At 37.4% G+C, this 72,089-nt stretch overlaps 1 protein-coding gene, 1 long non-coding RNA gene and 1 other non-coding gene across 4 annotated transcripts; 2 read left to right on the forward strand and 1 right to left on the reverse strand.

Moving 5' to 3' along the window:
• Positions 1–16,248: 16,248 nt before the first annotated feature.
• Positions 16,249–20,926, forward strand: LOC107648819 (uncharacterized). The gene is made up of 6 exons (XM_016352633.3): positions 16,249–16,603; positions 17,928–18,167; positions 19,086–19,197; positions 19,297–19,471; positions 19,974–20,214; positions 20,439–20,926. The coding sequence occupies exons 1-6, from the start codon at positions 16,420–16,422 to the stop codon at positions 20,717–20,719; spliced, it is 1,233 nt and encodes a 410-aa protein (XP_016208119.1). The 5' UTR covers positions 16,249–16,419; the 3' UTR covers positions 20,720–20,926.
• A 1,163-nt stretch (positions 20,927–22,089) lies between these two features.
• Positions 22,090–23,180, forward strand: LOC148561846 (uncharacterized). Of its 2 annotated transcripts, none has more exons than XR_015886164.1 (3): positions 22,090–22,432; positions 22,562–22,808; positions 22,926–23,180. It is a non-coding gene; the product is annotated as an uncharacterized LOC148561846 (long non-coding RNA). The 2 variants fall into 2 exon arrangements; XR_015886165.1 differs by having other exon boundaries at positions 22,090–22,429.
• A 36,120-nt stretch (positions 23,181–59,300) lies between these two features.
• LOC148561847 (small nucleolar RNA R71) lies at positions 59,301–59,404 on the reverse strand. Its single transcript, XR_015886393.1, has one exon. It is a non-coding gene; the product is annotated as a small nucleolar RNA R71 (small nucleolar RNA).
• Positions 59,405–72,089: the final 12,685 nt, after the last annotated feature.

Raw genomic sequence — 72,089 nt, forward strand, 5'->3', positions numbered from 1 at the left:
CACTATGATTTGACTAGGACTTGTGGACTCAAGTTGATTATATCCACTTGACTTTCCTTCATAGTTAGAGGTTAACTAAGTGGAGCAATGGACAATTCTTGTCATAATTGATGATGATAACGAGGATAGGACTTCTAATTCTCATTTCTTGCCAAGAGCTTTCTTAGTTATTAGTTTATTTCTTTTGCTATTTACATTTCTTGTTCCTTATTACAAAAACCCCAAAACATTCCTTCATAGCCAATAATAAATCACTTCATTGTAATTCCTAGAGAGAACGACCTGAGGTTTGAATACTTCGGTTATTATTTTTATTGGGGTTTGTACTTGTGACAAACAAATTTTTGCATGTGATGATTGTTTATTGGTTTAGAACTATACTTGCAACGAGAAAGTTTTTGTGAAATTCTAAACCACACGAAAAGATTTTTCGTATGGTTTAGAATTTCACAAATAAATTCTCGTTGCAAGTATAGTTTCTAAACCAACAAACAATCCAGACATCAAACAAAATATGGTTGTCACTAGTTCAACCCCAATAAAATAACCGAGAGTATTAATCCTGGGTCATTCTCCCTAGGAATTACAATAAAGTGTTTTGTTATTGGTTATGAAGGAATATTTTGGGGTTTTTATAATAAGAGACAAGGAATGTAAATAACAAGAGAAATAAGCTAATAACTAAGAAAGCTCTTGGCAATGAATGAGAATTAGAAGTCCTATCCTCATTATTATCATCAATTGTGACAAGAATTGTCCATTACTCCACTTAGTTAACCTTTAACTATGAAGGAAAGTCAAGTGGATATAATTAACTTAAATCCATAAGTCCTAGTCAAATCATAGTGAAAAACTAGCTTTAGTGAAATTCAAGTCAACTAGCAACTTCCAATTATCAATCAACAAAAGAGTTTGATAACTCAAGAGTCTCCAATTAATCAACCAAAGCCAAGAGGAGAAAAATCTAACTCATAACTAAAGGAGACATTTCATCAAACACATAAAGGGCAATAAAAGTAAACATCATAAATTGTAAGAATTAAAGGAAGCTATAACTAATCAAAGTAAGAAATCAACAATAGAAGTTAAAGCAAACATCAAAAGACATGTAAATCATAAATTGCATTAAAAAGAAATGGACGTCAACAAGAGAGTTCATAAACTAAAATTGACAAAATAGAGGAATTAACAAGAGAAGTAGAATGAACTAAATTGCTAGAACAATAAAAATGTAAAGGAAAACTAAATAAAAGGAGAAGGAGAAAGAAATCTAGATCTAAAAAGGAGTAAACTAAGAACTCTAATCTAGAGAGAGGAGAGAGCCTCTCTCTCTAGAAAACTACCTCTAAACTATGATAAAAACTAAACTATGACTACTTGGTTCATCCCCCTTCAATCATTGGGTTCAATAGCATCAGAAATGAGTTAGATTGGGCCCAAAATGACTCAGAAATCGCTGGCCACGAGTTGCTCAAAATGGCCCACGCTGATCCTGCAACGTACACGCATGGGTGACGCGTGCGTGTCACCTAACTGCAAAACAACTATGGCAAATTTTATATCATTTTGAAGCCCCGGATGTTAGCTTTCCAACACAACTAGAACCGCCTCATTTGGACCTCTGTAGCTCAAGTTATGATCATTTCAGTACAAAGAGGTCAGGATTGACAATTTAGCAATTCCTTCATTTCTTCATGAGTTCTCTATTTTTATATGCTTTTCTCTTCACTTCTTCCATCCAATACTTGCCTTATGAACCTAAAATTACTCAACAAACATATCAAGGCATCGAATGGAATTAGAGTGAATTAAAATTGGCAAATTTAAGGCCTAAAAAGCATGTTTTCACACTTAAGCACAATTTAAGGAGAATTTATAAAACCATGCTATTTCATTGAATAAATATGGAAAAAGGTGATAAAATCCCCCAAATTAAGTACAAGATAAACCACAAAATTGGAGTTTATCACGGAATGGTCAATTTTGATGCCGCTATTGCGAAATAAGAATAAAAGTGAGTTTTTCGTGTAGTTAAGTCGCGTTTGAGGAATAGCCTTTTCTTAAAACCTATTTTATTCCAAGGAATTATTATAAATCAATATCATTGTGGAAAATATATTTTTCTATGATTGTGCGAGTCTTATGGATCAAATTAGGTTATGCTGGATAAATGCAATTGATTAAATATTTAAATAGAATGTGGTTGTATTGTGCGACTAATTGGTAAAATAGAATTGTCTATGGTTATGAACTGTGATTAATTTACTGACTGATCGAGAAGGTTGGAGAATCTAATTTTTAACTAATTATGTTGAGTTGGTTGTGTTGAAAGATAAATTGAATTATGATGAGATAATTAATTGAGAATTTTTTATTTGATATTATTAAGAACGGATTGATTGATGGCTATGAATGATGCTTGATTTGGTATCATTGTGTTTGTGGTTGTCATTATGATTGGTTTCTTGATTGAGTTGATAATTGATGAGAATCATAATTTAGTTGATTATGTTGAATGGTATGTCGAGAAAGGGTTGAGAGATGTTGGTTTGGAGGGAAGCTTGAAAGATGGAAAGGTCCGAGTTTTAGGGGAGATGCTGTCGAAAATTTTTATAAGAATTTAAGTGAAAATTGAATAATAATAATAATAATAATAATAATAATAATAATAATAATAATAATAATAATAATAATGGAACTGGTGCTATTTTCATAAAAACTAGAGACTTTGTTTTGAAGTTTTATTTCAAAATTTTGATTAAAGAATTACGTTTTGAGAAGTTTCTAGTGAATTTAAAAGCAACTGAATTTGATTGGTGAAACAAAATAATTTCTGAGTCTTTTATGAAAGTCTCAAACTCAAGAATAAAGTTGAAATTAGTTTTCGGTACTTGATTAAATGAAAATGAGTTTTGTTTGATTAATTTTGATTAAAAGATAATGTTTTATGGAGTTTTGGAGAAATCTAAAGTAATAGAAGTGAACTTAAGAATTGACTTATTTGAGTTTGAATAATATGGAAGGGATTATGTTTTTGCGACGTTTTAGCAAATTTAAAATAATTGTTTAAGAATAAAAATGATTATGTCCAATTAAGATTTTGACTCATTGAGAGATTTCATAAGTTTGGGTAAAGAAAAGGTTTTGAGTTGTGTGAAGTAAATGTTTGAATGTTGTTTTGAACTATTGAGCCTCTCTGGTGAGTTTGTAAACCTCTGTAACATCCATATGGAGCCTGAGAACCATTTTTAAATCTTTGAATATGCTAGGAGTGAATATGACAGATTGAATTCAGTAATTCCCCGATATGAATTTTGTTAAATGAAATATTTTGATGTTATGTTGGGGATATATGTGAAATTAATTTTGAAGGTGATATGAGATAATGCTCAGTGTTACGATAAACAAGTGAGGTTGAGGATTCTCTCTTTTGTTGCAGTGGACAAGTTCGAGGTTGAGAATTCTCTCTGTTGTCAAATCAGGAAATTAACTAGAAGGTTGAGAATTTTCTTCGGTTTAATTTCCAACTATGGTGAGGACAGTGGTTTTATTTTGCTAATGGTTTAAGGATAATTATTCTTGTGATAAATGTGAACATAACGAATTATGATTTTGATTTCGATTTTGATTATGATTATTATAACGACCCAATTTCCAGTATGTCATGACCATACTGAAAATCAAGCGCTACTAACTTGCTTTGCTAAACTTAACTAATATTTATTAGGGTAAAGTATACTTTTTTTCTGAAGTTTGGCAAAAGTTTTAAAAATACCCTTAAGTTTTATTTTGTTTCAATTTTGTCCCAGAAATTTTTTATTTGCATCAAATATACCCTTGACGGCTTGAGACCAATCTAACAATAATGCAAAAAATTATGCTTGATTTGCTTGTGTTGAGGGTTGTTTTTATGAAATTGTTGTTGAATCGGTCTTAAATTTTTTGAATAATTAGCCGTTAGGGGTATATCTGATGCAAATCGAAAACTTTTGGGACAAAAGTAAAATAAAATAAAACTTAAGGATATTTTTGAAACTTTTGTCAAACTTCAGGGACAAGTATACTTTACCCTATTTATTATTAAGCCTGTAGTCCAGTTAGCTCGCAATCGATATTTTTACACAAAAAAACCGAATGATTGCGGAATATTAAATAGACACACAAGAATACGGAAATAAATAGAACAACATACAGGGTAATATAATAATACATATCATGTACAATATATATAAAACGTTGTACAAAAAGAGCCATTTAGTGTACCATCTCAACACAACTTATGACTCTTCGCTGAGCCACATACCGATTGAAATTGTTAAAGTTTCTTGGTGGTAAACTTGGACGACTCATCCTTGATGCTACCATCTTCTTCTCACAGTCCTCTATCAACTGACTATTATTGACAAGCTCCACAAAATTTCGTATTTCTAGTGGAACCAACGAATGCATCAGTTCATCACGAAGCCCTCTTTCAAACTTCAAACACTTCCATTCTTTGAAAGCATCTAGATTTCCTTGGCAGACCTTGGAAAATCGGCACAGATCTTCAAATCTTCATGTATACTCTACCACCGACATATTCTCCTATTTCAACTGCATCAATTCCATCTCCTTAACATCACAAACTGATCTAGGGAAGTACTTCTCGTATAACTCTTCCTTGAAAAAATCCCAAAGAACCTCTCCAGTATTCTGCCAGAGCAAACGTTGCACTCCATGCCACCAATGTTCAGCTTCTCCTTCTAGCATATATGTGGCAAACTCCACATGTTGTCCTTTTGGTACATGTTGCACTGACAACAACTTCTTGATACCACAGAACTAATTGTCAGCTTCAGTTGCAACAAACATTCCCTTAAACTTAGGCATATTTACCTCCAAAAAAACTGCTTGTGTCACAGTTTTATCATGATCCCCAGCATCCTCATTACCGTTACAATTTCCGTTGCGCTCACAGTTATGTTTTCCCTAAACAGTCAATTACTCGCGTTCTAGAAGTTTTCGTTTCACGAACAGCATCAGCCATTGTGTCTACTGCAGCTATAAAAGCGTTCACGCCTCTCATCGGAATATCTTTCGAATCCTTACATCACACACGTCGTCCTCATCCCCGTGCAGCTATCAAGATCCTATTCACACCCAACATGTCATGTTAAGGTGATCAGCCTTAACATTACAGGTATAGCATGAATAGTCTTTAAAATGGATACACAGCAACAACCATGCAATCCATATCACAAAGATATCCTAAATGCATAAGACACAACACAGAGTATGAAATGAAGCATGATTTAATCCATTTTCCTAGGCTCTAATAGGAAGAACTGCTCTGATACCAAATTGTAATGATCCAATTTTCAGTAAGTCATGACCTTACTGAAAACCAAGCGCTACTATCTTGCTTTCCAAAAACTTAACTAATATTTATTATTAAGCCTGTAGTCGAGTTAGCACGCGATCGATTTTTTTTTATACAAAAAAAATGAATGACTACAGAAAATTAAACAGACACAAACAAGAATACGGAAATAAATAGAGCAACACACAGGGTAATATAATAATAGACATCATGTACAATATATAAAAAACGTTATACAAAAAGAACCAGTTACACACACACACACGCACACACACACACACGCACACACACACACATACCACTTCGGGTTCGGGTCCATAAAAGAAGCCCTTAATCTGGCATCCGAACTAGCCTAGCAAAGCTATACAACTCCTAATATCTCGGTGGATCTATCCAAAAGTGAGAGATTACAACACAGAATCTATGCTAAGTTGAAACGCTCTTAAAACATGCTGTCAACGTAGAAACCATCCGTCGTCGCTATCAAAAGATAAAATCTTTATCACATCTAGGTACTCCTCAGGATCCTCATCATCATCGTTAGAAATCTTTATAACCTCTGAAGCATCTCTAATGCTGCTGTCACTTCTAATATTTAGGCGTGCAAGGCTGATCGAGAACACGAGTCTGTTTGCGTCCATCGAGAATGAAGGTCCAATTGTAGGTATCTGATCTAGTTGTCTCTACAGAAAGTCCAGACTGCTCTCCAGTCTATGTGTTATACAAAGGTGATAAAATCGGCTCTAAAGAAAAATTCCACTCAAGCACAGGCTCAGGCATGTACTCCTCAACGGGGTATGATGGGGGAACAACATGGCTCTCGAGCTGTACAGGATGAGCATGTCCAGGTCCATTAGGAAATGGATGGTGTGGAGCGTCTGGATGAAACCAATATAAAGGAAACTTGTAGGGGGTGTCAGGGTTAAAGAAAAGAGTGTCGATCAGATGCTGAAAGGGATGGTCATGTAACACATACTGTCATACTTGAGGCTCAATGGCTACAATGTAGAAACTATGATATAGCAGGTCCTCATATATGTAGGGGTGATCTAATTCAAAGAATAGGATCCCTGTCTCTATCTGAAGGGAAAGGTGATAAGTGGATTTCTTATACGCTTTTTCATAGCATTTTCATATTGTTTTTAGTTAGATTTTATTAATTTTAGTAAGTTTTAGTATGTTTTAGTGCAAAATTAACCTTTTGGATGCTACTTTAAATTTTTGTGTTTTTCCTATGATTTTAGGTAATTTTTGGACAAAATTAGCAAGATTGGCAAAGTCTTTATCAGAGCTGAAGAAAGGATAGCAGATGTTATCAAGTCCTAACCTCCGTGCATTCCAACAAGTATTTCTTGAGCTACAGAGGTTGAATTGACGCATTCTTAATGGCGTTGGAAAGCTAACTTCCAGAGCTTTCCAGCAATATATAATCGTCTATACTTTTCATCCAGATCACTGCTCATAACTAGCACTGAACATCCACATCTTGAGTTCAACACCCTAAAGGGAGCAAGCCCAGCATTGAACGCCCAAAGCTGGCGTTCAATGCCACCAAGGGACCAAGGGAGCAGCACGTTCACCCCCTAGCTGGCGTTCAATGCCCATTCTCCAAGTTGAACGCCAGGCTTGGACAAAGCACTCAACCAAAATGGGCCCAAAGTGGATTTTAGCACTTCTTAGCTTATGTAGTCTTATCTTTGTACTTTTTAATTTAAATTTAACATTTCTTAGGGTTAGTATTTACTATTTAAAGAGGAGATCACTTAGGATTAAGGGGGAGTTCGTACAGCATTAGACAGATCTTCTCTATTTTCTCTGTAAATTATGAGCAGCTAAACTTCCTAGGTTAAGGTTAGGAGCACTGCTTATTCCTATGGATTAATATGATTACTTCTCTATTTTAATATATGTTTGATTCTATTCTATGATGTATTGTCATTCTTCATCTAATAAATCTGTGGTGGAATGAGAGTATGACCCTTTATTCTACATGAGCTCTTGCGAGTCCTGACCCGGATAGTATTGAGCTATAAGCTTGAGAATGCATCACCTAGACCAATAATTTATCTGGGCTAATTGGAATAAGTGACAAATAATCTCGTTAGTCATGGGTAATGAGGTTTCTGTGGCACTAAGGCTAGAACATTGAGCTTCATTCTCCAATCCGGAAGATCTGACATTGTCTGTAGCGTTTTGAGTAGGATCAAGTAAGGATGAATTGCGTGAGCTTCACCCTCGTTCATATTGAATGACCACGATCCATGGAGTTTGATATGGATTAGAGGAGATTAATTGACCACAATCTATGACGTTAATCACTTACAGCTTTGTCATAAAATGAATCATTCATTGTTAAAGTAGTTGGTAAGAAGTATTAATCTGGAAAGATAAAACATCTCCAAAGCCTTAACTGATTTCTCATTACTGTTTCTATATCAGTTCTTTATTGCTTTCTTTATTGTTTTTGTTTTATGTGCCTACAACAACAACAATTACCTTTCTATTCGCCTAACTAAGATCTGCAAGATAACCATTGCTTGCTCAATCTAATAATCCTCGTGGGATCGACCCTCACTCACCTGAGGTATTAATTGGATGACCTACTGCACTTGCCGATGAAGTTGTGCGAGTTCAATTTCGTGCACCAAAAGATGAAGGGGTAAGTACTGGAAAGTCCTTGGTAGGGTCGAGGTAGCTAGTTAGGTTTGTTTTGTTAAATATTCAGCCACAGCAATAGTCAACAATCACAATCAAGTATAATAATTAAAGAACATAGAAATCAAACACAGACACACAGAAAATACAATTTACAGAAAATATGTTCAAACAATCATGATGCATGCCTATTCCTAGTACAGGTAATGAGATCATCTGTCAGTTTCTACCCGCTCCCGACATAACCCAGCAACCTTTGTCTAAGCTTGGCTTTCCAGTTTGCATAACCTTTGAAGCAACCTCGCTTTACAGAGTAGCTTTCTCTAGCTATTAAATGCCGAATGTAACCTCTGTAAACAATATCTACCTTACAGGTGTGACTTTTTTTAGCCGATGTATGTAAACATAACCTCTATAAGCAACCTCTGCCTTACAGGTGTGGCTCTTTCTAGCCGATGTATCATGTATGTACTGATAACCTCTGTAAGGACACCACCTTACAGATACAGCTCTCTCTATAGCCGATGTATCTCTGAAAAGAAACTTTCTCAGTGGAATTACCACCATATTTCTGCTTGTTTTCAGCAGCAAACCATATCTCTGCTCGTTTTCTTTTTACTTTATTTTCTTTTTTCTTTCATCTTTTACTTTATTAGTTTCAATATGTCAAATCATGTTCGCACTATTCTCTTGCCTTTCCTAAATGTCTTATAAAAAAGAAATTATACGATTCTCAACATAACTCTGTATTACTAATACTTTTAGATAGTCTTATTATTTTACTTTTTTTCTTATTTAATAAAAATAATGGCTTTAATAAAAATATACTAATTAAATAGGCATAAATACAATAATATTAAAGAAGTATTAATATTTAGTATTTCTATTTTGATATACAAAAACTAGTTTTATTAAAGCTTTATTCTTAAACTTTTAGAAATAATACTTTAAACTTCAAGCTTTTAAGTATTTTATTTTTAGCCCCATGTTTTTTAAAAAATACTAATTATATCTCACATATATTAATATTTACAAAAATAACCCATAATTTTTATAAAATACCCGTTCACCTTTAAACTTTTACTTTTTACTCAAAATACCCCAATGTTATATAATTATAAAATCAACCTCAATATTTTATCAAATTATAATTTCATTCTCAAAAATAATTTTGTGTTGGTGATAAACACAACTCCCCAAAATCGAAACCTCTCTTGTGACTTTTTCAAAATATATACTTGATTTTTAATCCGTTTTCGAGCTTTACATTTACCGAATTTTCATCGCTTTTAATTTAATCTCGCGGCCATCAAACCTCATCAATATTTATCAATATCCCACATCACAACAGCCCCAAAAATTATCACTAATACCTTAGCTGGGCTGTTCTCATATGGTCGAACCATAAATTCAAAGAAACAACAATAATTCAACCAAAATTCAATACAAATTCAATCAATCTCAAATAATAATCAATCAAACCAATATTCACCTATCAAATTCATATCTAATTAACAAAATTATCAAATTCTACCTCTATACATAAATCACAACAACCGAAGCCCAGAGAAGGTTTCTGATCGAACAATTGAAGAAGAAAACGTCGAAAATCGGCTATCCAACCTTCTCGTCACTTTTGCCGAACCATGCAAGCTTGGGGGAAAGCTTCACCGTCAATTTCTCCCGGATAAAAGTGAAGTCAACGTGAAGAGGAAAAATACGAACACTTTAATCAGATTAAATTTTTTGTCGGAGTTACGGATCTCAAGAAATCGGACGCCAAAGGGGTTGGCCATGGAGTTCACGTCCTTTCTCTCTCTCGGTTCTCTTTCTTTTCTTTTCCTCCAAAATGAACTCATGCATGGCTGAATGATGATTTGTGGGTTAATGGTGGTTAGGTGGCAAGAGTGGGCGTTGGGTGTCAAGCTTTAGGCTTGCTGAGTCAGCGGTTCAAGTTATAAATATTTTAAACGGATAATTATCAAGGTAAATGTATTAAAACACAAGTAATAATATATATGGGTATATATAAGTTACTAATATAAATAATATTAGTAACATAATAATTAAAATAAATTAAAATATATGATGAAGCATTAGCAATTCTAAATTCATCAAGGAATACCGATATTTACTCATATCGGCAGATATCGAACTCGATAACAATAACAACAACAACAACAACAACAACAACAACAACAACAATAATAATAATATCCTAACCAAGTTGGATGTGTAGTGAAACTGTTTTCTAAATAATTAAATCAAAATATCCTGACCAAGTTGAGTTGGTCCAGTGGTTAGCTCACTAATTCTCGCCTTGTGCATGCAGCAACCTATTAGCTAGCGGCAAACCCTAAAATAAAACTCTTATTCGGGACGGATTAATCCTTGACCTGTTGGACTAGGGGATACCGTGAAAAAAAAAAAAAGAAAACCAAAATATACTAACATATCAACTAAAACTAAATAAATCAAAATATCCTAACATGTCAACTAATTAACTAACTAAAATAAGAGATAGACAAACCAATCTTAAAATCTAATGCATCGGTTACGTGCCACATCGCGTTTAGCCTGTTTGATGTTCCGTGAGCGCACGTAATCCGTGTTCAGACATATATGGTTTCGAAACTTTCCAAAACGAACAAAACCCTTCAAATAAACAAACATTTCGGCTGTGCCTTATATATATTCGAGTTGAATATATCTCTGGTATTGAGACACAAACACTAGTACTCACATATTCCAAGTGCTCAGTTCTCGTTTTTAGCATATATGTCATATCCTGGATGTACCCAGAATGTGTAATATTAAGCGTATGTCATATTCCAGTTATACAATTACTTCGAACATAGTATTCGAGATATGTCAAATAACATATAACATAAATATTTGATTGTTTATACATTTTAATAAATATTGTATTTAATTAATTTAAATAAAAAATCTTTTTAATATATTCAGTTCAATAATTAGCATTGAACCTTTAAACTTTAGAAATTTTTAGTTGGGTTAATAGTCAAAATCGTCCCTGAAAGATCACCTGATCTTCATTTTGATCTCCGAAAGATAAAATCAATCAAAGTAATCCCCAAAAGATAACTGCGTTCGTCAAGTTTGTTCTTTCATCATCTGAGTGGCTCATGTGGATAATATTTGCTGACTTGGAACGTTAACTGATAGCGTAGTAATTCTAAAAATGACGTAGTTTTGTTGTTTTTCCCAAAGTCGTGATACGACGTCGTTTGATCTCCAGAATGGATATTCAAACATTTCTCCCCATCACCAATCCTCTATTTCTTTCCACGATCCAGAACATCCTCGAGCACTTCCCTCCCTTACCATTTGCCGCTTCCACTCCTTCGCCATTCCCGCTCGTCGACTTTCTAGCCGTAATCACCGGTGACGTATGCATCCTCGGCCTCAGGCTCCACGGCTTCTGCACTGCCTCCTTCGCCCGGCCGCTTCAGCTACCTCAGTGTCATTCTGCTTCTCCTCTTCCTTGGCCTTATGCTCGTTATTGGTGTTGCTGATGTGGCATGAAGTGGAGGAGTGTGATTTTTGTTTTGGTTTTAGTTGTGGGCTTGTGGCTGTTACTGTAGTGGTTGGAAGGGAAAACAACATAGTGGTTGGTCCTTGGTGGTCACGATCCAACACGTGGTAGGCGATTATCAGAGGCAGAGTCACGCTTGTGATCGAAGACAGGGCGGTGGAAGCAGTGGTGGTGGTTGATGTTGTTCGAGGCAATGTTCTGAAAACCGGTTCGGACCGGCCGGGCGAACCAGTCGAACCATGAACTGGACACCAAAACGGCTCGGACAATCATTAAAACCATGAAATCTGAAAACCGGTGAACGGCCGGTAATCGATCGGTTGAACCGAACCGTGACCCGGCCGGTTTTTTGGCTGGGTAGCAAAACGCTGCCGTTTCTGCCTCTGAAACCCTAATTCAATGTTCTGATCCCTAATTGCCTTCACAATTCGCATCGAGCTTCAGAATCAGAGAACGCCATCACAATCTCACAGTCTCACACGGCCACATGGGTTCGTTGTCGAGCAGTCACCTCCATCGCGTCGTCACTTCCGTCGCGCAGTCACCTCCGTCGAGCAGTCACCTCCGTCGCGAAGCAGCCGTCGTTCGTGCTCCACCACTGCTTGGTTTACTCGGCGTCGCTGTCTCACACTCTCCCTATTGAATGTTCTGTTGAAGCCTTGAAGGTGCCTTTGAGCTTCCAGAGCTCCAGGTAATTTTTTTTAGTTATGACCTAATGATTGTTTGATTGAATCATTGAATAACTGTTGCATGTCTTTGTCTCCTGATGAGTTTGATTGAGTAGCTCTTTAATTTTGTGACATGATGAACTGATCCTGCTAAACTGAACTGGATTTTGTGACATGATGAACTGACATGATGAACTGCTAAGCTGTGAACTCTTTGATTGAGTAGCTCTTTGATTTTGCTTTGTTTACTGAACTGGATTTTGCTTTGTAAACTGAAACTGAACTGAACTGATTGAGTAGCTCTTTGATTGAGTAGTTCTTTGAATAATTTTGCTTTGTTTACTGAAACTGAACTTATTCCTGTTGAGTTTGATTGAGTATTTTTTTAGTTATTTTATTTTTCTTTGAACTGATTATTGAAACTAAACTGATTTTGCTTTGTTTGCTGATTACTGAAACTGAACTAATTTTGCTTTGTTTACTAAACTGGATTTTGTTATTTGTTGAATAATTATGAATAATTTTGTTTAATTTTGGATGTTGTTTGTTGTGAACTTGATAGTTGAGATTATTGGGTTGGATTGCTGGTAATGTTTAGGTATGGATAAAAGTATTAACCAAGAACTACCTAGGAATGATAATGCTAAAAATAATTCTGCTTCGAATGAACCTTCTCTATTGTAGGGTGAGGGAGTTTTGAATAGCAGTTCTAACACCAATACAAGGGAACAACGAAGGTATAAACATTTAGAATTGCAAGGTAGAATATTAGTATTACACTTACAGAAATGATATGCGGCTAATTCATGCATTATCTTTGCATTTAAGTGAGCGATTATAATCTATTATCTGGTTATATTACTCTTCTAGGACAAACTCTAGCGATGGCTCAAGGCAGGAGAAATATGGAATGACTAACAAACCCCGAGGAGAGCCTGAGGATGCGGTTTGTAAAACTGATTTTTGAATAGGTTCAATTTTTCATGTTTTATTTGTTAGTAAAGTAAAGTGATTGATTATAACTGGGTGTGGTGCTTTTATTAGCAACGATCGAACAAAAGTGAAAGAGGTGTCTTCCGAAGTATCAAAGTATATCCACTGGTAATGTATTAATCTTATGCTTGTATTTGAGATGTGAATGAATCATTCTGTGTATGTTTCTTATTTGAATTCCTACCCCCTCTTTCTTTCTTTTGTCTTTATAGGAACCAAATGACAAGAGACTTAATTATGGACCACCTACAGATTTACTTAGCAAGGTACTTACAAAATGTATTCCATTTCTCCAATGTGAATATGATCCATACTTTCTTTGATATATATATTTAGCTAATATTTGAGCCTAATTTGCAGCTGTCCCTGGTTTCTGAAGTGAAAAAACCTACAAAACTACCATCTAAGGCGCAGCCAATTTCCTAGGTTCAACTATCTCAGCACTCATATAACAACTTAAGATTCTTTTGAGTGGGTAAAGGTTTATTGAAAGAGATTCAGAAAAATATTTTCTTTGAATGCTATTTTAAAGCTTACATTAGACTATAATTATATTTTCATGTGTTTATTTATATTTTATTTATTATTTTATTATAAAATAGTTTTTTCGGTTTAATTACGGTCAAACAGATTGAACCTATGAACCAGTAACTAGAGCGGTTCGATGATCGGTTCGATTTTCAGAACCTTGGTTAGAGGTGATTGTGTAGTAGCTCTTGGCAATACTGGTACCCCCTATTTTAGAAACGGTAAAGTGAAGATGTAAAGAGGTTGAGACTTCAACGATGCTGTAGCCATTCACACACGTTTTCTCTTCTTTGTTTCGCCAGTAAAGAAGAAGAGCAACAACAAAAGTTGGTTGAAACTCGAAACGTTGTCGTATAGAAGATGAAAAAGTGAAAAACCCTAGCATAGGATAAATTGAATGAGGGACGATTGTAGAAGATGATGATGAATTTAGGATTAGGATTCTAACATCGGGATTGATTTGAGTTAATTTAATAAACTTATCTGCTCAGCATCAACGTGGCTAAAGTTTGGGATGTGCTGTAACACTTAACATTGAGATGACGAAAGAACGAACTTGACCAATGCAATTGTCTTTTAGCGATTATTTTGATTAATTTTTTTTGGAGACCAAATTGAAAATTGGATAATTCTTCAGAGATGATTTTGACTATTAACTCATTTTTAATTCTTCGAAATAAATGACTTTTGGAAAAGTGATGAAAAAGTCTTTTCGCTTTTCTAAAAAGTAAAAAATAAATAAGTATTTGTTTGGACGCTATTAAATCGATAAAAAAATTATTTTTCAATGAAAAAATATTTTTTTTTATTTTTTAGTGTATTTGGCAAATTTCTAATAATAAAAGTAAAAGCACTAGCAAAATAAAAAAATATCTTTCTTTGAGAAGTTACAATTTATATTTTTTTTAAAAGATCTTTTTTTTTAAAAAAAAGATATTTTTTACATAATAAATAAACAAAAAATTACATTCATCCTTTTTTTTGAAGTAAAAAAGTTCAACACAACAAAATAGAGCAAAAGAAAAAAAACAAAAAGGTATTTTTATTTTATTTTATCCAAATATTATTAATAAATAAAAAAATATTTTTATATGAAATATCCAAATATAAAATTACTTTTATTTTTAGAGTAAATACCCTTTTTTGCCCCTGTCCTTTTTGGAAATTGACTACACGCCCCCTAACGTTTATAAATTACCAAATCGGCCCCTATCCATATACTCCGTGATACCAATTAGCCCTTCCGTTGATTTCTCCGTTCAAAGTCATCGAAAAACGCTGAGGTATAAGGTGCAGCCCGTGACGTGACGTTGGATCATCCTGCGTGGAATGTTCTGTGGGTATTTGGACAATTAAGCCCCTGCACACTCAGCAAAGCAGCGTCGTTTTGAAAAGATTATTCACATTGTGCAGACTTATCATGGGTTCAGGCTTATACAGTCTAACAAAAAATTATTCACATTCAATTCATATAGAATTTGCAATTACAGAGCAAATAAACCCAACTCTTAACCTTGTCCATGCATTATTTACAGCAACACAATATACCCTAAAACACTACAAACACAATTGCTGTTAACAGAATTAACATTGCCAGTATAACAAATACACCATGGGTATTACTACATTTTTTTATTTTTTTTTCATATTCATTCTCAATCTTAAATTTCAGTTGCTCCAATCTATTCTCCAGCATAGCCATTCTTCCTTGAACATCATTGTTATCTTCATGCCCAAAATATTTAGCAATGAGTTCGTCCAGCCAAACAAAATAGTTGCAGTGACGTTGCTCCGTTTGCAATCGCCATTATAGTGAATACAACTTGTTAAACAACACAAGAAGTTGATTACATAAACTGAAGATGGATGCACACTTACACGATAGTAAGAACAACCCAGGAAGATTCTGTCCGGGTTCTTGGCTGTCTCAGACTCTTGCATGATTGCATACGTGCCACACTTGCATTTAAGGTGCTGAAACTTGGCCTTCATACCCTCACTTGCATTGCTACTCGAACCCACCATAGTCTTCCTCCAGACACGGCGTGTGTTAGAGGTTGAAGATTGCTCTGGATCGCTCATGCTTGAGGCACTAGTGTTAGGGTTCAGAAATGGGGAGACTGAGATTTCACCCAAAACGAGCCAAAGGGCTTCGTTTCAAAACGACGCCGCTTTGCTGAGTGTGCAGGGATTTAATTGTCCAAATGCCCACAGAGCATTCCACGCAGGATTATCCAACGCCATGTCACGGGCTGCACCTTACACCTCAGCGTTTTCCAACGACTTTGAACAGAGAAACCAATCGAAAGGCTAATTGGTATCACAGAGTATATGAATAGGGGCCGATTTGATAATTTATAAACGTTAGGGGACATGTAGTCAATTTCTAAAAAAGACAGAAATGAAAAAGAGTATTTATTCTTATTTTTAAAATATATTTTAAAAAGATATAAATCATATAATTAAAAAAATATATATTTTTAGAGAATGGCGCACAAACAAACTTAAATAAAAGATTGCCTTCCCTGCCTTCCCTTCTCGCTCTGCACTCATCGCCTGGTCTATGCCCTATCCAAGCCAAATACCCCCAAAGTCTCAATTCCATTAACTAAAATCCCCAGTTCGTAATCCCTAATTTGATCACCAAATCAAGAAGATCGATGTGGGCAGCTTCCTGCCTTGCGTCATGCTGTGCCGCGTGCGCATGCGACGCGTGCCGGACGGTCGTTTCGGGAATCAGCCGCCGTTCAGCGAGGATCGCCTACTGCGGCCTGTTCGCCTTCTCCCTCGTCGTCGCATGGATCCTCCGCGAAGTCGCTGCTCCTTTGATGGAGTCTCTTCCTTGTAACTCTTCGCTTCTTCAATTTCACTTTTTCCCCTCTTTTCTTTATTTCTTTCCAGTCGTGTTTGTGTTTTACAATTTATTTGTTTTAAGTTTTTTTTTTCTCGCTTGTCGAATGTACCAAAGATGTGGCAAACTTTGAATTAATCCTGATTTTGGCAATTTCTGTTGGACATTATGTTTTGTTTGATCACATTACTGATATGTGTATTACTTTTTGGGATTTGAATGAAATTTTATTGTCTTTCATTTTTAGTTTTATTGTTTGTTGTGGCAATTGCATGTGCAATTTTTGGGCAGTACGTATAGTTGGAAACAAGATAGACTCACTTGATTGGTAACTGATGAAGTGAGAAATTGAGGGTTTAAATCACCTTGAATTTATAACTTCCATCATATCTGACCCCAATATCTTTCAAGGTGATTAGAGTAACTTTTTCACCTTGCCAACCTCCTCACTTGGAGCTTGACCCTTTTGATCATTATAAGTGTTAAAAGGTTTATTTATGAATTCTGAGATTGATTACTGTCAAAGTCAAATAGTTTGGAAAGTATTTAGTTGGATCATTTTGAAAAAAATTATCAATTTATCTCTGAGATGGATTTTAAATCTATGTATTTCTTTTGTTAGTAATTTGTTAGGGACTTGGGTATTATGGGTGCTCAAAGTCTCACATCGAGTAGTATGGGATGCTTGATGTTGTATATAAGGAGAGAGGTTCTTCCCCGTTAACAGCTAGCTTTTAAGGTGTGGTTTCCCACTTTCCTTAGATACCTAACAATGGTATCAGAGCGTGGTTGTCGGCGCCATGGAAAGGGCTACCTATAGGCTGGATTAAGGTGAATACCGAATACTGATAGACCGTAGCAAAGTGGCTACCGTTGGGTCAGTGTCAATAGAGTGAAGCCGCCGTGGACGTCGGCTCTCAGGGCCGGTGTATTGTTAGGGACTTGGGTATTATGGGTGCTCAAAGTCCCACATCGAGTAGTATGGGATGCTTGATGTTGTATATAAGGAGAGTGGTTCTTCCCCCTTAACAGCTAGCTTTTAAGGTGTGGTTTCCCACTTTCCTTAGATACCTAACATAATTCTTTAGAAATTAGCTTTTGTCAATGATCTCTGTTATTTTATGGAACCCAAATGCTTACTTTTTCGGGCTTCCTTTTTCATCTCCTGACGTGTTATTGCTAGCAAATAAGTGGTTACTGGGTTGATGATTTTGCTTAGGTTAACTGGATGGTCTGATATGATGATGACAATGTACTAACTCCTTATTATGTGATGAGGTGTGATGAGGAAACTAATGTACTTGGTACTTGTTGTAGGGATCAATCACTTTAAACATACCCCTAGCAGAGAATGGTTTGAAACAGATGCAGTTTTGCGAGTTAGCTTGGGGAACTTTCTCTTTTTCACTATTCTAGCAGTTCTAATGATTGGCGTCAAGAACCAGAAGGATCCTCGTGATGGTTTGCATCACGGAGGTTGGATGATGAAAATAATTTGTTGGTTCCTTCTGGTAATCTTTATGTTTTTCCTTCCAAATGAGCTCATCAGCTTTTATGGTAAGTGTTTCTTCTAAAATTTTTTTATCTATTTACTTGAGCTGATTCCTTATAACTTAAGTAACTTGGCTACCAGGCGACACTAAATTTCTTGATTGATATCATATATGAGGGCTTATCACACACTTAAAAGTGTTGGTTTGAAGAGCCTGAGGTTATTGGAAAATGGACATTGCATCTTGAATGAAAAGTGGAAAATGTAGATAAAGATTTTCTAAGTTGTTTAGCAAACTGGAATACTATCAATTTATTGCTTTAAGTCCTGAATATTTTTTTCCCGTAACTAATATATGAATGCTTAAATCATCCTATGGCTTTCTTTAATTTCCCAGTTTAGTGATTCCTTCTTTGATCCATGTAAAGATAACCCAATTTTTAAATTTGCTGTTGACAATGTCACACTGGCCCCCCTTTTTAACCCCACCTTGAGACTGCTTATGTAAGCTTTTGAATAAATCTTAACTTGATTGGTAAAAGCAAACAAGACAATATGCTAAATGTTGCAAATGAGGTTGTTGAGATGGATTAGTGGGAAGACAACTAGATAGGATTATGAATGAGTACACCATACAAAGTGGGACAACGCCAATTTTAGGGATGGAAAAGTCTCCTCTCAAGTAGTTTGCATCTATTTGGAGAAGACCTTTAGAGATCATACTCCTAGTAAGGTGATTGGACTAGACAAAGGAGTTATATAGCTACAGAGACCCAAAAAAGTATAGGGAGGATTATTAAGTATTTATATGCTAATTATTAAAGCATGGATATGATTCTTAATAGAGCCTTATGGCCTCATTTGATCTAACCTTCTGGGACAAGGTGTAGTTGTTGCCTAGTTTGACAAGCCTTTTTCCTATAGGTTTTGCATGTAATTTATTTCATTGTTTATGATTATCTTGAAGTATGTTCTCTTTGCAGAAACCATATCAAAGTTTGGCTCGGGTATGTTTCTTCTAGTTCAAGTTGTGCTATTGTTAGATTTTGTTCATCGATGGAATGACACCTGGGTTGGATATGATGAACAATTCTGGTTAGTTTTAGACGTTGTTTGACATCTGTGATAGCTGTGGCTTTTCTTGACATATATTTACATGAGGATTTTCAGTATTTAAAGGTTCTTTTCATACAGGTATGTTGCTCTGTTTGTGGTTTCACTTGTTTGTTATGTGGCTTCATTTGTGTTCTCGGGAGTTCTTTTTCACTTCTTCACACCATCTGGACAAGACTGTGGAATCAATACCTTCTTTATTACAATGACCCTCCTTCTTGCATTTGTTTTTGCTATTGTTGCTTTGCACCCTGCGGTAAGTTTTTGACTTCTCATTGCAGTTAACCACTTCTAATTTGGTGTCCTTTTAATATATATTGAATGCTTGTTTGTTAGTTGTCTTTTCCTATGATATTTGATATCACATCTTGAAACTTGGGAGGTTCTAAAGGTTACTGTTTCCGTTTTCACTTTTAACTTCAAAACAGGGAAAAATATTATCCTGTGCAAGTTCATATGTAATCTGTTATTCTGTTATGGTGTTATGTTCTAAACCTGGTCTTATCTGCTGTTTTTATCATATCGATTCAATTCAATGTTTGTTATGGATTGAGAATTTCATGAAGATGACATACGGTCCTTCCTGTTGGCTTAGGATGCTATTGAAGTTTTAGATTTGGTTGAAGGATTAATTAGTGGATCATAATCTTGTATGCAAAAATAGTTTTATGCTATATAACAAATATGCATAAAAGTATTCATGATTGTAGATGTAAATGTGTCTGCAATTGAGGTCTTTGAATTATTTTTGTATACAGGTAAATGGGAGCATTCTGCCTGCTTCAGTAATTTCATTATACTGTACTTATCTCTGCTATAGTGCATTGTCTAGTGAACCCCGAGATTACGAGTGCAATGGCCTTCACAAACACTCAAAAGCCGTTTCAACTGGCACCCTTACTTTGGGCTTGCTTACGACAGTTCTATCTGTTGTGTATTCTGCTGTGCGTGCTGGATCTTCTGCCACAGTGCTTTCCCCACCAAGCTCTCCTCGTGCTGGTAAATTCTCAAAATCTAATATTTGTCATGATATGCCATGCTCATATTCATTAGTATATATCTGAACATGGAATCCAATCATATGGATATATGATAGCCGTGAAGCTGAATTTTATTTTTTGATGTTGATGCCATGAAGAACGTAACTATTTATAATATTGTACTTGATGAGCATCAATTCCCCACGATATTAAATATCTGCCGCCATTATGGTGATTATGCAGGGAAGCCTTTGCTTCCGCTGGATGGAAAGGAGGAAATTGAGAATGAGAAAGCAATGCCGGTTACATATTCATATGCCTTTTTCCACTTGATTTTCTCTCTTGCGAGCATGTATTCTGCAATGCTTCTGACAGGTTGGTCAACTTCTGTTGGAGAGACTGGGAAGTTGGTTGATGTCGGGTGGCCTTCTGTGTGGGTTCGGATTGTCACTTGCTGGGCTACTGCCTTGCTCTACTTATGGTCACTTATGGCGCCAATTATGTTCCCAGAAAGGGAGTTTTAACTCTAAATGCCATTCTCCCCAGTTTCAAGGTTTATGGGGAAAGGTTGTGTGTAACTTAACATATTTGTTGCAGATGTGTTGCCTTCATTATCTGTAATTAAATAATATGTATGGTATGCATCTACGTCACATAACGGGAGAAACGTGTGTTATGAATGACAACTTTGAATGGGGTGTGTATGGTGAAAATATTTGTACCCCGAAAAATTACTCTGCATGTCTCCCAGCATCCTTCGCCATTCCTAGTTTCTAAACAAAGCATGCGAAAGGGCCATATCTGGGTTTGTGGCCCTCTTTAAAGGAAGGTTGCCGATAGCCTTTTCAAAAATAATTATGATTTGAATCTTATTTATTATCCAAAATTATAAATATTCTCATGAATTGTGATATTTTAAATGTTGGTAATGCCATGGATGTGGTTGGAATTTCAGTTTCAGATTCCTACTTGCTTCATTAATTTTGGGGGAAAAAGTATTAACTTTAGTTTGATTCAACTTATGAACCATTGAGGAGAAAAACCAGTATGAAATGATTGCTTTGGAGGGGGATGGGAAAATTTTTAATTTTGAAAAGAGTAAAGTGATAAATAAACTCTTGAAAATTTATACTTTGAACATTAATTCTTAAAGAAAAAAAAGTACTTATGAAATCTTCTACGATAGTAGGCATGGACAAGTTATTTTAAATTAAGACTTTTTATCCTAATCATACGAGTTAATTTGAAGGTAATGGGTTTACATTTGTTATTCTAAAGGATTTTATTGATATTTTTTCTTTTTCAGAGGTTAATGTGTTTCATGTTAATTTTTTTAGGAGTTTATGTGTCACTTTACTCTTTAGAAAATCATTAACGAAATTGAAAAAAGGAAGCAATATGGTGGTCGGTTTACAAGTAACAAAAATTATTTGAGATAACTAATTAATCTGGGCAGTTTCATCAATGGAGCTACCATGAAAATTTGGATGGAATAGTTTGCTTTGTTCATCAACTTCAACATCATCACCAAATCTGTCAACAAATGCAATTGCCTCAATTCTACAAAGTTTCGTCTTTTTGAGAAAAACCTGTTACTAATAATTAGATTTGATTTTGAGGGGAAGCTATCAGTATTTTAAAAAATAATCAAAATTTTTTTTTGGTATCATAATAGGACTAAAGGGATGCCCAAAGACTACTAATTATAAACTAAACGGGATAAGGTAGTCCCTTCTTCATCATCAGTTAAAATTCTAATAACCTCTCTAAAAGGTGTATCCAACAAATAATATCCTTTCTCAAGATCTAAACTAATCTGAACTAGGTAGTCAATACATCTATTTCCTTTTTAGTATATATTTACCAAAAGAACATCTTAAGTTTTCTTTTTTGAGCAACTAATACTTCTCAAAAAGGCATTAGAATGTTTGCTAAAATTTCCTTCCCCATTAATTTTGCTAATCACCGCTTGAGAGTCACACAGCACTACCAATTTCCTAATGCCCATAGTCCATGCAAGTTCAAGCCCTTTCTCGATGCCACAAAGTTCTGTCTTATACGCCAAACAACTCCCAAAATGAAAGAAACCTGCTGCCCATCTTTCGTTTGCGTCTTGCAGCAGGCCTCCGCAGCCAGCTTTGGCTGCGTTTCCGTCCCTTGAGTCGTTTATGTTTAGCGTTGTCCACCCTGGTGGTGGTGGAGTCTAACTAATGTGGATCTCCTCTCTTTTCTTTGTAGTAATTCTTCTCCTCCTCCTATTGAATGCTTCTTTTGATTCTTCCACACTTTTAGGATTAACTTGTGGGTTGGGAGGATCTTTGATAATTTTGTTGATTTACTTCTCTTTCTCATGTCCACATTTTCAGCAAATAAAGATGAAGGTTTCTAGCTTATTGTGTCTTTGGCTTTGACCCAATTGGTTATCTAAATTGAGAGTCATCCATTGTTGCACGTTGTTATTGTTGAAGAAATCCATTGCACTTTCGGGTTTGATAAGTTGCATCCACGTTCTTGAAACCTTTCGGCAGTCTCTGATGGTGTGGATAATGCTCGCTCATTTACATTGCAAATTGGGCAGATTTCATTACCCCCAAATAGACGAGCTCTTCTTTGGTAAGTTAAAATTCTCCCATGCATAATTCTACAGATGACCGTTTTGGACTTTTGAGGTTCCTCCCACTTCCAAATTTTTGTCGAATGATTTTGATTGGGTCTTGTCCAATGTTGCAGAGCTTTATATGTAGGGATGGCAACACTTCCAAATTGGTTGCAGAGTTCGGGCCGGGTTTTTAGCGGGGCGAGGACTTGGGGCGGGATCGGGTTTAGGTAATACCCAATCTGGTATATATATAATTTTAGCGTCCTGCTAGGGAGCCAATGGAACTCTTAACCTTTCGGATCTAGAGCTCTAATACTATGTCATGATACCACTCATCCCAGAATCTTATGCTGATGAGAAAAGATAACACTAATGGTTATATCTCTAATACTCTCTAAACTTCCATTGTACGCATTGTACAAATATTCCATTGGCTCCCCATAGTTTTCCATAATTTTAATATTGTATCATATTTAAGTTTTAAATTTAATTTATGTTATATATATGATTATGGTTGTATAAATTTTGAAATTTAATTTTATTTGTTGGATTTTAATAATTATAGAGGCGGGTAGAGATGGGGCAGGTACCCCGTGGGAACGACTTAGGGTTCAACTTTTTATTGCCTACAGATAAGAGCATAGCATGTTGTTATTGTAGGACGGGGTGGGATCGGGTAGGGCAAAAACCCGCCCATACCCGCCCCCATTGCCACCCTTATTATATGTGGCTCTTATAGAAAAATTCTCATCTTCTGTATGTCTCCAACCAATTCTGTTTTCTTCTCTATCATGTGATGGTGCTGGTGAAGCTAGAATCTTCAACACATAGTCTTTTGGTAGGTAGTTTTTGAGTTTGTTTGTGTCCCAATTGCCTGAAATATTAGTCCATTCCCAGACTAAACTCTCACAATCTATTGTTGTTTGGATTGCAAATTCCAATAGGTTTCTAGTATCATTTTAGTGCGCATTTTGAGAATATCCACAACTGAATCAACAAGTGCACTGGGTCGTCCAAGTAATACCTAAGGTAAGTGAGGATCGATCCCACGAGGACTAATGGACTGAGCAACAATGGTTGGCTGATTGGTTTAGTTAGGCAGAAATAAAAGTTGGTTTTGTGGGTTTCAAAAGCATTAAACAATATATCAAGAGTAAAAGAACCAAATAATGCGTTTGGTGTAGAAATCAATGAGAGAAACAATTAAGGTAATGGAGATGTTTACTTTTTCCGGATTAAGTTTTCTTACCAACTATTTTAATCATGCAAGATGCATTCCATATCAAACTGTAGTTGACTAAACCCTATTCTCTTAGTAGTTTAGTCTCCTCTAACCTTTATCAACTGCCAATCTCTTGGTCACTTAATTCCGATTAGAGGGTTAAGTTCAAACCTAGTTTATGACCACAAAACCCTAATTATCTAAAGCTAAAATGGATTATATGTCACATATCCTGATTAGTTCAAGTAATTAGCAATTTAGGAGGAATTTAATTTCAAGCTGTGTTCAAGTGAGAGACTTCTCCCAAGGATCACAAGAACGCATCTAGAATAAGGGTCATACTCTCGTTCCACCCAGATTCATAAAATTAAGAACGGAAGTACTCCTTGAAATTGAATGAGTACATTAATTAAAATGGAAAAATAATAGTCTTAATCCATAGAAATAAATAGAGCTCCTAACCTTAACCAAGGAGGTTTAGTGGCTCATGACTTATAGAGAAAACAAGGGTTCCGAAAAGTAAAATGTGCGGAAGTGAGAAGATCACCCTGAAGGGTGAATCTTTTCCCTTTTATATCTAACCGAATTTGATTTGAAAATAAAATAAAATAAAATAATAAATCCTAAAACTAAGTAAATAAAAATTCCAAAAATAAAAGATAAGATAACAAATAAAAGCTAAATCCAACTAGAGATTCTCCAAGAGTGGGTTTTCAATTCAGACTGCCTGTCGCTAAACACCAGTTGGGCGTTTAGCGCCCATAAGAGGCATAGACATTGCTGTTTTATAAGTCTTGCTAGCGCCTTCGTTGGGGACTTCTCGAGACACCAGTTCAGCCGGGGTATAGGGAGTTTAGAGTCTTTGTGGTAGAGGCTAGAACCAAAGGCATAGCATTCTTTGATCCAGAAGATTCGACCTTGTCTGTGGCATTTTGAGTAGGATCATTGATGAGCAGATAATTTATACCCTTTTTGGCATTATTTTTACATAGTTTTTAGTGTGATTTAGCTACTTTTTATTATATTTTTATTAGTTTTTATTTAAAAATTACATTTCTGGACTTTACTATGAGTTTGTGTGTTTTTCTGTAATTTTCAGTATTTTCTGGCTGAAATTGAGGGACCTGAGCAAAAAACTGATTCAGAGGCTGAGAAAGGACTGTAGATGCTGTTCGATTCTGACCCTCCTTCACTCGAAATGGATTTTCTCGAGATTCAGAAGACCAATTGGCACGCTCTCAATTGCGTTGGAAAGTAGACATCCTGGGCTTTCCAGTAATATATAATAGTCCATACTTTACCCGAGAATTGATGGCCCAAAATGGCGTTCAAAGTCAGCCTAAAACTTTCTGGCGTAAAACGCCAGAACTAGCACCTTTTTCGGTGTTAAACGCCCATTCTAGCACCCAGGGTGGCATTTAACGCCAACTTTGGGCATATGCACATGAAAGCTTGGAAGCTCAGCCCAGACACGCACCAAGTGGGTACCAGAAGTGGATTTCTACACTATCTGTACTTAGTTACTCATTTTCTGTAAACCTAAGTTACTAGTCTCGTATAAAAACTACTTTTAGAGATTCATTTTGTACCTCATGACATTTACACTTCATATTGTACCTTCTACGGCATGAGTCTCTAAACCCCATAGGTGGGGGGTAAGAAGCTCTGTTGTGTTTCAATGGATTAATGCAACTACTATTGTTTTCTATTCAATCACGCTTGATTCTATTCTAAGATACTCACTCGTACTTCAATATGGAGAATATGATGATCCGTGACACTCATCATTATCCTCAACCTATGAACACATGCCTGACAACCACTCCCATTCTATCTGAGCTCAACGTAGTCATTGGGCGACAGCTTGAGTGCGTATCTCTTGGGTTTCTAATCTACAGACCGAGTCCGAAGGTTAGAACCTTCGTGGTATAGGCTAGAACCAATTGGCAGCATTCCTGGGATCCGAAAAGTCTAAACCTTGTCTATGGTATTCCGAGTAGGATCCGGGAAGGGATGACTGTGACGAGCTTCAAACCTGCGAATGTTGGGCGCAGTGACAGTGTGCAAAAGGACAAGGGTCCTATTCCGATGCTAGTGGGAACCGACAGATGATTAGCCGTGCGGTAGCTGTACCTGGTATTTTTCATCCGAGATGAGAAATCCGACAGTTGATTAGTCGTGCAGAGATCTTACCTGGTATTTTTCATCTGAGAGGATCATACAGCTTGCCATTGAAGGAAGCCATGCGTGTTTGGAAAAGAAGACAGTAGGAAAGTAGAGATTCAGACGACAGAGCATCTCCGGAACCTCAACCTTTTTCTCATTACTGAATCACAAGTACTATTTATTTTATGTTATTTATTTTTCATAAATACAATCACTCTTATCATTAATCTCCTGACTAAGATTTACAAAATAATCATAGCTTGCTTCAAGCCGATAATCTCCGTGGGATCGACCCTTACTCACGTAAGGTATTACTTGGACGACCCAGTGCACTTGCTGATTAGTTGTGCGGAGTTGTGAAAAGTGTAATCACAATTTCCCACACCAAGTTTTTGGCGCCGTTGCCGGGAATTGTTCGAGTTTGGACAACTGACGGTTTATTTTGTTGCTTAGATTAGGAAAAATTTATCTTTTTAGTTTAGAGTCACTAAAATTGAATCTTCTATTATTGTTTTTGGTTAAAATTTTAAAATCCTTATTTTTTTTTTCTAAATTATTTTCGAAAATTTTTAAACCAATAACTTCATGATTTAGTCTTCTGTTTGAGTTTAGTTTCATGTTTTAAGTTTGGTGTCAATTGCATGCCTTTATTTTTCTTTCAATTTTTCGAAATACATGTTCTTAGTTCTTTCTTAATCTTTAAGTTGTTCTTGTTTATTTTCCTCTTTTGATCTTTAGTTTTTCTTGTTTTGTGTCTTTTCTTGTTTTTCTTGTGCATTTTCGAATTATTAGTGTCCAAAGTATAAAAATTTTTAAGTTTGGTATCCTTTGTGTTTTTATTTTCTTAAAAATTTCCAAAATTTGTTCTTGGTGTTCATCTTGATCTCCAAAGTGTTCTTGGTGTTCATCTTGACATTCAAAGTTTTCTTCTTTGGTTTCTTTGTTTTGATCTAAAAATTTTAAGTTTGGTGTCATTTTATTGTTTTTCTCTTTCCTCATTAAATTCAAAAATTCAATAAAATATCTTTTCCTTTATTTACTTGTCATTTTCAAATTACCTGTACTATTTTATTATTTTGATTGAAAAATTTTAAATTTGGTGTTTCCTTGCTAAGAAAGTTTCAATCTTCAAATTTCAAAATCATATCTTTTTCAAATCTTTTAAATTTTTGTTTATTTTACAAGTATCTTTAATTTTAAGACATATCTTTTTCAAAACCTCCTAACCACTTTCTCTCTCTTCATTTTTCGAAAATCATACCCAAAAAATTTTTAAAATTTTCATCTATTAATCTTTTTATTATTCGAATTTCTTTTATTTCTTTATCTTTTAGTTTTCAAAATTTATATTTTATTTTTCAATTATTTTATTTTATTTCTTTCTTTCAATTCGGTTTATCTTTAATTAAATAAAATAAAAACAAAAATATTTTAATTTTTCTTTTACTTTATTTCTATTTTACAATCCACAACATCTTCCTTTCTCCATCATGGACCTAAGTAGAAATGAACAGTCCAGAAGGACTTTGGGGTCATATGCTAACCCCACTACTGCTGCATATGGGAGTAGTATCTGTATACCCCCCATAAGAGCAAGCAGCTTTGAGTTAAATCCTCAGCTCATTATCATGGTGCAGCGAAATTGTCAGTATTCCAGTCTTCCACCGGAAGAACCTACTGAATTTCTGGCATAGTTCCAACAAATTACTGACACAGTACGTGATAAGAAAGTAGATCAGGATGTCTACAGATTATTACTGTTTCCATTTGCTGTAAAAGATCAAGCTAAGAGGTGGTTAAACAACCAACCCACAGCAAGCATAAGAACATGGAAACAGTTATTAGACAAATTCCTGAATCAATATTTCCCTCCAAAAAGGATGACACAGCTAAGGCTGGACATCCAAGGCTTTAAACAAGAGGATAATGAATCTCTTTATGAAGTCTGGGAGAGGTACAGAGGGATGCTAAGGAGATACCCCTCTGAAATGTTTTCAGAATGGGTACAGTTGGATATCTTTTATTATGGTCTTACAGAAAAGGGCCAAATATCTTTAGACCATTCAGCTGGTGGATCTATACATATGAGAAAGACAATTGAAGAGGCTTAAGAGCTCATTGATACAGTTGCTAGAAATTAATATCTATACTTAAGTAGTGGGACCTCCATGAAAGAAGAAGCTAATGCAGTATCCACTAAACTTAGTCCTCAAGAACAAGTTGCTGAACTCAATCAGCAATTACTTATTATAACAAAACAGTTTGCAGAATTCAAAGAGATGCTCCAAGACACTAAAAATGCTAACCAGTATATGGAAGCACAATTGGATCAGACAAGACAGCAGCTATCTAAACAGATAACAAAAGAATGCCAAGCTGTTCAATTAAGGAATAGGAAGACATTGAATGTCTCAATTCAAAGCAGCAGAAAGCCAAGAAAGAAACAAATAACAGAGGATGACCAACCCACTGCCCAAAATCCCTCTGAGGATAGTAAGAGCCCAGAGAGGAATGATTCTGGCGTTCAAACGCCAGAAAAGGGTAGGAAAGTTGCGTTAAACGCCCCAGGAATGGCTAATTCTGGCGTCCAAACGCCAGAAAGGGGTGGCAATCTGGCGTTAAACACCCATGAAGCCCCCAATTCTGGCGTTCAAATGCCACTAAGGGATCAGACACCTGCAAGTGCTGATAACAACCCCCTTAAGCAGGCTTCCCCAACCACTTCTATAGGAAATAAACCTGCAGCAACTAAGCTTTATGATACCATGCACATTAGAAGGTGCTTGTACCAAGACAGCTCTATGTGATCTTGGGGCAAGTATCAACCTAATACCTGCATCCACTATCAAAAAGCTTGGTTTGACTGATGAGGTTAAACCAACCCGGATATGTCTCCAACTTGCTGATGGCTCCATTAAAATCCCATCAGGCATAATTGAGGACACGATTGTTAAGGTTGGGCCATTTGCCTTTTCTACTGACTTTGTAGTGTTGGAAATGGAGGAGCACAAGAGTGTAACTCTCATTCTAGGAAGACCTTTCCTAGCAACTGGACGAACCCTCATTGACGTCCAAAGAGGGGAGATAACCCTGAGAGTCAATGAGGATGAGTTTAAGTTGAATGCTGTCAAAGCTATGCAGCATCCAGACACACCAAAAGACTGCCTGAGCGCTGACATCATTGACTCTCTGGTAGAAGAGGTCAATATGACTGAGAGTCTTGAATCAAAGCTAGAGGACATTTTTAAAGATGTTTAGCCCGATCTGGAGGAACCAGAGAAAACAGAAGAACCTCTGATAGCTCCTCAGAAAGAGGAGAAGCCTCCTAAACCCGAGCTCAAACCACTACCACCATCCTTGAAATATGCATTTCTAGGAGAAAATGACACTTTTCCTGTGATCATAAGTTCTGCTTTAGAGCCAAGGGAAGAGGAAGCACTACTTCAGGTGCTAAGGACACACAAGACAGCTCTTGGGTGGTCCATAAGTAATCTTAAGGCATTAGCCCAGCCAGATGCATGCACAAGATCCTATTGGAGGATGATGCTAAGCCAGTGGTTCAACCACAGAGGCGGCTGAATCCAGCCATGAAGGAGGTGGTGCAGAAAGAGGTCACTTAGTTACTAGAGGCTGGGATTATTTATCCATTTCTGATAGCCCCTGGGTGAGCCCTGTCCAAGTTGTCCCCAAGAAGGGAGGCATGACAGTAGTTCACAATGAAAAAAATGAACTGGTTCCTACAAGAACAGTTACAGGGTGGCGTATGTGTATTGACTATAGAAGACTCAATATAGCCACCGGAAAGGATCATTTTCCTTTACCATTTATAGACCAGATGCTAGAGAGACTAGCAGGTCATGAATACTACTGCTTTTTGGATGGTTATTCAGGTTACAACCAAATTGTAGTAGATCCTCAGGACCAAGAGAATACAACATTCACATGTCCTTCTGGAGTATTTGCTTACAGAAGGATGCCATTTGGTCTGTGCAATGCACCTGCAACTTTTTTGAGGTGCATGCTCTCTATCTTCTCTGATATGGTAGAGAAATTTCTGGAAGTCTTCATGGATGACTTCTCAGTATTTGGCGACTCATTCAGCTCCTGGCTTGACCATCTAGCACTTGTTCTGAAAAGGTGCCAAGAGACTAACCTGGTGTTAAACTGGGAAAAATGTCACTTTATGGTGACTGAAGGAATTGTCTTTGGGCACAAAATTTCAAGCAAGGGAATAGAGGTGGATCAAGTTAAGGTAGAGGTAATTGAAAAATTACCACCACCTGCCAATGTTAAAGCAATCAGAAGCTTTCTGGGACATGCAGGATTCTATAGGAGGTTTATAAAGGATTTTTCAAAAATTGAAAAACCTCTAAGTAATCTGCTAGCTGCTGACACGCCATTTGTTTTTAACACTGAGTGTCTGCAAGCGTTTGAAACTCTGAAAGCTAAGTTGGTCACAACACTAGTTGTTTCTGCACCAGACTGGATATTACCATTCGAACTAATGTGTGATGCCAGTGACCATGCCATTGGTGTAGTGTTGGGATAGAGGCATAACAAGCTTTTGCACGTCATTTACTATGCTAGCTGTGTTTTGAATGACGCACAGAAAAATTACACAACCACAGAAAAAGAGTTACTTGCAGTGTTTTATGCCATTTGACAAGTTCAGATCTTATTTAGTGGGATCAAAAGTGATTGTGTACACTGACCATGCTGCTCTAAAATATCTCCTCACAAAGCAGGATTTAAAACCCAGACTCATAAGATGGGTGTTGCTTCTGTAAGAGTTTGATATAGAAATAAGAGACAGAAAAGGGACAGAGAACCAAGTAGCAGATCACCTATCCCGGATAGAACCAGTAGAAGGGGCGTCCCTCCCTCCTACTGAAATCTCTAAAATCTTTCCGGATGAGCAACTCTTTGCCATTCAGGAATTACCATGGTTTGCAGACATTGCAAACTATAAAACTGTGAAATTCATACTCAAAGAGTACAGTAAGCAACAAATGAAAAAGTTAATTTTTGATGCAAAGTACTACTTGTGGGATGAACCATATCTCTTTAAAAGGCATGCAGACGGAGTAATCCGTAGATGTGTGCCTAGAAAAGAGGCACAAAAGATCCTATGCCACTGCCATGGATCACAATATAGAGGACACTTTGGAGGTGAGCGAACAGCCACCAAGGTTCTCCAATGTGGCTTCTACTGGCCTACTCTCTATAGAGACTCCCGAGAGTTTGTATGTAACTGTGATAGTTGCCAGAGAGTTGGTAATCTGCCTCATGGTTATGCCATGCCTCAACAAGGGATCTTAGAGATTGAGTTGTTTGATGTATGGGGTATTGACTTCATGGGGCCTTTCCCACCATCATACTCAAACACTTATATTCTAGTGGCAGTAGACTATGTATCCAAATGGATAGAGGCAATTGCAACACCCACTAATGATACCAAGACAGTGATGAAGTTTCTCCAGAAGCATATCTTCAGTAGGTTCGGTGTCCCTAGGATACTTATCAGTGATGGAGGCACTCATTTCTGCAATAAACAGCTTGACTCTGCTCTGGTCTGATATAGAATTAACCACAAAGTGGCAACTCCATATCATCCACAGATAAATGGGCAGGCTGAAGTCTCAAATAGAGAACTAAAACGAATCCTAGAACGGACTGTAAGTACCCGTAGAAAGGACTGGGGAAGAAGTCTGGATGATGCTCTGTGGGCATACAGAACAGCATTCAAGAATCCTATAGGGACCTCTCCATACCAGCTTGTGTATGGAAAAGCCTGTCATCTGCCAGTGGAACTGGAACACAAGACCTACTGGGCAACCAGGTTCCTAAACCTTGATGCTAAGATAGTTGGAGAGAAAAGACTACTCCAGTTGAATGAGCTAGAGGAGTTTAGACTCAATGCTTTCGAAAATGCTAAAATCTATAAAGAAAAAGCAAAAAGATGGCATGACAAAAGGCTGTCATCTAGAGTCTTTGAGCCAGGACAGAAGGTCCTGCTATTTAACTCTAGGCTCAAATTGTTCCCTGGGAAATTGAAGTCCTAGTGGAGGGGACTATATGTGATTACAAGTGTGTCACCATATGGCTATGTAGAGCTTCAGGATATTGATTTTGACAAAAAGTTCATTGTTAATGGACAGAGAATCAAATATTATCTTGAAGGCAATATTGAGCAAGAATGCTCAAAACTGAGATTGAATTAAAAAGCTCAGTGAAGTCTAGCTAAAGACAGTAAAGAAGCGCTTACTGTGAGGCAACCCAGCTATTATCAAATCAAATTAGATGTTTATAACAATTATATAAGTCCATTTAATTTTGTTGTCCATGTTTATTGATGCTTTTTCAGTAAACAAGTCAAGGGTATGAAGGTTCAGAACATAAAGCAGAAGAATGATAGAGTAAAAGAGCTCACTGGCATCAAAACGCCAGTAAAGAGGCAATCTGGGCGTTAAACGCCAGAATGGCTATTATTCTGGGCGTTTAACGCCAGAAACAGCAGCATCCTAGGTGTTCAGAAAAATTCCCAATGAGAAAGGATTTCTGGCGTTTAACGCCAGCCAGGGTATCTGGCTGGGCGTTAAATGCCTAAAATGGCCACTAGATGGGCGTTAAACGTCAGAATGGCTATCATTTTGGGCGTTTAATGCCAGGATAGCTAGGGGAGAGGTAATTTCATTTCAATTCAAATTTTTTTCGAATTTTCATGTTTTAAATCAAAATTTTCTGCATCCAAACATTACAAACATTCATCTTTTGATTTCCATTCACAAAAATTTATGAACTTATAAATTTTCATTAATTCTCTTTCAAATTCTTTTCAAATCTTTTTCAAACACTCATTTATCTTTTCTATTTCTTTTCAAATCTTTTCAATTCATTCATATTATCTTTTATTTCTTAGATGCATAAACTAAAATTCAGATTTAACTTCCTCACATCTTCTTCATATCTCTTAAATTTTGAAAACAATCTTCTCTTTTGCATATCATGTTTATCTTGTATCAATCATATCTTTCAATCATATCTTTTTCTAAAATTTCAAAACCATACCCTCCCTCCCCTCTATTTATACATTCGGCCATCACCCCTCCTCCATCATTCGAATCCTTCTGTCTATCTACTCATTTTCTTTCTTTGCTTTTGCTTGAGGACAAGAAAACCTCTAAGTTTGGTGTGATTTTCCGTGATCACTGACCAAGATCATGGCCCCTAAAGGAAAACAAACCACTCAAAGAGGTAAGAAAGAAAACAATCCAAAACCACAATGGATGCATGAGAGGTTTTGCACCAAAGAACATGCATATCATTACTTCAAAATAGTGTGCAGAAGATCAGTGATCCCAGAAGTCAAGTTCGATCTGAAAGAAGACGAATATCCAGAGATCCAAGAGCAAATTCGAAACAGAGGCTAGGAAATCCTAGCTAATCCTGAGATGAATGTGGGAAGAAATATGGTCCAGGAATTCTATGCAAATCTGTGGCTGACAGATAAGCAAAGAATGGAGGGAACCGTCTTCCACACTTTCCGAACCATGGTCAGAGGGAGGATTATCTACTTCCATCTTGACAAAGTGAGAGAAGTCCTCAAACTTCCTCAACTGCAGGATGATCCAGAATCCTTTAATAGGAGAATGACTAAAGATAAAAAGTTGGATAAAGTTCTAGAGGATATCTGCCTCCCTGGAACCAAGTGGATAACCAATTCAAAAGGTATTCCAAACCAACTAAAGAAAGGAGACCTCAAGCCAATTGCTAGGGGCTGGCTGGATTTCATTGGGAGATCTATACTTCCCACCAGTAACCGCTCTGAAGTCACTGTCAAAAGAGCAGTGATGATTCACTGTATTATGCTGGGAAAAGAAGTGGAGGTTCATAAGCTAATTCCTTGTGAAATTTACTTAATTGCAAACAAGGAATCCACTGAAGCCAAATTGGCTTATCCAAGCTTGATCAGTCTGTTATGTAAAGATGCGGGGATACAGATAGGTGTGGATGAGTATATTCCAGTTGAACACCCAATCACTAAAAGGATAATGGATAGACCTCAAGTTCAAGACAACCTCATCAAGAGGAGGGCGCATGAGCTCCTTCCAGAAATTCCTCAATTTGACTATTGCGCCTGCTTAGAAGCATCTGTCAACAAGCTGCAAGAATCTATGGATCAACTTAAAGAAGAGCAGCAGAATCAGAACAGCATGCTCTGCAAACTGTTCAGAGAATAAGAGGAGCAAGGGCGTGAGCTACAGGAACTAAAGCGCCAGAAGCTAATCCTTGAAGAGCCGAACATTCCACAGATTGAAGGAGCACCTATCTCTCAAAATAAAGGTTGTTGAGTCCTAACTCTATGATAACTTTTTTTATTAGAAACATATTTTAAGAGTTACATAAGCATTAGTATTAGAGTCATTTATTTTTATGTCTTTAATTTCCTTTCTTTTATTATTATTTGTTTGCTTTTATGTTTATTTTATGTCTTATTTTTATTCCATGATCAATAAAGTTTAGAGTCTATGTCTTAAAGCTATGAATGCCCTATGAATCCATCACCTTTCTTAAATGAATAAAGTACATGAATTTTGAATTTTATCTTGAAATTAGTTTAATTATTTGGATGTGGTTGCAATACCTTTTGTTTTCTGAATGAATGCTTGAACAGTGCATATTTTTGAATTTGTTGTTTATGAATGTTAAAATTGTTGGCTCTTGAAAGAATAATGAAAAAGGAGAAATGTTATTGATAATCTGAAAAATCATAAAATTGATTCTTGAAGCAAGAAAAAGCAGTAAAAAGCTTGCAAAAAAAAAGAGAAAAGAAAAAGTGGCGAAAAAGTTCGAAAAAAAATTTAAAGAAAAAAGAAAGAAAAAGAAAAAACAAGCAGAAAAAGCCAGTAATCCTTTAAACCAAAAGGCAAGGGTTGAAAAAGGATCCAAGGCTTTGAGCATTAATGGATAGGAGGGCCCAAAGGAATAAAATCCTGGCCTAAGCGGCTAAATCAAGCTGTCCCTAACCATGTGCTTGTGGCGTGAAGGTGTCAAGTGAAAAGCTTGAGACTGAATGGTTAAAGTCGTGGTCCAAAGCAAAAAGAGTGTGCTTAAGAGCTCTGAGCACCTCTAACTGGGGACTCTAGCAAAGCTGAGTCACAATCTGAAAAGGTTCACCCAGTTATGTGTGTGTGGCATTTATGTATCCGGTGGTAATACTGGAAAACAAAATGCTTAGGGTCACGGCCAAGACTCATAAAAGTAGCTGTGTTCAAGAACCAACATACTGAACTAGGAGAATCAATAACACTATCTGAATTCTAAGTTCCTATAGATGCCAATCATTCTGAACATCAAAGGATAAAGTAAGATGCCAAAACTTCAGAAGCAAAAAAGCTACAAGTCCCGCTCATCTAATTGAAGCTAATCTTCATTGATAAGTTTGGAATTCATTGTATATTCTCTTCTTTTTATCCTATTTTGTTTTCAGTTACTTGGGGACAAGCGACAATTTAAGTTTGGTGTTGTGATGAGCGGATAATTTATACCATTTTTGGAATTGTTTTTACATAGTTTTTAGTATGATTTAGCTACTTTTTATTATATTTTTTTAGTTTTATTTAAAAATAACATTTTTGGACTTTAGTATGAGTTTGTGTGTTTTTCTATAATTTCAGGTATTTTCTGGCTGAAATTGAGGGACCTGAGCAAAAATCTGATTCAGAGGCTGAGAAAGGACTGCAAATGATGTTGGATTCTGACTCTCCTGCACTCGAAATAGATTTTCTCGTGCTACAGAAGCCCGATTGGTGCGCTCTCAATTTTTTTGGAAAGTAAATATCCTGGGCTTTGCAGAAATATATAATAGTCCATACTTTTCCTGAGAATTGATGGCCCAAACTGGTATTCAAAGTCAGCCTAAAACTTTATAGCGTAAAAAGTCAGAACTGGCACCTTTTTCGGCGTTAAACGCCCATTCTGGCACCCAGGGTGGTGTTTAACGCCAACTTTGGGCATATGCACGTGAAAGCTTGGAAGCTCAGCCCAGACACGCACCAAGTGGGTCCCGGAAGTGGATTTCTGCATTATCTGTACTTAGTTACTCATTTTCTGTAAACCAAAGTTACTAGTTTAGTATAAAAACTACTTTTAGAGATTCATTTTGTACCTCATGACATTTTACACTTCATATTGTATCTTCTACAGCATGAGTCTCTAAACTCCATAGGTGGGGGGTGAGGAGCTCTGCTGTGTTTCAATGGATTAATGCAATTACTACTGTTTTCTTTTCAATCACGCTTGATTCTATTCTAAGATACTCACTCATACTTCAATATGGAGAATATGATGATCCGTGACACTCATCATTATCCTCAACCTATGAACACGTGCCTGACAACCACTCCCGTTCTATCTGAGCTCAACGTAGTCACTGGGCGACAGCTTGAGTATGTATCTCTTAGGTTTCTAATCTACGGACCGAGTCCGGAGGTTAGAACCTTCGTGGCATAGGCTAGAACCAATTGGCAGCATTCCTAGGATCCAGAAAGTCTAAACCTTGTCTGTGGTATTCTGAGTAGGATCCGGGAATGGATGACTGTGATGAGCTTCAAACCTGCGAATGTTGGGCGCAGTGACAGTGTGCAAAAGGACAAGGGTCCTATTCCGACGCAAGTGGGAACCGACAGATGATTAGCCGTGCGGTAGCTGGACCTGGTATTTTTCATCCGAGACGAGAAATCCGACAGTTAATTAGCCGTGCAGAGATCGTACCTGGTATTTTTCGTCCGAGAGGATCATACAACTTGCCATTGAAGGAAGCCATGCGTGGTTGGAGAAGAAGATAGTAGGAAAGCAGAGATTCAGACGACAGAGCATCTCCAGAACCTCAACCTGTTTCTCATTATTGACTCACAAGTACTATTTATTTTATGTTATTTATTTTTCATAAATACAATCACTCTTATCATTAATCTCCTTACTATGATTTACAAAATAATCATAGCTTGCTTCAGGCCGACAATCTCCGTGGGATCGACCCTTACTCACGTAAGGTATTACTTGGACGACCCAGTGCACTTGCTGGTTAGTTGTGCCAAGTTGTGAAAAGTGTAATCACAATTTCCCACACTAATCATCAAGGGGAATGAACTGCAGGAGCTTCACCCTCAATCAGACTGGATTCACACTAACCCTGGGTTCGGCTCTGGAGGAGAATCGACGACCTCTCGAAAAAGGCGTTGATCACATATAGCCTGCCATAGAAGAAATCATTCACAGTTGGAGAAGACAGTAAAACCGAATTGATCCAGAAGAATAAAGCATCTCCGAAACCTTAACGATCTTCTTATCATTGCTTTCACCATCAATTGAGTAATGTTTTCTTTATTTTACCTTTATGCGCTTTAAACAACCAACCAAATTTCTATCCGCCTGACTAAGGTCTACAAGATAACCATAGCTTGCTTCAAATTACAATCCTCGTGGAATCGACCCTGACTCACTCAGGTATTACTTGGACGACCCAGTTCACTTGCTGGTTCAGTTGTGCGAAGTTTAATTCCGCGCACCAAGTTTTTGGCGCTGTTGTCGGGGATTGTTCGAGTTTGGACAACTAACGGGTTATCTTATTTCTTAGATTATGTATTATTTTTAATTTTGTTAGAGTCTTTTATCTCCCTCCTCTTTTTCGAAAAAAAAAATAAAAACTTTATAAAAAATTTTTACTTTTCTTTATCAATCTTTATCTTTTGTTTGAGTCTTTTATTCTTGTTCTTGTTGAATTTTTGAATTTCTTGTCTTTCTTTCCAAAAATTTCAAAATTAGTGTCTTTTGTTTGAGTCTGGTGTCATTCTTTAAGTTTGGTATCTTCTTGTGTCTTTTCTTTTAAAATTTTTGAAATTAGTGTCTTTGGTTTTCAAATTTTTAAGTTTGGTGTCTCTTTGTGTTTTTCTTTGCAATTTTTGAATTCTAGGTGTCTTAGATCTAAAAATTTTGAGTTTCGTGTCTCTTTGTTGTTTTTCTCTTTCTTCATTAATTAAAAAAAATAAAAAAATATTTTCTTTCACTTTAATTTTCGAAAATCATAAAAAAGATTTCAAATTTTAATTTCAAAATCATTATCTTATCTTATCTTAGTTTTAAATTTCAAATTCAAATCTTTTCAAAAATCATATCTTTTTCAAATTACTATCTTAACTTTCTATCTTTCTTTAAAATTCAAAAATCTTATCTTATCTTATTTCAAATTCAAATTTCAAAATCAAATCTTGTTCAAAAATCAAAATTCAAATCTTATGTTTTTCAAATCTTTTTCAAATTCTTATCTTATCTTTTATAATTCAAATTTTAAATTCAAATCTTTTTCAAATCTTTTCAATTTCTATCTTATCTTTTCTAATTTTAAATTTTAAATTCAAATCTTTTCTAATCTCTATCTTATCTTAATTTCAAATCTTTCTTAATTAGTTACTTGTTTTCTGTTTCTTCTTTTTCAAACTTCCTAACTAATTCTTCTCTCTTCTAATTTTCGAAAATATCTTCTCTCTTTCTCTCTTTTCTTTTTTGAAAATTCATTATTTAATTTTCAAATCCTTTTAGTTAATTAGTTTTATTTTTGAATTTAATTAATAATTAAAATAAAAACAAAAATATTTTCTCTTTTTACTTTCTAATTTTTGAATTCTTCTCTCCTCATAGCCAAATTCTTCCTCTCTTCTCTCTATCATCATTCTTCTCTCTTCTTCACATCTCACAGGGAGTCCTCTGTTCTTGAACATAGAGCTCCCATTCTTCTTCTTTCTTGTCTTCTTTTTCTTGTTTATGACCAGGAACAGAGATAAAGAACCTCTCTTTAATCCTGACCCTGAACCTGATAAAACTCTAAGGCGGCATTTACAGCAAGTTAAAATACAACACTCCGAAAGAAACCTCCTCTGAAAATTTTGAACAAGAAGCTGAAGACATGGTAGACAATGCTAATAATGAAGGAGATGCAAGAAAGGTTCTTGGTGACTACCCCATACCGACCTCTAATTTCTATGGAAGAAGTATCTACATACCTTCCATTAGAGCTAACAACTTTGAGCTTAAGCCTCAGTTAGTCTCTCTTTTGCAACAGAATTGCAAGTTTCATGGACTTTCACTAGAAGATCCACACCAATTCCTGTCAAAATTCTTGCAAATCTGTGACACTGTCAAGACCAATAGAGTGGATCCTGAGGTCTACAAACTTATGCTCTTTCCCTTTGTTGTTTGAGACAGAGCAAAAATATGGTTGGATTCTCAACCTAAAGAAAGCTTAGACTCTTAGGAAAAGTTGGTCAATGCTTTCTTGGCCAAATTCTTTCCTCCTTAAAGGATGAGCAAAATCAGAGTAGAAGTTCAAACCTTCAGACAAAGAGAAGGAAAATCCTTCTATGAAGCTTGAAAAAGATACAAGCAACTGATCAGGAGATGTCCTTCTGACATGCTCTCAGAATGGTCTAGCTTAGACATCTTCTATGATGGCTTGTCTGAGATGTCCAAAATATCATTGGACAGCTTTGCAGGTGGATCACTCCACTTGAAGAAAATGCCTGCAGAAGTAAGAGAACTCATTGAGATGGTTGAAAACAACCAATTCATGTACACCTCTGAGAGAAATCCTGTGAACAATGGGGTCCCTCAGAAGAAAGGAGTTCTTAAAGTTGACAGTCTGAATGCCATATTGGCTCAGAACAAGATCTTGACCCAACAGGTCAATATGATGTCTCAGCATTTGACTGGAATGCAAGCTACAACTGGCAGCAATAAAAAAGCTTCATTTGAAGTAGAAGCTTATGATCCTGACCAACCCACCATAGAAGAGGTGAATTACATGGGATAACCCTATGGAAACACCTACAACCCCTCATGGAGGAATCATCCTAACCTTTCATGGAAGGATTAACAGAAGCCTCAGCAAGGCTTCAATAATAATCAAGGTGGAAGAACCCATAATAGGTTCAACAACAGGCCACTATTCCCATCTTCTCAAGGGAATATGGAGACTCCTAAGCAGAGCTTTTCTGGCTTGGTAACTATAGTCTCCAACCTCTCTAAGACCACTCATAGTTTCATAACTGAAACAAGATCCTGCATTAGAAATTTGGAGGTATAAGTTGGTCAACTGAGCAAGAGAATCCCTGAGACTCCTCTTGATATTCTTCCTAGTAACACTGAAGTAAACCCAAGAGAAGAGTGCAAGGCCATCACCACAAAGGATGAGGCCAAATCTAGAGAAATTGGGATGGCATTGAACGCCAGTGAGGAAGACCTCACTGGGCATAGCACAGAAGCTGGCGTTGAACTCCTGTGAGGAATACCTCATTGGGAGTTCAACGCCCAAACAGGCATCAAAATTGGCATTGAACACTAGTGAGGAAGCCCTCACTGGGCATTCAATGCCCAAACTGGCAGGGAATCTGGCATTGAACGCAAGCCAGGGAGCACTGGCTGGGTGTTCAACACCCAACTTGGCAAAGGAACTGGCGTTGAACGCCAGTGAAGGGATGCATGATGGGCGTTCAATGCCCAAAGAACCACCAAAACTGGCGTTGAACACCAGTAATGGCATACCTACTGGGTTTTCAACACCCACTGATAAAGTTCTTATCCAAGTATTAAAGGAAGCCTAGGCTCATGTAGAGACCATAGAGGTTCCCTTGCATGCACTCCTGCAGTGCATGAGTTCTGAGGAATACTCATCCTCTGATGAGGATGGGGATACTAGGGAAGAGCAAGTTGCTTGGTACCTAGGAGCACTTATGAAGCTAAATACTAAGTTATTTGGCACAAAATCTTTGGAGGAAGAACCTCCAGTGCTTGCCAAAGAACTCAATGCTTTGGTACAGTAGAAGCTACCTCAGAAGCTTCTGGATCCCAGACAATTCCTAATTCCTTGTACCATAGGCACCATGACCTTTGAAAAGGCTCTGTGTGACCTAGGGTCAAGCATAAACCTCATGCCACTCGCTGTAATGGAGAAGTTGAGAATCTTTGAGGTACAAGCTGTAAATATCTCACTAGAGATGGCAGACAAATTAATGAAGAAAGTATATGGCTTAGTAGAGGATGTACTGGTAAAGGTTGAAGACCTGTACATCCCTGCAAACTTCATAATCTTAGACATTGGAGAAGATGAGGATGAATCCATCATCCTTGGAAGACTTTTCCTAGCCACTGCCAATGCTATCATTGATGTAGCTAAGGGAGAACTGATTTTGCAACTAAAGGAGGATCACATCTTGTTCAAGATGCCTCACCCCAACTCTCCCTCTGAAAAAAGAGAGATAACTGTGCAACACTTAGTGTTCCAACCATCTCTTTTAGTGCAAAGCTTTACCAAGCCACCAAACATCAATTCTAAGTTTGGTGTTGGGCAGCCATCAACAAGTACTGAGAACAAAGGTACTAAGAAGAAAGTACCTAAAGGCTGGAAGGATAAGAAAGTCCCCAATGAAGGCATCTCACCTGGCATGAGAGTTGTCTTCACCAAGAAACCAGTCATACCACATACAGTGAGTCGTGTCTTATCTCTAGAGCATGTGGAGCTCATCCATGTGAAGATAGGAAGAAAGTTCATTGTAAGGGGTGAAATTCTGAGCCCATATCATCCTCCGTAAGGAGCTAACTGTCAAGCTAGTGACGTTAAAGAAGCGCTTGTTGGGAGGCAACCCAACCTTATTTAAGTTATTTCTATTTCCTCTAATTTCTTAAGTTGTTTTTCTTTAGTTATTTCTTTAGGTTCATGATCATGTGAAGCAGTCAGAACAGAGACAGAAAGGTTCAGGAATGAAAATAGACCACTCTGGATAGAGTGTCTTGCTGGCGTTGAACGCCAGCCAGGGAGCACTGGCTTGGGGTTCAACGCCCAAATTGGCAGTCTTGCTGGCGTTTAATGCCAACCAGAGGCAGAGCCAGGGCGTTCAACACCCAAATTGGCAGCGTAGCTGGCGTTGAACACCTGCCAAGAGCATAGTGCTGGGCATTCAACGCCCATGAAGAAGGGCAGGGAATCTGAATTCCCTAGCCTCTCAGGACCAGTGGGTCCCACAGCATCTTTACCTACCCCACTTCTTCCCTCTTACTTTCACTCTTTCCCATACATTCTTCCCTATAAACCCTAGCCCAATCACATCCATATCACTTCCCTAAAACTATCATAATTCCCACCAACTCCATCCACTTTAAAATCAAATTTTCCTCCCATTTATCCCACCCATGACCGAACCCAACCGTAGCCCACTCCTATAAATACCCCTCTTACTAACCCTTCATACACACACTTCATACACATCAAAGTCCCTTTGGCCGAATTGCTTTCTCCCTCCTTCTTCCTTTATTTTCTTCTTCTACTACTCCATTCTTCTCTTTTATTTAATTTTTGCTCTAGGATGAGCAAAGCTTTTAAGTTTGGTATGGGAAAAGCGTTGCTTTTTGCTTTCGATTACCACTTATGGCACCCAAGGTTGGACAGCCCTCTAGAAAGAGGAAAGGAAAAGCCATAGCCGCTACCTCCGAATCTTGGGAGATGGAGAGATTCATCACCATAGCCCACCAAGACCACTTCTATGAAGTAGTGGCAGAGAAGAAGGTGATCCCTGAGGTCCCTTTTAGGCTTAAGAAGAATGAGTATCTGGAAATCCGAAGAGAGATCAAGAGAAGATGTTGGGAAGTCCTAACCATTCCCATCCAAGAGGTTGCGATCTTAATGGTGCAAGAGTTCTATGCTAATCCATGGGTCACAAAAAACCATGACATTAGTGTGAACCCAAATCCCAAGAATTGGAGCACCATGGTCAGAGGGAGAATCTTGGACTTTAGTCCGAAAAGTGTGACGTTGGCGTTCAACTTGCCTTTGATGCAAGGAAACCCACATCCTTACACTAGAAGAGTCAAATTTGATCAAAGACTGGATGAAGTGCTCTCAGACATCTATGTGGTAGAAGCACAGTGGAAAAGGGATTCGCAAGGCAAGTCCATTCAACTACGAAGGCTTGACCTCAAGCCTTTAACTAGAGGATGGTTGGAATTCATCCAATGCTCTATCATCCCTACTAGCAATCGGTTAGAAGTGACCATAGACCGAGCCATCATGATTCATTGCATCATGATTGGGAGTGAGGTGCAAGTACATGAGGTGATACCTCAAGAATTGTACAAGATAGCTGAAAAGCCTTCCACCAAAGCAAGGTTAGCTTTCCCTCACCTTATTTGTTACCTATGCAATTCAGCTGGAATTGTCATAGAGGGAGACAACTTTATTGAGGAGGACAAGCCCATCACTAAGAAGAGGATGGAGCAAACTAAAGAGCATGCACATGAGCCTGTGCAACCGCCTTAGAAAGAAATTCCTGGGATACCTCAAGGGATGCAATTTCCTCCTCAATGCTATTGGGACCAATTGCATAATTCTCTTGGAGAATTGAACACTAATATGGAGCAATTGAGGTTGGAGCATCAAGAGCATTCCACCATCCTCAATGAAATAAGAGAAGATCAAAGGGCTATGAGGGAAGAACAAAAGAGACAAGGGCGTGACATTGAAGAGATCAAGCACTACATTGGATCCTCAAGGAGGAGTAGTAGCCGCCATCATTAAGGTGGATTCGTTCTCTTAATCCCCTTTTCTTATGTTATTTTTCTGTTTTCTGTTATGTTTTATTGTGTGTTCTCTTGTTCTTATTGCATGATCATTTCTATCTATGTCTTAAAGTTATAAAATATTCCATATATCTCTCACCTTACTTAAAAGAAAATTTTATTTGAAAAGAATTGATAGATATATGAATTTTGAGTTTATCTTAAGAATAGTTCAATTATCTTGATGTGGTGGCATTGCTTTTGTTTTCTGAATATATGAATGAACAGTGCATATTTGAGATTGAAATTAAGAATGTTGGCTCTTGAAAGAATGATGAAAAAGGAGAAGTATTATTGGTAATCTGAAAAATCCAAAAATTGATTCTTGAAGCAAGAAAAAGCAGCAAAAAAAAAGTAATATATGCAAAAAAAATATGCGAAAAAATTATAGCTGAAAAGAAATAAAAAGCAGAAAAAGGCAATAGCTCTTTAAACCAAAAGGAAAGAGGAAAAAGCCAATAGCCCTTTAAACCAAAATGCAAGGGTAAAAAGATCTAAGGCCTTGAGCATCAATGGTTAGGAGGGCCTAAAAGGAGTAAAATCTTGGCCTAAGCACTCCAAATAGATAGTGTCCCTAACTATATGCTTGTGGTGTGAAGGTGTCAAGTAAAAAGCTTGAGACTGAGCAGTTAAAGTCGTGATCTGATGAGCGGATATTTTATACACTTTTTGGCATAGTTTTCATATAGTTTTTAGTATGTTTTGTTAAATTTTTATTAGGTTTTTATAGGTCTTAGTGTTAAATTCACATTTTTGGATTCTACTTTAAGTTTGTGTGTTTTTGTACAATTTCAGGTATTTTCTGGCTGAAATTGAGGAGCTGGAGCAAAAGTCTGATTCAGAGACAGAGAAAGCACTGCAGATGCTGTCCAGATCTGACCTCCTTGCACTCGGAAGAGCTTTTCTGGAACTACAGAAGTCCCAAAGGAGCGTTCTCAATGGCTATGGAAAGCTGACTTCTAGAGCTTTCCATCAATGTATAACAGTCTATACTTTGCTTCAGATTAGAAGGCCCAAAACTGGCGTCCAACGCCAGTCGCCAGCCTCCTGCCCCCCTTTTGGCGTCCAGCACCCAAGGAGCAAAGGCCAACATCTAAACACCCAAAGAGGATCCCCTAGCCAGCGTTCAATGCCATAGAGGCCTCATGGCACATGGATCTCATGAAAGCTCAGCCCAAACACTCACCAAGAGGGCCCCAGAAGTGGATTTTAGCACTAAAAAGACTGTTTTACCCTTACTAGTCATTGTTTAGTATTTAAGGGATTAGACTTCTGTTATTCGAACACTTTTAAAATACCTTTTACCATAATTTTGAATTTACCATTGTATTTTCTTTCAATACGAGTTTCTAAACCTCCTAGGTTGAGGGGAGGAGCCCTACTGAGTCCTATGAATTAATAAAAGTATTATTGTTTCTTCTTCGATCCGTGTTTGATTTATTTCTAAGATGCATACTCGTTCTTCAACATGGTGAATAGGATGACCAGTGACAATCAGCTCTGTTCATCATACTAGGACCGCGTGCTTGACAACCACCCGTGTCTACTTGGGTTCGTGTGAATACGTGGGTGGAAAGCGCGAACCGCTAGCTTGATTATGCATCTCTCAGATGGATAATCCACGACTTCGTTGGAGACTTCTCAAGACACCAGTTCAGCCAATTTCTGGGGAGATTAGGGTCTCCGTGGTATAGGCTAGAACCCAAAGAAGCAACATTCTCTGATCTGAAAGATTTGACCTTGTTTGTGGCGTTTTGAGTAGGATCGCTAGGAGAATGAACTGCTAGAGCTTCACCCTCCGTCAGATTGGATGACAACAGCCAATGGCATTTGATTTGGTACAGAGGAGATTGATGACCACGGCCCATGGCGTTGATCACATACAGCCTGCCATAGAAGAAATCACTCACAAGAAAAGGAGACAGTAATACCAGAGTTAATTCAGAAAGGCTAAGCAATTCCAATCCTTAACTATATTCCTATTACTGATTCCATTGAAAAAATACCTTATACGCTTCTCTCATATTTCTTTTAATGCAATTAAGGCTCAATCCAACAACTTCTTGATTCGCCTGACTAAGACCTGCAAGATAACCATAGCTTGCTTCAAGCCACAATCCTCATGGGATCGACCCTGACTCGCTCAGGTATTACTTGGACGACCCAGTGCACTTGCTGGTACAGCTGTACGAAGGTGTGGGGATTCGTGCCACCAAATTTTTGGCGCCGTTTCCGGAGATTGTTCGAGTTTGGACAAACTGACGGATTGTCTTGCTCCCTAGATCAGGTAATTTATTTTATTTTGTTGAGTCTTTTATTTTTATTTTCTTCTTCTCTATTTTCAAAAAAAAAATTAAAACCTTTTTCAAAAATATTTTTCTTTTCTTTGTTTAATTTTTTTCTTGATTTGAGTCTTTTTGTTTTTGTTCTTGGTAATTTTCGAAAATTTTGAGTCGTTTTCTAAAAATTTTTCAAAATTAGTGTCTTTTTGTTTGAATCTTGTTTCAATCTTTAAGTTTGGTGTTTTCATGTGTTTTTCTTTTAATTTTTCGAAAATTTAATGTTTGATGTTCAAAAGTTTTAAGTTTGGTGTTCTTTGTGTGTTCTTGTGTTCTTTAAATTTTTTTAGTCTTGTTCTTGGTGTTCTTTTTTAATCTTCAAAGTGTTCTTGTGTTTCTTTTTGTTTTCATCTTAAAAATTTTTAAGTTTGGTGTCCCTTGGTGTTTATCTTTAAATTTTCGCATACTAAGTCCATCTTGATCTAAAAATTTTAAGTTTTGTGTCTTTTACTTGTTTTTCTATCTCCTCATTAAATTCAAAAATAAAAAAATCTTTTCTATATTTTTTAAATCAATTTTCGGAAATTTTAAATAAAAATTCAGATTTTAATTTTAAATTTTTATCTTATCTTATCTTAATTTTTAAATTTCAAAAAATCAAATCTTTTCAAAATAATATCTTTTTCAAAATCTTATCTTATTTTTTTCGAATTTCAAAATTTAAAATCCAAATTTCAATTTCCAAAATTTAATTTTCAAAATTCAAATTTCAAATTTCAAATTTTAAATTTCAAATTTTAAACTTTAAAATTAAATCTTTTTGAAAATCAAATTTCAAATCTCATCTCTTTCAAATCTTTTCAAATCTTTATCTTATCTTGTTGATTTTTTTTCAAAATTCAAAACTTTAAAAATTCAAATTTTAAATTTCAAATTCAAATTTCAAAATTCAAATTTTAATTTCAAATTTCAAAAATTTAAATTTAAATTTTCAAATTTCAAATCTTAAATTCAAATCTTTTCTTAATTAGTTACTTATCTTATCTTCTCTTTCAAAACTTCCTAACTAATCCTTCTCTCTCCTAATTTTCGAAAATTATTTTCTTCTCCTCTCTCCTCTATTTTCGAATTTTATAATTTAATTTCAAATATTTTTAAATTATTAATATTATTTTCGAAATTAATAAATAAATAAAATAAAAATAAAAAATATTTTTTATTCTTGCTTATCTTTTCTACTTCTATTTCTTCTTCTACCTCTTCTACCTTTCTTCTTCCTCTTCTTCTACCCTTCTTCATCATGAACCCAAATGGGAATGAAGAGTTCAGAAGAACTCTGGAATCTTATACAAATCCTGCTGCTGACTTCTATGAAAAAAGTATCAGCATACCTCACATCAGAGCAAGCAGCTCTGAACTCAACCCTCAACTTATTACTCTACTGTAGTAAAACTGCCAGTATTCTTGGCTTTCTCAGGAAGAATCTACAGAATTCCTGACAGATTTTTTAAATATTGCTGACATAGTACACAATGAGGGAGTAGAACAAGATGTCTACAGATTATTGCTTTTTCCTTTTGCTGTAAAGGACAAAGCAAATAGGTGGTTGGATAACCAGCCTAAAGCGAGTTTGAAAACTTGGAAACAATTAGTAGACAAGTTTTTAAATCAATACTTTCCTCCAAGAAAGATGACCCAGCTGAGGCTGGACATCCAAGGCTTCAAACAAGGAGATAAAGAATCTCTTTATGATGCCTGGGAGAGGTATAGGAGAATGCTAAGAAAATGTCCCACTGAAATATTTTCAGAATAGGTACAGTTAGACATCTTCTATTATGGACTTTCAGACATGGCTAGAATGTCTTTGGACCACTCTGCTGGTGGATCCATACATATGAGAAAGACAATTGAAGAAGCTCAAGAGCTTATTCAGACAGTTGCCATTAATAAACATCTGTACTCATCTGTTGAGACTTCTAGAAAAGGAGAGGTTAAGGCAGTATCTACTGAACCTAACCCTTCAGAACAAGATGGCCCATTGACTCAGTAACTGCACGCCCTTGCCCAGCAACTACTGGAATTGCAAGAGGCTTTGCGAGAAACTTGGGCTTCTAACAAGAATGTAGAAGCACAGCTGAGTCAAACAAGGCAGCAGTTATCTAAGCAGATAACTGAGGAATGTTAGGCCCTTCAGCTAAGGAGTGGGAAAATCTTGAATACCCAACCTCAGAACAACAGGAGGTTAGGAAAAGAACAACTGACAGAGGATAACCAAGTCTCTGCACAAGATAAGACAGGGCGTTCAAATGCCTAGGAAGGTATCACTCTTGGTGTTGAACTCTAGGAAAGGGCAGAGACTGGTCGTTCAAACGCCCAAGGAGGAAGCACCCTTTGTGTTGAACGCCCACAAGGGAATGATGCCCCTGGCGTCAAACGCCAGGAAGGGGGCAGCAGCATGGGCGTTGAACGCCCAAGCAAGGGAGGCCAGTCACTTACTGATGGCAACCATCCTAAGAAAGCTAGTAACCCCCCTTCAAATACACAAGGTACTCGGCCTTTATCAATCAAGATTGATGAGTATAAGGCTAAGATGCCATTTCCTCAGAAGCTCTGTCAAGAGAAAAAGGATAAACAGTTTGCCCACTTTGCAGATTATCTCAGAACTTTAGAGATCAAGATCCCTTTTGCAGATGCTCTTGAACAGATACCTTCTTATGCTATGTTCATGAAGGATATTCTGAGTCATAAGAAAGATTGGAGAGAGATAGAAACAGTCCTCCTCACTGAAGAGTGCAGTGCAATCATTCAAAACAACCTACCAGAGAAACTTAAAGATCCTGGAAGCTTTATGATACCATGCACTCTAGGTGATGCTTGTACAAGGACAGCTCTATGTGACCTTGGAGCAAGCATCAACCTAATACCTGCTTCATTAATAAAGAAGCTTTGCTTGACTGATGAAGTCAAACTAACCCGCATATGCCTTCAACTTGCTGATGGTTCTATTAAGATACTATCAGGAGTGATCGAAGACATGATTGTCAGGGTTGGACCCTTTGCTTTCCCTACTAACTTTGTGGCGTTGGACATGGAAAGGCACAAGAGTGCATCCTTTATCCTAGGAAGACTGTTCCTAATTATAGGATGAACCCTCATTGATGTTAAAAAAGGAGAAGTAACCCTAAGAGTCAATGAGAAAAAGTTTGTTCCGATTATTGTCAAGGCTACGCAGCATCCAGACACCCCAGAGGAATGCATGAGCATTGACCTCATTGATTCCCTAGTGGAAGAATTGAACATGGCCGAAAGCCTCAAAGAATGGCTTAATGACATTCTTACTGATGAACAGCCTGACTTGGAGGATCCTTTGAAAACCCCTGAGGAAAAGGAGAAACCTCCAAAGCTTGAGCTCAAGCCATTACCATCCTCCTTGAAATATGTATTTTTGGGAGATGGAGATACTTATCCTGTGATCATAATCTCTGTCTTAGAACCACAGGAAGAAGAAGCACTAATTCAAGTGCTTAAAACATACAGGACCGCCCTTAGGTGGACTATACGTGACCTTAAGGGCATTAGCCTAGCCCGATGCATGCATAAAATCCTGCGGGAGGATAATGCCAAACCAGTGGTGCAACCACAAAGGCAATTCAATCCGGCTATGAAGGAAGTAGTGCAGAAGGAAGTCACTAAGATCTGGGAGGCTGGGATCATTTATCCCATTTCTGATAGTCCCCGGGTGAGCCTTGTCTAAGTTGTTCCCAAGAAGGGAGGTATGACAGTGGTTCATAATGAAAAGAATGAGTTGATCCCAAAAAGGACAGTTATAGGGTGCCGTATGTGCATTGACTATAGAAGAATCAATGACGCTACCAGTAAGGATCATTTTCCTTTACCATTCATTGACAAAATGCAAGGGAGACTAGCAGGACATGCATTTTATTATTTTCTGGATGGATATTCAGGGTACAATCAAATAGCAGTGGATCCATAGGATCAAGAGAAGACAACTTTGACATGCTCATCTGGCATGTTTGCCTATAGGCGAATGCCATTTGGCCTGTACAATGCACCTGACGTCCCATTTGTCTTTGACCAAGAATGCCTACATGCTTTTGAAACCCTGAAAGCCAAGCTTGTCACTGCTCCTATCATCTCTGCACCCAATTGGGACTTGCCATTTGAACTAATGTGTGATGCCAGCGATCATGCCATTGGCGCAGTTTTGGGACAAAGACATGACAAGCTTCTGTATGTCATTTACTATGCTAGTCGTGTGCTAAATGATGAGCAAAAAATTACACTACTACAGAAAAGGAGCTACTTGCAGTGGTTTATGCCATTGATAAGTTCAAATCCTACCTAGTAGGATCTAAGGTCATTATCTATACTGACCATGCCGCTCTGAAGTATCTGCTCACTAAGCAGGACTCTAAGCCTAGACTTATAAGATGGGTATTACTCCTGCAAGAGTTTGATGTAGAAATTAGAGACAGAAAAGGCACCTAAAATCAAGTGGCTAACTACTTGTCTAGGATTGAACCAGTAGTAGGGACTTCTTCTCCCTCCACTAACATATCCGAATCCTTTCCAGATGAGAAACTCTATGCCATCCGGACAGTACCTTGGTTTGCAGACATTGCAAATTACAAGGCTATCAGGTTCATTCCCAAGGAATTTACCAGGAAACAGGCCCGAAAACTCATGCATGATGCAAAGTAGTACTTATGGGATGAACCATATCTCTTTAAGAGATGCTCGGATGGAATAATCTGATGTTGTGTGTCTGTAGAAGAGGCACAGAGAATTCTATGGCATTGTCATGGCTCAGACTATGGAGGACACTTTGGAGGTGAGCGGACAGCCACCAAAGTTCTCCAAAGTGGCTTTTACTGGCCTACTCTCTTTAAAGATTCTAGAGAGTTCGTCCGTAACTGTGATAGTTGCCAAAGGGCTGGGAATCTCCCTCATGGTCACAACATGCCTCAGCAAGGAATCCTAGAGATTGAGCTGTTTGACGTATAGGGCATAAATTTCATGGGACCCTTCTCGCCTTTATACTCAAACATCTACATCCTTGTGGCAGTAGATTATGTGTCTAAATGGGTTGAAGCAATAGAAACACCCGCTAATGACACCAGAGTAGTAATGAAGTTCCTCCACAAGAATATCTTTAGTAGATTTGGTGTCCCTAGGACACTAATTAGTGATGGAAGTACTCATTTCTGCAACAGAAAGCTGGATTCTGTCTTAAGCCGTTACGGAGTTCGCCATAAAGTAGCAACACCGTATCATCCCCAAACCAATGGGCAAGCTGAAGTCTCAAATAGAGAACTAAAGAGAATCCTAGAGAGGACAGTATGTATCTCTAGAAAGGATTGGGCTAGAAATCTTGATGATGCTCTGTGGGCATACAAAACAGCTTTCAAAACCCCCATGGGAACCTCACCATATCAGTTAGTATATGGGAAGTCCTGTCATTTGCCAGTGGAACTAGAACACAAAGCCTATTGGGATACTAGATTCCTTAACCTTGATGCTAAAGCAGCAGGGAAAAAAAGACTTCTCCAACTAAATGAGTTAGACGAATTTCGCTTAGATGCATTTGAAAATGCAAAGATCTATAAGGAAAAGGCAAAGAGGTGGCATGACAGAAAGTTAGCTTCCAGAGTCTTTGAACTAGGACAGAAGGTCCTGCTCTTCAACTCAAGACTCAAAATGTTTCCTGGGAAACTCAAATCCCATTGGACAGGACCGTTTGTGATTACCAATGTATCACCTTACGGGCAAATAGAACTTCAAGGTAAAAAAACTAGGTTCACTGTCAATGGACAGAGGGTTAAGCATTACCTTGAAGGAGATATAGAGCCAGGAGGCTCAAAACTGTTACTAAATTAAGTACAGTGAAGTCCAGCTAAGGACATTAAAGAAGCGCTTGTTGGGAGGCAACCCAACAATCATTCATACATTATTAATTTTCTTGTGGTTTCTATTTTAATTAGTTTTCTTTTTAATTAATTTTTCACTATGTTTTAAGTTAATTTTAATGTTAATGTTAATGTTAGTGATCTTGAACAATGCTGAAACAGAGACAGAATGATGCAGAATAGCAAACAGAATAACCTGGAGTTAGGATCTCTCTGGCGTTAAACACCAGAAAGGGAAGGCAAATTGATGCGTGAGCATTTCCTCTATCTTTTCCTTGTGAATTTGCATTTGAATTGATAATTTTAATCAAGAGTTAATATGTTTTAGCCACTATGAATGCTACTTTGAGTTGTGTGTAATTTTGTTTGTTTCAGGTAGCATTTTTGACGAATTTGACAGAGTTTTCATGAAGAAACGAAGCAACAGCAGAATAAAGGCTTTAAGCCAAACTTGAACTCTCCAAGTTTGGCACCAAGAAGCACCATAATGCCCATTATCCTCTGCCTCATCCACGCTAAACTTGCACCCCCCAAGTTTGGCTTGGACCTTCCAGAGAGAAAACTCCATCTTGCACGCACACACGGCGCCAAACTTGGATATCCCAAGTTTGGCGCCACCCAGTCCGAGACTTCCACCTCCAAAGTTGCCAAAATTCCATCTAAGTGTATCGGTTCCTATTCTAAAATTTCTGCATGATCAAAACACACGTAAAACAAAGGAAATACAGTAAAACCTCAATAAAAATCAAATAAATAATAAAATCAACGCAGCGGAAAATAAACTGAGGATACGAAATTATCAGGTTGCCTCCCGACAAGCGCTTCTTTAACGTCACTAGCTTGATGGTCAATTCTGCTAATTCAGCAGATGAGCGGACCTCTGGCGATCAATCTCGCATCCAAGATAGTGCTTCAACCTCTGACCATTAACTGTGAATTTTCTGTCAGAATTTTCCTCCTGAATCTCTACATGACCATGCGGTGAAGCTCTGGTGACCACAAACGGTCCTGACCACCGGGATTTAAGCTTCCCGAGAAAGAGTTTGAGCCTTGAATTGAACAGAAGCACCCTCTGACCTGGCTCAAAGACTCTGATGGCAATCTTCTTGTGATGCCATATCTTGGTTCTTTCCTTATAGAGCTTGCATTCTCATAAGCTGAATATCAGAATTCATCAAGCTCATTCAACTGAAGCATTCTCTTGATTCATGTAGCCTAAGCATCAAAGTTCAGATACTTGATTGCCCAGTAAGCTTTATGCTCCAGTTCCACTGGTAAGTGGCAGGCATTACCATAGACGAATTGATAAGGAAACATGCCAATAAGAGTCTTGTACGCTGTCCTGTACGCCCAGAGAGCATTATCAAGCTTCCTAGAAGAGTCCTTCCTTGAGGCACTGATGGTCTTCTCTAGAATCCTCTTGAGTTCCCTATTGGAAACCTCAACCTGTCCACTTGTCTGAGGGTGGTAAGGGGTAGCCACTTTATGACGGACTCCATATCTCTGCAAAAGTGAGTCCAGCTGTCTGTTACAGAAGTGACTTCCACCATCACTAATGAGTGTCCTTGGGACACTAAACCGGCTGAAAATATATCTCTGAAGAAAGCTCATCACCACTTTGGCATCATTGGTAGGCAGAGCTACAGTTTCCACCCACTTGGACCCATAATCAACTGCCACCAGAATATAGTTGTTGGAATATATGGGTGGGAAAGGTCCCATGAATTCAATACCCCACACATCAAATAACTCAACCTTAAGAATCCCCTGCTGTGGCATCTCATGGGTGGCAGGGAGATTCTTAGCTCTTTCACATCTATCATTGCTCTGCACAAATGCTCTTGAATCCCTGAAGAGAGTCGGCCAGTAAAACCCGCTTTGAAGGACCGTTGTAGCTGTCCTTTCACCACCAAAGTGGCCTCCATAATCAGAACCATGACAGTGCCAAAGAATCTGCTGTGTTTCCTCATCTGGGACACATCTCTAGATTATACCATCTGAGCATCTTCTAAAAAGGTATGGCTCCTCCCAAAAGTAGTACTTTGCATCAGTTAGTAGCTTCTTCACTTGTTGTCTACTGTACTCCTTTGGAATGAAATTCATGGCTTTGTAATTTGCAATGTCCATAAACCATAGAGCCTGCTGAATGAGGAACAATTGCTCATTCGAAAATGTTTCAGCCACAGCTGTGGGTGACTGTACTCCTACTTCAGACTCAATTCTGGAAAGGTGGTTAACTACGTGATTTTCTGACCCTTTCTTGTCTTTTATCTCAATATCAAACTCCTGAAGGAGTAGCACCCATCTGATTAATCTTGGTTTAGAATCCTATTTGGTTAGAAGGTACTCTAAAGCAACATGATCAGTATAAACAATAACCTTAGAACCAATTAAATAGGACCTAAACTTATCAACAACATTCATAATAGCTAATAATTCTTTTTCTGTAGTTGTGTAATTCTTTTTGAGCATCATTTAACACACTGCTAGCATAGTAAATGACATGTATAAGCTTTCCATGCCTCTATCCTAAAACAGCTCTTATAGCATAATCACTAGCATCACACATTAATTCAAATGGTAAATCCCAGTCAGGAGGAGCTATGATGGGAGTAGAGGTAAGATTTGCCTTCAGAGTTTCAAAAGCATGTAGGCATTCAGCATCAAACACAAAAGGAACATCAACAACTAATAGATTGCTCAATGGTTTAGCAATTTTTGAAAAATCCTTTATAAATCTTCCATAAAATCCTGCATGACCCAAGAAACTCCTGACTACCTAAACATTAGATAGTGGTGGTAATTTTTCAATTACCTCAACCTTTGCTCTATCAACCTCAATCTCCTTGATTGAAATCCAGTGTCCAAGAATAATACCTTCTGTAACCATAAAATGACATTTTTCTGAATTTAAAACAAGGTTTGATTCTTGACACCGTTTCAAGACTAGAGATAAATGCTTAAGGCAGGATTCAAAAGAATTACCAAAGATAGAAAAATCATCCATAAATACCTTAATGAACTTTTCAACCATATCAGAAAAAATTGACAGCATACACCTCTGAAAAGTTGCTGGAGCATTACAAAGTCCAAATGACATTCTTCTGTAAGCAAATACTCCAAAAGGGCATGTAAATGCTGTTTTCTCTTGATCTTGAGGGTCCACTACAAGTTGATTATATCCAGAATATCCATCTAGAAAACAATAAAAAGCATGACTAGCTAACCTTTCAAACATCTGATCAATGAAAGGTAGGGGGAAGTGATCCTTCCTTGTAGCAGTATTGAGTCTCCTATAGTCTATGCACATTCTCCATCCTGTGACTGTTCTTGTAGGAATAAAAGAACTATCTATATAATATAGACAAGTAAAGCTTTAAAGTGAGTGAAGAGTGGTTCAAAACGTAAATGAAACCTTAACTTGGGATGAGTTATAGAATTCCTTCCTTGTCATAACCACAACTATGATAATTATAATGGATTAATCTCACCTAGTCAACCCTTAACATCGAAGAGTAAGTCAAGTGAGCATAATTGTTATTAATCCACAAATCCTAGCTAACTTACTAATTACCTTAGTAAAAAGCTAGTGTTAGTGGAAACAATAACAACTAACAACCCAAGAACTATTACTAAATGTCGAATATTATGACTCTAGTATTCCATAAATTCATTTCCCCAAGTCAAGGAGTGAAAATTTACTCCATAATCAAAATTCACATTTCATCAAACACATGGTAGGCATATTCACAAAACATGGCAAAATTGTAAAATTACTTGAAACTATGAACAACCAATGATCAAAATCAACAAAGGCAACTCAATAAACATATAAAAACTATTAAACATCAAATTCATTAACCAAAACTCAAAATTACAAAACTATATATGTATTGACAAAGTAAATTAAAATGTAAGAAAGTGTAGAACAAGTAATGTAATAAAAGAGGAAATTAAAGAAATACTTACAATAGAAATAACTAGAATCCAAGATCAAAATTGGAAAATGCAAACTTGTAGCATAAACCCTAACTAAACCCTAAGGAAAATTGAGAGAAAACCTAAACTAAAATACCCTAAAACTACCCTAAGTGTGTTGTGTAATGTATGGTATGAATATGTGTTTCTAGCCTCTTGATGCCAAGGCATCTTAGGCTAGTTTTACTAGCATTTTTTTGTTAGTTTTAGTTGTTTTATGCATTTTCTTAAGCTTAAAGTAACCAAGAATGGTTAAATGAATAACAAAGCAATGAACCATCCAAACAGTATGATTTTGATGCAAATTCCATGAGTTTTTAGTTATATTACTTGAATGCTATGAATGGAAGATTTCTCATGAAATTTTGCAAGACTTTGATGCAATTGTTTGGATGATTTCAGGGAAGAAGAGGCTAGGCAAGGAAGCAACAAAATCAATAAAGGAAGCTTGAATATCACATGTGGAGTTTAAGTTCCAGTTTAAGCTTAAACTGGAGCTTAAACGCCAGAATCATGAAGGCTAAGAAACGCTGGAACTGGCGTTTAACCTCCAGTTTAACCTTAAACTGGAAGTTAAACGCCAGAATGAGAATTTCACCAAGGGAGCATTTCCACGTTTAAGCTCCAGTTTAACCTTAAACTGGAGCTTAAACGTGTTCGACACAATTCTCACCAGGAAGCATTTCCACGTTTAACCTCCAGTTTAACCTTAAACTGGAGGTTAAACGCCAGAAGTAAGAAAGGCACCAGGAGCATTTCCACGTTTAAGCTCCAGTTTAACCTTAAACTGGAGCTTAAACGTGTTCGACTATTTCTCTCCTCCAGGGTTGCTTTCCCATTTCCACGTTTAAGCTTCAGTTTAACCTTAAACTGAAGCTTAAACGTGCACGACCCAATTGCTCCTCCAGGGTTGCTTTCTTCATTTCCACGTTTAAGCTTCAGTTTAACCTTAAACTGAAGCTTAAACGTGTTCGACATTTCACACTCCTGGGTTGCTTTCTTCCATTTCCACGTTTAAGCTTCAGTTTAACCTTAAACTGAAGCTTAAACGTGTTCGACTATTTCCCTCCTCCAGGGTTGCTTTCCCATTTCCACGTTTAAGCTTCAGTTTAACCTTAAACTGAAACTTAAACTTCAACTTAAACGTCACTTTTTGAAAGGGGTTTCTGGGCCAAATATATTGAAGTTTAAGTTAGCATTTGAGCACAAACATTAACTTAAACGTATTATGGTATGAAACCCAATTGAATATCATGTTTATGGGATTGGGCCTGAAGAATTGATGAGTCTGGAGCTTCAATTTGTTGAGTCTTGTGTATTACTTGATTATCACTAAGTTGGTTCAATGAATGTTACAGAATTGGATCAGCAGCCTCATCAGGATTATGGATCATAAACCCAAAGCAAAAGGAAATCAGGGAAAGGCCTCAAAGCCCAAGAAACACAACAGAAGCTCAATTTAGAAAGTGTATAAATAGGATAGAATTTAAGTTGGTTGACACACACTCGAGGAGTTTTATACACGGAGAACTTTGGATCATTTTCTTTTAGTTTTGTAATTGAATTCAGAGCTATGACTCACTAAACCCCTTTCATTGGGTTAGGGAGCTCTATTGTAATTCAATGAATCAATAATAGTTTTATCTTCTTCTTCAATCTTTTCTCTTGAATTTTGTTAGAAAGCTTCTCGATCTAATTCCATTGGGTAGTTGTCTTGGAAAAGAAACTACCCATAATTGGAATCCTTCGGAACCTTGGGAAAGGAATGGAGGATTCATGCTAGAGAAGCTTTCTCACAGTGAATTGGATTGGGGTTTGGATGGATATTGTGACATGTAATCCTACCAAATTGTGGTTCATGAAACTGTGTGGTATAATCAGTGATCGAGCATCATCTCTTCTTATGAACATTTAAACCAAGGGATTGGGAATTTGTTTGTTTTTAGAGAGAATTGGTGAGCCAAGGGATTGGGATCCAATCATATAAGATTGCCAAGCAAAATTCAATGAATGCATTGGTTGAGGAAGGGATAAAAGTTGTTTTGATTCGGAGATCTCAATATCTCCTAACACCCAATGAACTCCCCATTTCTGATTTACCACTTTCTCTTTACATTCTGCAATTAAATTCATGCAATCACCCCCATCCCTTTTAATTTCAGCAATTTAGCTTCTCGCTCTTTAATTCATGCAAATTTTACATTCCGCAATTCTCATCTAAATCGTGATTCCGCTCAACTAGAACATACTTCTAATCCGAATTGCTCACTCAACCAATCCTTGTGGGATTCGACCTCACTCTATTGTGAGTTTTTACTTGACGATAACCGGTGCACTTGCCGGAAGGAATTTTGCCGATCGTGCAATTTCCTAAATCGTAGCATAACAAGTTTATGCGCATCAAGTTTATGGCGCCGTTGCCGGGGATTGGTTTTCGATTGACAATTCTCAAATTGGAAGTTAACTAGATTGAGCATTTTTCTTGCTTTGTTTATTCAGTTCAAGTTACTTGTTGAATTTTAATTTCTGCACTCTGTTACTTGTTTTCTTTCTTTATGCCTTTAAATTCAAGCAACTAACTCACTGACTCACTAACTATTTGAATTAATTCCTCAACTGCTCTAACCATACTCTTCCATTAACCAAGAGTATTTCACTTGTTTGGTGCCTGTGCTGTGTTCTTGTATGACAGGTAGGAGAGGAGAGACATCAACTCCTCCATATACCGAACCAGAGAGGACCCTTCATAGACTTAGAAGGGAAGCAAGAGGGAAGAGAGTACTGAGAGAAGAGGAATCTGAAGGAGAATCTGAGGACAATTTTGAGGAAGCTTTAGATCTCAACATGGATAGAGAAGTTCACAACCATGAGAGGGCTGATGGAAACAATGCCATTCCTGAGAGGAGGGTTCTTGGTTCATACATAAACCCAACCTCTGGGAATTGTGGTAGCAGCATTCAGAAACCACCCATTCAGGCCAACAATTTTGAACTTAAACCACAGCTAATATCACTTGTGGAGGATCATTGTTCATTTGGTGGGAGTGCTAATGAAGATCCAAACCAATATCTCACAAAATTCCTGAGAATTTGCGACACTGTGAAGTCCAATGGAGTCCAGGAAGATACCTATAAATTGCTCTTGTTCCCATTTTCACTTAGGGACAAGGCAGCTAAGTGGCTGGAATCATTCCCAAGGGGGAGCCTAACAACCTGGGATGAGGTGGAAAGCAAGTTTCTGGCACGTTTCTACCCCCCACAAAAGGTCAATAGGCTTCGATCTGAGGTTCAGACTTTTAGACAACAAGATGGTGAAACTCTCTACGAGGCATGGGAGAGATTCAAGGATTTGACAAGGAAATGCCCACCAGACATGTTCCATGACTGGGTGCAATTGCATATTTTCTATGATGGACTTTCTTATGAATCAAGGAAGGCTGTAGACCATTCATCAGGAGGTTCATTGAACAGGAAAAAGACTGTGGAAGAAGCCATTGAAGTGATTGAGACAGTGGCTGAGAATGAGTACTACTATGCTTCAGAGAGACACAACACTAAGGGAGTCATGGAGATGAACCATGTTGATACAATTTTAGCCCAAAACAAGGTGTTTGCCAAGCAACTAGCAGAGCTCACCAGGAAATTAGAAACAAAGCAAGTGGCTGCAATACACACACAAGATCAAGAGGAAGTAAGCACTGAAGGAGGTGATTGGGAAGAGGCCAATTATGTAGGAAATCAACAAAGGCAACCATATGATCCACATTCCAACACTTACAACCCAGGCTGGAAAAACCACCCAAACTTTGGGTGGGGAAACCAGCAAAACCAACATAACAAGTCCACATACCAAAACTCCAACCAAAGATCACACCAAGCCACACAAAACACTTACTCCCAACCATCATATCATGGCCAAAATAATCAACCTACCCAACCTAATCCAAACCAACAATTTCAAGATCAATTAAACAGGATAGAAGGAATGCTGGCAAACATGGGTCAGGACATAAGTGAGTTGAAAAGCTTTAGGGATGATGTGAGATCTACCTTAAGGAACCATGGTGAAAAACTCAAGAGGATGGAGTCTCAAGTAGGAGAGCTATCTCAACAGGCCCCCAAGTCAACTGCAGTGTTCCCTAGTGACACAGAAAAGAATCCTAAAGGGGAACAAAAGGGAGTGAGATGGGAAGAATGCAAGGCCATCACCATATTGAAGGAAGTCTCAGAAGAAGAAGGAATCAGACCCTCAGAACAGGAGCCAGAAATCTTGAAGGAAGGTGTGGAAGAAGCTAAGCAGGAAAGTGAAACTGAGCAAGCCAAGGAACTGCAAAAAGGCATGCTGGAAACATACCAACCAAAAGCACCATTTCCTCAGAGGTTAGGAGGAGGTGAAAAAGGGAAAACCTATTCAAGGTTTTTAGAGACATTTAAGTCTCTCCATATCAATATTCCCTTTCTTGAGATTCTCCAGCAGATGCCTACACATATCAAGTATTTAAAGGAATTGCTGAGCAAGAAAAGAGTTTTGAAGGGAGGACAAACTGTAATAATGAACAAAGAATGCAGTGCCCTCATCAAGAAGGACATAGTCTCTAAGAAAACAGACCCAGGAAGTTTTCATATCCCCTGTATCATAGGGGAAACAAAAATTGACAGAGGATTCTGTGATCTAGGAGCTAGCATAAATGTGATGCCTCTGACTCTTATGAAGAGGCTACAACTGAATGAGGTGAGATCCACTGATGTAATCATACAACTGGCTGACAAAACTCAGAAGCAAGCTGAAGGGATAGTTGAAAATGTGCTGGTGAAAGTGGGAAATTATTTCTTCCCCACAGACTTTGTCATTTTGGACATGGAGGAAAGCTACCTACACCCTATCATTCTGGGAAGGCCATTTCTAGCCACTGCTAGAGCGCTCATAGATGTAGAACAAGGAGAGCTAATCTTGAGAATACATGATGAACAGCTCATTTTCAATATTTTCAAACCTGCATCTGAGCCTGAACCAGAACCTGAAAAGCCTAAGGATGATAGTAGCCATCTGTGTTTGGAGGAAAGCAATCCAGCAGTTGAAACTCTGAAACAGTCCTTAGAAGGCAAAGAAGAATTGCAAGAGTTAAAGCCACAAGAATCAATAGAAACAGATCAGAAGGATCCTCCTGGCATAAGGGTCAATGAAGAAATCCTCAAGAGAAAGGGAAGAATTGTAAAGAAATTGCCAAGAGGGTGGAGAAACAAGAAAATTCCCACTGAAGGTTTCTCTCCGGGAGATAAAGTGATATCAAGTCATTATCTGCCAATCCCACCTGGCCTCAAAACCATTCCTTCCCAGCTCCCTCAAGTGTTCACAATCAGGAAAGTTCTTTCTATGGAACATTTGGAAATCATGAAGGAATCAAATGGGGACGTTTTCATAGTGAGAGGAGAGGACATCAAGCACTACAATCCACCCTAACAAGGGGCAACCGTCAAGCTAATGACGTTAAAGAAGCGCTTGTTGGGAGGCAACCCAACCTGAGGTAATACTCCCTTGCTGTTCCTTTTATTTGTTTCAATAAAAAGGTGAAGTAGTTTCTGTGCATTGCAAAGAATTAAGTTTGGTGTTTCACACCAAACAATGAATTCGTGGATCAATAATTCAAAGGGGAATGTGTGACTCTAAGTTTGGTGTTCCACCACACAGATCAACTGAACACAACAACCTTTGAATTATATGAAAGGAACAACCATTCTAAGCAATCACAGGAATGCTTAAAATCCTTAGCAGCAACTTCATTCCAAGGAGAATTCAAGGACTCAAAGAGCAGAGGAGTAAGTAGGAGACTAAGTTTGGTGTTCACACACCAACTTAAGACTCAGACACTTGCCCATACATAGTTGAGCTAACCACTCAAGTGCTTGAGAAGCAAGCAACTTCATCACTCTTTGCAGGAAAGGAAACAAGGATCTGAGAAAGAACATGAAGCAACAACTAGGAGAAGAAGGAGAAATCAAATTGTTTCCTGGCAACAAGAGAAAACAAGAAATTTCACAAGGTGGTGGTGTTCCTTGACCATTCTTTAAAAGGCAAACAAAAGCATGCTTGTTCTGGTTTAAACTGTAATTGTTGAATCTTCCTGGAATGTGAAGTTTTTAGTATGAGTGTCTGTTTACTGCTTTGAATAAAGTGAATGCCTAGATGTTTGGATATAACTTCACCTTCTTAAACAAATGCTTGCCATGCTTGTTCTGTTTCCAAAAATAAAAGAAAAGTTTGAACAAAAGTAACTTGGCTCAATTAGTGACAAATCAAGTAGAATTAAGTGGTGGTATGCATGCTTGATTGTTTAGTCAGATCACTGGAAATAGAGTGTAGAATTATCATTTTTTGTGTAAAAATTGAAAACTGTCTATGGATCTTGATGAATAAATGTCTTTGGCCATGAAAAAGAAAGAAAAAAGAAGAAGAAAAAGCCACTGAAAAAGGGCAACCAAAAAGCAAAAAAAAAAAAAAAAAATTGAGAAAATAAGCTAGGCACCAATGGTTTGAACTTCTGAGACAAATGCCTGTGGTGTTTATGTATTAAGGATATGCTTGGATGAATAGGTTCTGAGGAGTGTTTCAACACTTGGTAACTTGGGTTAACTAACCCGGGATTATCAACCAAAAGTCCATTATCAAGAGCAACCTAAATACAAAACATTTAGTCACACAAAGAGGTGCTGGGCACCAATGTCTCAAGAAGAAATGTGAACTAAAATGCCTGGAGTGGATATGTGTAGTGCACTGATAAGAAAAAGAAAATGCCAAAGGCTTGTGCAACACATGACACTAAGCAAACAAGGAGCAAAGGAGCTCTAAGAAAAAGAAAAGAAAAACAAAGAAGAGAAAAGTGCCAAAGACATAAGAATAACAAGAGGCCATAGCAGTGTTTGATGGATGCAATGAAAAAGTGATAATCTTACCTGATAAGAATGAAAAAGTGATACTGCAACTTTCTGCATAAAACCCTTCTGATGAACTTCAAATGCTTGCTAATATAGCCAATGTAATTGCTTTCTGTTTCATACTTTCTTCTCAAATAACTCAGGACTTGCTTAGGGACAAGCAAGTATTAAGTTTGGTGTTGTGATGCCAAGGCATCTTAGGCTAGTTTTACTAGCATTTTTTTTGTTAGTTTTAGTTGTTTTATGCATTTTCTTGAGCTTAAAGTAACCAAGAATGGTTAAATGAATAACAAAGCAATGAACCATCCAAACAGTATGATTTTGATGCAAATTCCATGAGTTTTTAGTTATATTACTTGAATGCTATGAATGGAAGATTTCTCATGAAATTTTGCAAGACTTTGATGCAATTGTTTGGATGATTTCAGGGAAGAAGAGGCTAGGCAAGGAAGCAACAAAATCAATAAAGGAAGCTTGAATATCACATGTGGAGTTTAAGTTCCAGTTTAAGCTTAAACTGGTGCTTAAACGCCAGAATCATGAAGGCTAAGAAATGCTGGAACTGGCGTTTAACCTCCAGTTTAACCTTAAACTGGAAGTTAAACGCCAGAATGAGAATTTCACCAAGGGAGCATTTCCACGTTTAAGCTCCAGTTTAACCTTAAACTGGAGCTTAAACGTGTTCGACACAATTCTCACCAGGAAGCATTTCCACGTTTAACCTCCAGTTTAACCTTAAACTGGAGGTTAAACGCCAGAAGTAAGAAAGGCACCAGGAGCATTTCCACGTTTAAGCTCCAGTTTAACCTTAAACTGGAGCTTAAACGTGTTCGACTATTTCTCTCCTCCAGGGTTGCTTTCCCATTTCCACGTTTAAGCTTCAGTTTAACTTTAAACTGAAGCTTAAACGTGCTCGACCCAATTGCTCCTCCAGGGTTGCTTTCTTCATTTCCACGTTTAAGCTTCAGTTTAACCTTAAACTGAAGCTTAAACGTGTTCGACATTTCACACTCCTGGGTTGCTTTCTTCCATTTCCACGTTTAAGCTTCAGTTTAACCTTAAACTGAAGCTTAAACGTGTTCGACTATTTCCCTCCTCCAGGGTTGCTTTCCCATTTCCACGTTTAAGCTTCAGTTTAACCTTAAACTGAAACTTAAACTTCAACTTAAACGTCACTTTTTGAAAGGGGTTTCTGGGCCAAATATATTGAAGTTTAAGTTAGCATTTGAGCACAAACATTAACTTAAACGTATTATGGTATGAAACCCAATTGAATATCATGTTTATGGGATTGGGCCTGAAGAATTGATGAGTCTGGAGCTTCAATTTGTTGAGTCTTGTGTATTACTTGATTATCACTAAGTTGGTTCAATGAATGTTACAGAATTGGATCAGCAGCCTCATCAGGATTATGGATCATAAACCTAAAGCAAAAGGAAATCAAGGAAAGGCCTCAAAGCCCAAGAAACACAACAGAAGCTCAATTTAGAAAGTGTATAAATAGGATAGAATTTAAGTTGGTTGACACACACTCGAGGAGTTTTATACACGGAGAACTTTGGATCATTTTCTTTTAGTTTTGTAATTGAATTCAGAGCTATGACTCACTAAACCCCTTTCATTGGGTTAGGGAGCTCTATTGTAATTCAATGAATCAATAATAGTTTTATCTTCTTCTTCAATCTTTTCTCTTGAATTTTGTTAGAAAGCTTCTCGATCTAATTCCATTGGGTAGTTGTCTTGGAAAAGAAACTACCCATAATTAGAATCCTTCGGAACCTTGGGAAAGGAATGGAGGATTCATGCTAGAGAAGCTTTCTCACAGTGAATTGGATTGGGGTTTGGATGGATATTGTGACATGTAATCCTACCAAATTGTGGTTCATGAAACTGTGTGGTGTAATCAGTGATCGAGCATCATCTCTTCTTATGAACATTTAAACCAAGGGATTGGGAATTTGTTTGTTTTTAGAGAGAATTGGTGAGCCAAGGGATTGGGATCCAATCATATAAGATTGCCAAGCAAAATTCAATGAATGCATTGGTTGAGGAAGAGATAAAAGTTGTTTTGATTCGGAGATCTCAATATCTCCTAACACCCAATGAACTCCCCATTTCTGATTTACCACTTTCTCTTTACATTCTGCAATTAAATTCATGCAATCACCCCCATCCCTTTTAATTTCAGCAATTTAGCTTCTCGCTCTTTAATTCATGCAAATTTTACATTCCGCAATTCTCATCTAAATCGTGATTCCGCTCAACTAGAACATACTTCTAATCCGAATTGCTCACTCAACCAATCCTTGTGGGATTCGACCTCACTCTATTGTGAGTTTTTACTTGACGATAACCGGTGCACTTGCCGGAAGGAATTTTGCCGATCGTGCAATTTTTTTATGTTTTCTTCCAATTCCATGCTTCTCTTCCACTCTTATCAAGCCATTCCTACCTATTACACTTGAAATAACTCATCAAAACTATCAAGGCATCGAATGGAATGAAAGTAGAATAAAATTGATTAAATTAGGCACAAAAGAGCATGTTTTCATAATCAAGCACATTTTAGGTGGAAAACTCAAAAGCATGCTTTTCAAGGGAATAAATGTAGGTTTACATGATGAAATCTACTCAATTCCCACCAAAATTTATCATCAAATATGGACTCATCATTGGCGTTTAGCGCCCAAAGGGGTAACTCCAAATCTTTTCCTTTTTGCTCAAAACTCTACCAACTTGCTCCGAATTTCTCCCGAAATCATAAAAATACTAAAACAACTCAAAGTAGCATCCAAAGAGGATTTTTGTACTAAAATATAATAAACTTAATAAATGCTAACTGAAAAAACCTAGAAAATAAGGGAAAAAGGGTACAAGATGCTCACGTATCACATTTACCCAGGGATCAAGCCAAAAAATGGTGTTAAGCCCATCCCCTATGAAGTTAATTGTGTGCTCCTTAAACACGGGCCATAGTTTCATAAGTTCCTTTTAAAGAGGTGAGTCTGAATTTCTTACTTTTGTTAGTTTCATAAGTTCCTTCTAAAGAGGTGAGTCTGAATTTCTTACTTTTGTTTCTGTGATGTTATTATTGCCATTGTTGTATTTGTTAATCATGACCTCTGTCCATAGCTGATTGAGTTTGTCTCTTAGTTGCCAAATAATCTTTAAAAGGAAAGCATCATTCATAGGATTAAGGTTTCTTGGCCCTAGGCACCCTCATGTTTTGATTTGCAAAGTGTTTTCTAATTTGTGGAATGCATTCTTCTCTTATTTTAGTATCCCCCTAGACGAAATCTCGTTGCATTTTTTCAATCTCCCTGCAAATTTCTTTTGGAATTTTGCCATGTTATATTTTGAAGTTAACACTAAGAGTAATCACTAATTAAGTTACAGTCTTCCGGCAAGGGATAAACACTTGCTTTTCCAACCCTTTAGTTTAAAGTTCCAAGGTACCTACTTAGAGCATTGCTTTTCTTGAAATTGGTGGCTCCACCTATCTCCTGCCTAGCTTGAGAGTGAGTATTTCGGGAGAAGACTATAGAGGATTTTGCTTGGTTTACTTTAATTATTGCCAGTTGGTGAATCTTTTCTATGATCTCTTGTATCTTTCTAATCTGAGTTGTTGAGACTTCTGCAAATAGTGGAAGGTCATCCATAAACATTAGGTAGGAGATTTAGGGTCCACTTTTTTCCACCCTAAACGATTTTCATTCTTCTTGCTCCACTGCTTGTTTGATCATTTGTGATAGTTTATCCATACACATAACTAACAGATAAAGTGAGATTGGTTCACCTTATCTGATCTCCCTTGTAGGTTTGAAATTTCTCATTTTTGTTCCAAAGGACATTGTAGTTGACAGATCTCCTTGCATCACTCTGTTACTGAATTTTCTTGGCAAATGGAACTCGTGAAGACTGTGCTTAATGAAGTCCCATCTTATCCTATCATAGGCTTTTTCAAAATCGATTTTTATAGCCATGTAACCTTTCAACTCTTTTACTCTCCTCATGGAATGCATCACTTCCTTGCTATAAGGATGTTGTCTTGTATCGTCCTTCTGGCGATAAAACTGGACTGATGAGGTGCTATTCTCTCATTTAAGAGAGGTTTCAACCTTTGGACCAGGATTTTAGTGAGAATTTTGTGTCTCACATTGCAAAGAAAAATTGGCCTGAATTAGAAAATGAACTTCGGGTGCTATATTTTGGAAATTAATGCTAACAGCGTATAACTTGACTCTTTGATAATGTCTGGACTATTCCAGACGGATCTAATGTGACGACAAATCTTTTCTCCTAGAATCTCCCAGTTGTTCTTATATAACACTACTGGGAAACTATCATTTCCTAGGGCTTTAAGTGCTCTAATACTTTTGAGAGCTTTCCTGATTTCTGCATTTTTGGGAATCGGGTTTAGAGCCCTGCAAGTAGAAAGGTCTAAATTAGTATGGGAACTAGTGTTAAGCTCTAGGGGAATGGTTGTTACCTCCTCCTTGTAGAGATTTTCAAAATAATCAATTTTATGCTTCTTTAGTTGTGCTTCCTCTTCTATCCAATTTCCATCATGCCCTCTAAGGTTGAGAATTTTGTTTTTCCTCCTTTTAATGATGGTTTTGGTGTGATAGAATTTTATATTTCTATCTCCTTCAGTTATCTATTATTCTCTGGATGTTTGTAGCCAATTTTTTTCTTTGCCCAAAATTTCATTAAGCTCCTTCTGCAACGATGCTTCAAGTTGTTCTAGGAAGGGGTTGTTTTCGTATGTTAGATGCATCTTAAACTCTACAATTTTATTTAGAGTTCTTCTTTTGGTTTTAAAAATATTACCAAAAACTACTTTATTTCATTTAATTAGCTCCATTTTGACATTGTTGAGGTTGTGTGGAAGATAGCCTTTAATATTCCAATTCTACTTAAGGATTTGCTCATAGTCTTGATGGAAAGACCACATATATTCACATCTGAAAAGTTTTTCACTCTTCCTTGGTTAAACATAGTGTCCGATATGAGGAGACGATACTGATATGTGATGTGTTATAATCCACTTTGCAAGTTTTTCCAATGAAATCCCTAATCTTTCACAGGATTTTGTCATTATAGGGCTCTATAGGAAGACTGGATGATGAGCGAATATTTTATACGCTTTTTGACATCATTTTCATATAATTTTTAGTAGTTTTTATTTAGTTTTCATTAAGTTTTTATAGGTTTCAGTGTTAAAATCACATTTTTGGATTCTACTATGAGTTTTTGTATTCTTGGGTAATTTCAGGTATTTTTTGGCTGAAATTGAGGAGCTGGAGCAGAAGTCTAATTCAGAGACAGAGAAAGCACTGCAGATGCTGTCCAGATCTGAACTGCCTCCATTCAGAAGAAATTTTCTGGATCTATAGAAGTCCAAATGGAGCCTTTTCAATAGCTATGAAAAGATGACTTTCAAAGCTTTCCAGCAATATATAATAGTCCATACTTTGCTTCGGATTATAAGGCCCAAAACTGGCGTCTAAGGCTTACTACCTGCCCTTTCCAGACGTTCAGCGCCCAAAGAGCAGAGCCCAATGTCCAAAGGCCCAGAGAGGACCCTCTAGTTGGCATTCCACATCCCAGAGACCTCATGGCATGTGGATCTCATTAAAGCTCAGCCCAAATACTCACCAAGTGGGCCTCAAAAGTAGATTTTAGCACGAAATAGACTACTTTACCCTTACGAGTCATTTGTTTAGTATTTAAGGGATTTTATCTATGTAATTCATGGAGATTCTCCAAACCAGGAGATCATCATCAACATTTTATCATCTTCTACGGGACTCTTCGATTCAGGAGAGTACCCTTTACATTTTCCACCATTGTTTTTATTTTCTGTATGAGTTTCTAAACCTCCTAGGTTGAGGGGAGGAGCTGGTGCACGAAATTACAATCACACTTTTGCAACTCCGCACAACTAACCAGCAAGTGCACTGGGTCGTCCAAGTAATACCTTACGTGAGTAAGGGTCGATCCCACGGAGATTGTCGGCTTGAAGCAAGCTATGGTTATCTTGTAACTCTTAGTCAGGATATCAATAATTCTCAGATTTAATTGTAAAAAGTAAAAGAACATGAAATAAATACTTGTTATGCAGTAATGAAGAACAGGTTGAGGCTTTGGAGATGCTTTGTCTTCTAAATCTCTACTTTCCTACTATCTTCTTCTTTATGCACGCAAGGCTCCTTCCATGGCAAGCTTTATGTTGGGCATCACCGTTGTCAATGGCTACTTCCCGTTCTCTCAGTGAAAATGTTCCAAATGCGCTGTCACCGCACGGCTAATCATCTATCGGTTCTCGATCATGTCGGAATAGGATCCATTGATCCTTTTGCGTCTGTCACTACGCCCAACACTCGGGAGTTTGAAGCTCGTCACAGTCAATCTAGCTTATACCACGAAGACTCTGATCTGAATCATGAGGCTAAGAGATATGCATACAATCTAAGGTAGAACGGAGGTGGTTGTCAGGCACGCGTTCATAGGTGAGAATGATGATGAGTGTCACTGATGAGCTGATAATTTATACGCTTTTGGTATTGTTTTTACATAGTTTTCAGTATGATTTAGTTAGTTTTTAGTATATTTTTATTAATTTTTAAATAAAAATCACATTTCTGGATTTTACTATGAGTTTGTGTGTTTTTCTGTGATTTCAGGTATTTTCTGGCTGAAATTGAGGGACTTGAGCAAAAATCAGATTCAGAGATTGAAGAAGAACTGCAGATGCTGTTGGATTCTGACCTCCCTACACTCGAAGTGGATTTTATGGAGCTACAGAACTCCAAATGGCGCACTCTTAATTGCGTTGGAAAGTAGACATCCAGGGCTTTCCAGCAATATATAATAGTCTATGCTTTGATTAAGGATAGATGATGTAAACTGGCGTTGAACTCCAAGAAACAGGTTGCAAAGTGGAGTTAAACGCCAGAAATAGGTTACAAACTGGCGTTCAACTCCAAGAAAGACCTCTACACGTGTAAATCTCAATGCTCAGCCCAAGGACACACCAAGTGGAGTCAAACACAATTGAGAGCGTGCCAATTGGGCTTCTATAGCTCCGGAAAATCCACTTCGAGTACAGGGAGGTCAGAATCCAACAGCATCTACAGTCCTTTTTCAGCCTCTGAACCAGATTTTTGCTCAAGTCCCTCAATTTCAGCCAGAAAATACCTGAAATCACAGAAAAACACACAAACTCATAGTAAAGTCCAGAAAAGTGATTTTTATTTAAAAACTAATAAAAACATAATAAAAACTAACTAAAATATACTAAAAACAATGCCAAAAAGCGTATAAATTGTCCGCTCATCACAACACCAAACTTAAATTATTGCTTGTCCCCAAGCAACTAAAAATCAAAAGGATAAAAAGAAGAGAATATACAATGAATTCCAAAAACATCTATGAAGATCAGTATTAATTAGATGAGCGGGGCTTTTAGCTTTTTGCCTCTGAATAGTTTTGGCATCTCACTTTATCCTTTGAAGTTCAGAATGATTGGCTTCTATAGGAACTCAGAATCCAGATATTGTTATTGATTCTCCTAGTTAAGTATGTTGATTCTTGAACACAGCTACTTTATGAGTCTTGGCCGTGACACTAAGCATTTTGTTTTCCAGTATTACCACCGGATATATAAATGCCACAGACACATAACTGGGTGAACCTTTTCAGATTGTGACTCAGCTTTGCTAGAGTCCCTAATTAGAGGTGTCCAGAGCTCTTAAGCACACTCTTTTTTCTTTGTACCACGACTTTAACCGCTCAGTCTCAAGTTTTCACTTGACACCTTCACAGCACAAGCACATGGTTAGGGACAGCTTGGTTTAGCCACTTAGGCCAGGATTTTATTACTGTGGGCCCTCCTATCCACTGATGCTCAAAGCCTTGGATCCTTTTTATTACCCTTGCATTTTGGTTTAAAGGGCTATTGGATTTTTCTGCTTGCTCTCTTTTTTTTTTCTTTTTCTTTCTTTTTTTCGCTTTTTTTTTTGCAAGCTTTCTATTCACTGCTTTTTCTTGCTTCAAGAATCAATTTTATGATTTTTCAGATCATCAAATAACATTTCTCCTTTTTCATCATTCTTTCAAGAGCCAACAATTTTAACATTCATAAACAACAAATTCAAAAATATGCACTGTTCAAGCATTCATTCAGAAAACAAGAGTATTGCCACCACATCAAAATAATTAAACTGTTTTAAAATTTGAAATTCAGGTACTTCTTTTTCTTTTTCAATTAAGAGCATTTTTTTTAAGAAAGGTGATGGATTCATGGGACATTCATAGCTTTAAGACATAAACTTTAAATTTTATTGATTATGGACTAAAAATAAGACTAAAAAATAAATATAAGAGCAGACCCATAATAATAGAAGACAGAAAATTAAAAGCAGAAAAATGAATGACTCTTAAAATAGACTCTTAATAATAAAGGTTATCACAGAGTTAAGACTCAACAACCTTGATTTTGAGAAGTGGATGCTCCCTCAATCTGTGGGGTGCTTGGTCCTTCAGAGGAGAGCTTCTGGCGCTTCAGCTCCTGTAGCTCACGCCCCTGCTTCTCCTGTTCCTTCAGCAGTTTGCAGAGCATGTAGTTTTGATTTTGCTGTTCTTCCTTAAGTTGTTCCATAGCTTCTTACAGCTTGGTAACAGATGCTTCTAGGCGGGTCCAGTAGTCAATTTCAGGAATTTCTGGGAGGAACTCCTGCGCCCTCCTTTTTATGGAGTTGTCTTGCACTTGTCCTTCCATTGACTTCTTGGTGATTGGGTGTTCAATTGGGATGAATTCATCTACTCCCATCCTCACCCCAGCATCTTTACATAGCAGAGAGATTAAGCTTGGGTAGGCCAGTTTGGCTTCAATGGAGTTCTTGTTTGCAATTGTATAAATCTCACAAGAAATCAGGTGATGAATCTTCACTTTTTTTCCAAGCATAATACAATGAATCATCACTGCTCTTTTGACAGTGACCTCAGAGCAGTTGCTAGTGGGCAATATAGAACGCCCAAGGAAGTCCAACCAGCCTCTTGCAACTGGTTTGAGATCTCCCCTCTTGAGTTAGTTTGGGACACCTTTTGAATTGGTTATCCACTT

The sequence above is a fragment of the Arachis ipaensis genome, chromosome B6 (genome assembly GCF_059453495.1).
Source record: "Arachis ipaensis isolate K30076 ecotype BB chromosome B6, ASM5945349v1, whole genome shotgun sequence".
Lineage (NCBI taxonomy): Eukaryota > Viridiplantae > Streptophyta > Magnoliopsida > Fabales > Fabaceae > Arachis > Arachis ipaensis.

Excerpts from the sequence above, each read along its gene's own strand:
- LOC107648819 (XM_016352633.3), top strand. The coding sequence starts at position 16,420 with ATGTGGGCAGCTTCCTGCCTTGCGTCATGCTGTGCCGCGTGCGCATGC. Across the intron at positions 19,198-19,296 it reads GGATATGATGAACAATTCTG|GTATGTTGCTCTGTTTGTGG; the intron begins GTTAGTTTTAGA and ends CTTTTCATACAG. Across the intron at positions 20,215-20,438 it reads ACCAAGCTCTCCTCGTGCTG|GGAAGCCTTTGCTTCCGCTG; the intron begins GTAAATTCTCAA and ends GTGATTATGCAG.